This window comes from Heterodontus francisci, chromosome 34 (genome assembly GCF_036365525.1).
Source record: "Heterodontus francisci isolate sHetFra1 chromosome 34, sHetFra1.hap1, whole genome shotgun sequence".
NCBI lineage: Eukaryota > Metazoa > Chordata > Chondrichthyes > Heterodontiformes > Heterodontidae > Heterodontus > Heterodontus francisci.
The window spans coordinates 22,918,835-22,990,923 of NC_090404.1; the positions used below are offsets into that span (position 1 = coordinate 22,918,835).

At 44.0% G+C, this 72,089-nt stretch overlaps 3 protein-coding genes and 1 long non-coding RNA gene across 7 annotated transcripts in view; 2 read left to right on the forward strand and 2 right to left on the reverse strand.

Moving 5' to 3' along the window:
- LOC137348898 (probable G-protein coupled receptor 139) overlaps positions 1-2,633 on the reverse strand; it is a 3,425-nt gene extending 792 nt beyond the window's left edge. Inside the window, exons 1-2 of the mRNA XM_068014126.1 lie at positions 2,564-2,633; positions 1-116 (exon numbers count right to left, since the gene is read on the reverse strand). The exon at positions 1-116 is cut by the window's left edge and continues 792 nt beyond it. Of these exons, the coding sequence (XP_067870227.1) occupies positions 1-116; positions 2,564-2,633 (186 nt within the window). The remainder of the gene's footprint in view (positions 117-2,563) is intronic.
- Positions 2,634-15,521: 12,888 nt separating this feature from the next.
- LOC137348520 (uncharacterized) lies at positions 15,522-38,860 on the reverse strand. Of its 2 annotated transcripts, XR_010969124.1 has the most exons (5): positions 37,368-37,445; positions 36,364-36,415; positions 35,751-35,808; positions 28,388-28,425; positions 15,522-20,774 (listed from the first exon to the last, which is right to left on the reverse strand). It is a non-coding gene; the product is annotated as an uncharacterized lncRNA (long non-coding RNA). The 2 variants fall into 2 exon arrangements; XR_010969125.1 differs by lacking the exons at positions 36,364-36,415; positions 37,368-37,445 and adding an exon at positions 38,795-38,860.
- An 11,968-nt stretch (positions 38,861-50,828) lies between these two features.
- On the forward strand, positions 50,829-57,722 carry LOC137349216 (zinc finger protein 774-like). Of its 2 annotated transcripts, XM_068014686.1 has the most exons (4): positions 50,876-50,910; positions 51,465-51,570; positions 51,677-51,798; positions 53,511-57,722. In XM_068014686.1, the coding sequence occupies exon 4, from the start codon at positions 53,874-53,876 to the stop codon at positions 54,882-54,884; it is 1,011 nt and encodes a 336-aa protein (XP_067870787.1). In that variant the 5' UTR covers positions 50,876-50,910; positions 51,465-51,570; positions 51,677-51,798; positions 53,511-53,873; the 3' UTR covers positions 54,885-57,722. The 2 variants fall into 2 exon arrangements, with proteins under 2 accessions (XP_067870786.1, XP_067870787.1); XM_068014685.1 differs by lacking the exon at positions 51,465-51,570 and having other exon boundaries at positions 50,829-50,910.
- Positions 57,723-60,968: 3,246 nt separating this feature from the next.
- Positions 60,969-67,882, forward strand: LOC137349224 (zinc finger protein 79-like). 2 transcript variants are annotated; one of them, XM_068014716.1, is made up of 2 exons: positions 60,969-61,064; positions 64,231-67,882. In XM_068014716.1, exon 2 carries the CDS (start codon positions 64,676-64,678, stop codon positions 65,456-65,458), a length of 783 nt encoding a protein of 260 aa, XP_067870817.1. In that variant the 5' UTR covers positions 60,969-61,064; positions 64,231-64,675; the 3' UTR covers positions 65,459-67,882. The 2 variants fall into 2 exon arrangements, with proteins under 2 accessions (XP_067870817.1, XP_067870816.1); XM_068014715.1 differs by lacking the exon at positions 60,969-61,064 and adding an exon at positions 61,262-61,634.
- Positions 67,883-72,089: the final 4,207 nt, after the last annotated feature.

Below are 72,089 nucleotides of genomic sequence, written 5' to 3' on the forward strand. Positions count from 1 at the left end.
CACAGCGGTGATCATGAGCAGGAGATCCGTCACTGCCATGGACACCAGGTAGTATGTGATACATCTGGAGAGGCCGCATCTTCCTCGGGACAGGATCACAATCACTGCCAAGTTAGCTGTAATAGAGAGAGAGAGACTAAGAAAAAGGTGAGCGTATGTGTGCGGGCGAGAGAAAATAGGAAAATTACTGGTCTGACTCAGAACAAAATCAACCGTTTTATAGTACTCTGTGTGAAATTCGCAGCTTTGACACCTGATCCTGAATTGGAAACTATTGCTTAACCTCTGGGCTCTTGTTTCTGTGCTTAAAGTAATTCTCTGGATTAAAAATCAGACAGGTGAATAACATCAGAATGTACAATAATTCATGATGGGCCGAAGGACCTGTTTCTGTGCTGCATAACTCTAATACAATCAAACATAATGGAGAACAAGAAGGCATTGAAAACCAATTGAAACCAAAATGGGAACATCAAAAAGACAAGAAAAATAATATCATTAAGATATTCTACAAGATATTTAAGATGATAAGTAATACAATAACCGACATGAAACTAACAGGAAAGTCGGACAAACTTGCATTTAAACCAGATTATATCCCGCTGAGGACCGAAAACGCCCTTGTCCAACGAATTGATGAAAAATGATTCAGTGTTGGAAAATTCGACTGAGTACTTTTTTTGAAATAATCCACAGACACAGAGAATCGAATGCACAATTAGTGTTGTCTGACTTTGCAGAGGGAATGTTGTTGAAGACGCAATGATAGATCCAATCTCTTCTCCTGTTACTCACCTGGGTACTCCCGTCTCGATCAACATGAGAGGATACAAACAGAAAGCGTTGTAAATCCTCATTAGGTCCGGCAGCATCTGTGGGGAGAATCACATTTAACGTTTCAGGTCTGTGACCTTTCATCAGAGTTCTGGTGAAGGTTCGGAGACCTGAAACATTAACTCTGCTTCTCTCTCCACAATGCTGCCAGAGCTATTGACTATTTCCAGCAGTTTATTTTTTTTTCAGTTTATTTTAGGTTTATAGGATTCGCTGAATATTTATTTTATTGGTATAATAGATTATGACGCCTTATTTGAGGAAAGGACCTTCCCACAATGCAGCACTTCCTCAGTACTGCGCTGCACAGTCAGTTTAATCCTATAGTGGGTATTGAAATTAAAACTTTTTGGCTCAAATGTGAGAGATGCCACCAGTTATACAGCCTCGCAAAATGTGGAGAAAAGATTGAAAAGGGGAAGAAACCAGAACTTTGCCAGCGGTTTGGAGCAGAAGGAACATTCGGAGTCAATAGTAGTCACTGGAGAACAGTCAGCTGCAGCTAATGTACCAGAGGAGAGCCGGGCGCAAGCAGTGAGAGTAAGGATCTGAGAGCAGAAACACTGAGCGCTGTGAGTTTAGGGTAAGTGCAAATTCATTCATAAAACGGCCACTTGTTACATTGCTTATATTTCTGTCAACAATTCGATGCTGAATAATTTCCCTTCAATGAATTAAATGATTAAATTCAGTCAGGAATTATTTAATTGTTGAATAATTTCATTCAGTGATTCATTTGTGAAAATCAGACAACCGCTGTCAATGTCATTAACACAGTAGACTTCGATGTACACTGTGGTCACAATGATAATTCACCCACAGTGACAATGGCAAGAGCAAAACAGAACTCAATTTACAAAGTAATAACAGTGTAGTAATCTACCCAGAGGGACAGTATCAATAGCACAATAGAAATTCATTTACACCATGATAACAGTTTGATAATTCACCCACTGTAACAGTATCAATAGTACAAAAGAAATACTTTTACACTGCAATAGCTGAAGCAGTGCCAGCAACACAATAGAATTACATTTAACCTCTGATAACAGTATTATAACTCACCCACAGTAACAGTGCCAGCAACACAGTCGAACTACATTTACCCCGTGATGATAGAGTAATAATTCACCCACAGAAACCGTGTTAGTAACACAATAGAACCGCATTAATACCCTGAGAACAGTGTGATAATTCCCATACCATAAAAATGTCAACAACATAATATAAATAAATTTACATTGTGAGTATAGTTTGGTAATTCACCTTTGTAACAATTACACAATAGATCTACATTTACAATATGAAATGGCAAAAGCAAAGGGGAAAACTTATACAGTTAGATGCAAGATTAAATTATTTGTTTAAACATTACACCAGTTCATGGGAAAATGATACTGCAAATGGGGAGAAATTGTGTCACCACAGTGGAAAGTGATATTCGAAAGGAGAGAAATTACATCATCAATGACGATAAACTATATCAGTAAATGGAATGAATTATATAATTAAAATGTATAAATAATACTATTAATGTGGAAAATGGTACTGTAAATAGGAGAAATTATATCAATTGAAGGGAAGAAATCTTCACATTAAAGTGGAAAAAAATATCCCATTAAACGGGAGAAAATGCATCCAAAACATGGACAAACACGAGTGGCAAACAAGAGCACTGACAAAGGTAATCAATGATTTCCGTAATTAATATCTAAGTACAATAGTTTACCTGGAACCCCGACAGCTGCAAGGATCGGATAGTAAATGGCGAACACCAGACCTTTTGCTGATCCATGCATTTCTATTAGATCCTCTGAGCACACTCTCAACTGCACTCAAATATTGTGACATTTATAGTTGATATCAGGCTCCAGGGAGATAATTAGATGGTTTGATGTTTCACATTAATTACACTAATTGAAACAATCAAATTAGTGCAGCTGCTGCCAAGCTGCCAGGCTTTTGTTTTTGTTTTACTGAAATGAAATATTTTTTCAAGGGATCTGACACGGCTCTAAAGTTAACCTTGTATATGAAGAATCCTTGGATGTAAACCCTTTAATGCTGAGTTGTGTCCTCAGCACAAGATATAACTGACCAGACATATTCTGGTCCTGAAGGAAACTACAGTCCAGTTCTCGCTCCAGATCACTATTCATCTCCAGTCCGTGTCATCTCTGGTCATGTGCACCTGACTCCAAATCCCTCCAGATGGTGCATCAGCTTCAACGTAGCTGATGGTATTCAGTGTGGTCAGCTGTCGGTCAGCACGGTACTTGCAGTGTGCGTAGGTGCAGTTCTGAACATTTATATTTAGTGTGGAAATGTCAGGTTCAGCGGGGTTGCCTTCAGTATTGATGGTCAAGTTCAGTACTGCTTTAGTCAGTGGAGATGTGTCCAATGAAACGCATTTATATTTAGTGTGGACAGGTCGAGTTCGGTGCAGTTAAATACAGTGTGAAGATGTCAAGTTAAGCACAATCACAACATGTGTGCACAGGTTTAGTTCAGTATTGTTACATTCAGGGTGCACCGGTTTAATTCATCACAGTTGGTTGCTCTCAGTCTTAACGGCTTCAGCCTCGTGACATTCAACAGGCACAGGTTCAGCGGTGCACATTAATTCTCATTGTTGAAAAGTCCAATTCAATGCAGTGTTGACTGACCAAGTTCAGTACAGTATGGTTGTGTTTGATAGAGACAGGTACAATTTGTCCGGTGATATTTAGTCTGAATTGGTCCAGGTCGGCAGAGTAATATTCAGTGTTGAAAGTTCCAGTTCAGCACACTCACATTCAGAGTGCACAGGTCCAGTCTGTATTGTTACTTTCAGTGAGGCAGCTTCAGTTCTGCCTGGTTTCATTGAATGTGGACAGGCCAAATTCAGCACGGTAACTGCCAATATGATCTTGGCAAGCTCCGCGTGCTTATATCTAGTGTGTATGTGACTATTGAACATGGTTGCTGCCAGTGTGTGCAGTTCTGATACTGCCGTTAGTTTCAGTGTGGAGGGTTCCAGTTCATCAGGCTAACACTTATTATAGAAACATCCAGTTTCGCATGGCTACATTCAGTGTGAACAGGTGCAGATCAGCATGCTTACATTTCCTGTGCACCAATGCAGTTAAGTGAGGTTGCATTCAGTGCGGACAAGCTTTGGGGAGTCAGCAAGTGAGTTACTCGCCGGAGAGATCCCAGCCTCTGACCTGCATGTGTAATGACAGTAGTTATAAGGCTAGTGCAGTTACGTTTCGGCCATTGAATGTCAACCTTTGTTACAAGATCCTTTTATTTCTTGATGTGCGTCGCAGGCAGAGCAGGCATTTGTTTTGATTTATAATTGTCTTTGATGAACACCATATACAACGGTACAGCTGCTACTAGGAAGCCTATAAACTGCTTTCACATGTCTTGACTTCTCCTTGTTGTTCCGTATCACTACCCATACTGATTTTATTTTCTGTTCTTTCAAGCCAAGATCCTTCCTTAGTACAGTACTTATGTAATCATTTATTACTGTGGCTACCCTACCTCGTTTTTCATTTTGTCATCTTTGAAAAATACCATGTACTCTGGAATGTTTAGTGTCCAACTTTGGTCACCATGCAACTACGTCTGAATAATGTTATCAGATCATACCATTTATCTCTATTTGTGCTTATCTTTCTACAAATCATCTAGCCATTCAATAAAGAGGTTTTAATTTGAATTGTCTGCCATTTCCCCCTGATTTTACATTATTTGCTGATGCACTATTATAGTTATTCTCTCCATCCCTCCTCTTACATTCTGCTTAACTTTACCCAAATTGCCACATTCCTTGACTTTTCTCCTTAAATTCCACATCACTTGAAGTCTCCCCAACTTTTTATCTTAAAGCCCATCTATAGCGTTGGTTGTTGGATTCGCCTGGACATTGGCCCCAGCCCAGTTTAAGCAGATCTCATCCCAAAAGAACAGCTCCTTCTTGCCTCAGTGTTGGAGCCAGTGACCCATGAAATAAAATTCCTGTCTCTCACGCCACTATTTGAGCCATGTAGGCAACTCATAGCATTGATCAGTTATTCCTCTATCCCTTCTAAATTCTGACCTTTTCACTAAACACGTGGAGCAGGGTAAAGCTACATTGATCAGCTATTCCTCTATTACCTCGACATACTGTCTAGTTCCCAAGACACTAGTATCCGAGTCAAATAATTTCAGCAGTTGTTCTTCTATTAGTTTAGAATTCTGTTCATTTGCCAAACACCTGGGACAAGGAAAATTTACATTGATCAATCAATCTCCTATTACCCGCCCATTTTATCCCAATGACCAAATATCTTGGCCAGGTCAAATACACTTTGGTCTATTAGCCGTACATTCTATTCCATTGACAAAACACCTCGGACAGGTTAAAGGTACATTAAACAGCTAATCCTTCATTACCCATATATTCTGTCCCCCATTAACTAAACTTCTGAGGCACGGTAAAGCTACATTCAACAGCGGTTCCTCTATTATCCGAACATTCACATGCATGATTGGAGTGCAACAAAACGAAGTGTGGTTGTTCAGACTAGTGAACTGTATGCATAAATAGCCATTTGGGAATATAACATTCTGGCGATGTCTGAAACCTGGCTCAATATAGGGGATGGTTTTGTGCTTCACAATCATGGATGCAAGGTATTCAGGAAAGAACGAGAAGGAAACTGAAGGAGGGGAGCCGTTTTGATGAAGAAAACGATTACAGGACTTCAAATAATGTCCTTGAGGAGTCAAAGATGGTGAGAATTGAGAAAAAAAAAGATGTTGAAAGTGCTATTACACTAATTGGTGCATTTCATAGCCCACAAAATAGTAGGAAGTAGATAGAGGAGCAGATTTGAAACACAATTAACGATAGAGGCAAGAACTATAGAGTAGTGGTAATGGGAGATATAAATTTCAGTAATATTGAATAAGGCAGTGACGCTGTTAAGGGCAGAGATGACAGGAAGTTCTGAAGTGTGTTCAGAAGATTTTTTTTTTGATTAGTGCGCCCAACGGGGTAATAGACAATGCTGGAACTTGTCCTGGGGAATGTCACGGTCGAGAGGCAACTCAGGAATAGTGATCATAGTATTTTAATGTTTATATTAGTTATTCAGAAGCATAAGGAACTATCTAAAATAAAACAACACCGAAGAGGAGCTGAACGAATTTCAGCGAATTGAGGAGGAATCTGTAAATCAGGTAAATTGGAGTCAAAGTGTGGCTTGATAATCCAAGGGAGAATCTGGCTGAATATATAAGAAAGTACAACGGGGAGGTGAAAAGTTAATAACAGGTGCCAACAGAGTATGAAAACGAAAATAAAACGGCATTGTGAAAGGAGCTGTGGAGCCAATTAAGGACCAAAATGACGATGTTTTGGTGAAGACAGTAGGCATGCCTGAGGCACTAAATTAGTATTTTGTCATCAGTGCCTACCAAAGAAGAGGCAACGTTATGGCAAAATGAGGAAGTTTCCCTGCATGAGTTATAGCAAATAAATAGGACGTACTAAAAATTCTGGTGTACTTGAAGTGGTCAAGTCAACAAGTCCAGGGTGTTGCTGAGGGAAGTAAGGAGAGAAATTGTGGAGCTCGTGATCACAATCTTTCAGTTCTCCATGGATACAGAGGTGGTGTCAAAAGGATGTTAACAGAAAAGAGAAGAAAAGGATGTCAATCACAGGCCAGTCAGTTTAACATTGGTGGTGGCAGAAGCAATTAGAAGCAATTAACCAGGACATCAGTTACTACTAAGGAAGAGGCAAAGTTATGGCAAAATGAGGAAGTTTCCCTGCATGATTTATAACAGATAAATAGGGGGATATACAATGGCATCCCCCAATGTTCACTGCACTGACCACTGCTGTTATTGTTATACATTAATGGCTTGTATTTGGGGAAAGAGGGCACAATTTTAAACTTGATAGATGACGTGAATCTTGAGAATGGAGTAAACATTGAGGAAGATACTAATAATCTTCAAGAGGATATAGACAGGCTGACAGAATTTGCAGACAAGTGACAACGAAATTTAACCCAGAAGTGTATGAGGTGATACATTTTGATGAGAAGAATGAGACATAAAAGGTACTAAGTCATACAATTTTAAAGTGAGTGGGAAAGCGGGGAGACCTTGTAGGTTCTTCTGCACAAATCGTTGCAGGTGGCAGGACAGGTTAACACAAGAACACAACAACGCAAGAAACAGGAGCGGATGCAGACCATATGGCCCATGGAGCCTGCTCCGCCGTTCAATACGATCATGGCGGATGTTGGGCATCAATTCCAGTTTCCAGCCTGCTCACAATATCCCTTGATTCCCTGTGCAACCAAAAATCTATCTATTCCAGCTGTACATGTATTCAATGATGGAGCATCCACAAACCTCTGGGGTAGAGAATTCCAAAGATTCACAACACTTTGGGTGCAGCAATTTCTCTTTATCTCTGTCCTGAATGATTGGCCCCTTATCCTGAGACTGCGTCCCCGTATTCTAGATTCCCTGACCAGCAGAAACAATCTCTCAGCTTCTCCTCTATCAAGCCCTTTCAGAGTTTTGTATGTTTCAATTAGATCGCCTCTTATTCTTCTAAACTCCAGAGAATATAGGCCCAATTTACTCAGCCTCTCATCATAGGACAACCCCCTGATCCCAGGGACCAAGTTAGTAAATCTTCACTGCACTGCCTCCAATGCAAGTATATCCTTTCTTAAATGTGGAGACCAAAACTGCACACGCTTTTCCAGGTGCGGTCGCACCAAAACCCTGTACAAATTTAGTAAGACTTTTTTATTTCTGTACTCCTTGCAATAAAGGCCAACGTGCCATTTGCCTTCCTAATAGCCTGTTGCACCTGCATGTTAAGTTCGTGCGTTCTTTGTACAAGTGCCCCCAAGTCTCTCTGAACATCAACACTTCACAGTTTCACACCTTTTAAAAAATATTCTGGTTTTATTTTTAATTTTATGACCAAAGTGAGCAACTTCATACTTCCCTACATTATACTCCATTTTCCATCTTGTGGCCCACTCACTTAACCTGTCTATATCTCTTTGCGGCCTCTCGACATCCTCCCCACAGCTTACATTTCCACCGAGCTTTGTATCACCAGCAAACTTAGATACATTACTCTCTGTCTCTTCATCCAAGTCATTAATATAGAGTGTAATTGCTGAAACCCCATCAGTGATCCCGATGGCACCCCACTATTCTCTGCCAGACAACTTGAAAATGCTCCATTTATGCGCACTCTCTGTTTCCTGTCTGTTAACCAATCCTCTATCCACGCTATTCGGGGACTCATCAGATTTTGAAAACTGAAAGCTGTTTGAACTCATCATGCGCTGATCTCACAAGCAACGAGGTACATTGAGATACATGGGTAGTATGAACTCACATTCCCACACTCCCCAGCTTCTCTCCCTGCTCTTTTTGCCAGACATTTTCTGGTTAATACTTGTAAAGTTATTGTACCCTGCACAACAGCATTCAGCATTGTCCAGTTGTAGTCCTTGTTTCCAAACATGCCTTCCTTCATAAATTAATATTACCAAAAGAATGAGCTGAAGCAACATCAGCATAAGATTTTGGTATATCATCGTGTTCCTCACACAAATAGCTGTCGGGTTACATCCAAATAACTGTGCCCACAAGCTCACAAATGATGTTCTCAATTTCAGCCGTGTGATGATTGAAATCCACAACAATTGCTTGATTCAAGAACTGCAGCTGTGGAAACCTTCTACTCAATTTCCACATCCCCTTCTTCCAAATGACAACATGATTAGAATCTAAGCAAGTTTGCTGCAAATGTATATCATCCACACCATGGAGAAACTGCCAGAGAGGGCAAACAGTAAAACAATGGACTTTCTCTAGCTTTTCATCAATGTGTCACTCTGATTCTATCCGTTGTCCTGGATCGGAGTCTGCTGTGTGCTTTACTGACAATGAGAGTGAGCCTGAAGTTTAGAGCATTGAGCAAAAGATCAGAAAGAATGGGGTTAAAATACGGTCAGTCCATTGCAAAGCTGCCTTATTCTTGAAGTAAAATGTATATCTTTCAGTCTGCAATACCACGGGACATTGTCAGTTGTAGATTGCGTCGTGCATAAAATACCATTGGAGATTGATTAAGTAGCCCAAGGAACGTGCAGATCGTTCCTACAACCAGAGCTGCCATTTTCTCAGTGCAATATTTTGTTTTCTGCTTCTGACAACACATGACTACAAATATATCAAAAGTGAAAGTGGTTGTTAGCCAGACAGTCGTGTCTATGAATGCATTAATTAACGTAATCCTGATATTACACACGGAAGTAATGCACATGACGCTACCTGGAAAGTAAATCACTAGTAATTTGTCTTAATATCACAGTGATGATAATGACCAGGAGATCCGTCACCACCATAAACACCACATACCGCATGATACATCTGGAGAGACTGCACCATCCTCAGCATAGGATCACAGTATTCACTAAAGTTACTGTGTGAGAAAGAAAGAGGGGTTACAGAATTTGCTCTCAGGCGAAGCAATATATTGATCTTTAACAGCCAGCTACTAAAAACAGCAGGACGACCAATAACCAGTTGGTCCTGAAATGACAACATTGATCTAGAATAGAATATTGTCCAAAATACCAGGAGACCTGCTGGTCTTTCTTCAAAGCAATTCTTAATTTCCATCCTACCTAGCTAACCAGGGCAGCACTCCCTTAATACTTCCCAGTGACAATATAGGCCGTGGACTAAACTCCTGACTGGGTCTTCAAACCGATAACTCTCTAACTGAGAGTCCGACGTTCTAAAACATAATTATACAATTTAAATAAGCACATAAAATTAAATAGCAGGACGCTTCCAATGACATCCGTGGTCACTGGAAAAGCGGCAAATGGAGAAATTCTGAGGGGCAGGTAAAGTAAACGTCAGGACTAAATTCGGATTTGGGCTTTCAAATGGATGATTGAGTAAAAGTGAGCTGGTTGATCTGGTGGATAGGAATGGTCCTGAAGTTAAAAGAGGAATCCAAAAGCCAGACCGTATGTTTGAGTCCGTGAACAAGGTTGGTGTGACAGTTGGATTTGGAATCATAAAGGACGGTGACCAGCACAAGGATCAGAAAGAACTTTTGGGATGATAGAAGTTTGCAGCAGATAAAACAGGGACAGCTGGTTTGGCAAGAGCATTGAGAGATAAACTTGTAGAGTGAAATAAACCAAGTGGATGGGGGAAAACACTGAGAGGTAAATCAAAGACATGTGGAGAGCAGTAAGAGATGAAAGAACTGATGGAATCTGGATCCAGGAATGGATGCTCTTGGAAAATTGACTATTAATGAATCCTGTCACTTTCTTCATTATTCTGAATGATCAATGACATACTGGACTACAATTTACCTTCAACAGTTTCTTTGCTTAAACCAGTCACGATTACATTACCTAATGAATAAATTCACCAATTGTCAAAGTATTCTTTATTTAATCAAACCAGTTAGTAATTAAAGCATTTGAGTAATTCAACCATCGATTTATATTATTCTGTAACCAAGTAACTCATTGAATTTGTTACTAAATCCGGTACAACATTTTAATGCTAGAAAAATAGCAATTCCATGTCATTCTTACAGCCATGTCAATTAATTGATAACCTCTTGTTTCTCAATTGAATTGTTGAATTTTAAAACGATCAGAAGTTCTGAAATCCACTCACATGTTCTGGGGCTCTTTAGTTTGATGGTGGGATTTCCTTTGAACAAATGGGCAGGGCTTTTGCACAATATTACATTTGTTGGAGTTCACTGTTTACTTGAGAGCCGATGGACAGATTGGGCACAAAGAAAGAGGGTTTAGGCCCCCATTAAGCCCCTAGAGTCTGTTTTACTATTCAATTAAGCCATGGTTGATGTGTGTTTTAACCCCATTCACCCACGTTGGTTAATACCCCTAATTACCCTATCCTTTGTGTGAAGAAATATGTTCTGAATTCATCCATGAATGGCTTATTTTTAATGATACAACATCTGGGCACCCCGCAGAGAATACCTGTTCATCTACCCCATCAAATCTTAAATTCGACTTAATCTTCTCAACTCAGGGATACAAACCACGTTTATGCAATGTGTTCTCACAATTTAACCCTCTCAACTCCTCCATAATTCTAGTAAATCTGTGCTGCACGACCTCCAAGTCCAATAAATCTCCTAATATGTGGCACGTAGAACTGAAGGCAGCACTTCCGATGCATTCCAACAAGCGTTTGTGTATTCCAGCCCCTATGAGAAAAAGGCTAAAAGATAATGACTAATTTTTCTGCAATGCCTTACCTAGAACAGCGATAGTTGCAAGGACAGTGTAGAAAATGACATATATCAGCCCTCTGGACATGGCATTCATGTTATCTGAGAAGAAGCAGTGTCTGTTCAGGATCTCACACTGTCACCAAATCAGCATGTAAAAAGGTTCATAGTTGAGCATTGTTGTTGTGTAACTACAATTACCGAAATACAGGGCCTCAACACAGGAGGATGCCTTCTAAGATGCCACACAAAAGGTGCATACGGAATATAACGGTTCGTAGAGTTGGGGTGCAATATATCAGCATGGATAGATGATTGGCTAATGGGCAGGAAGCAAAGTGTAGGGATAAATGGGACATTTGCAAGTTGGAAGGCTGTAAGGAGTGGATTGCTGCAAGGATGAGTGCTGCAGCCTCTGCTATTTATAATCTATATTAACAACTTAGACATTAAGAATGCAAGCTTAGAGGAGCTACAAACAGACTGCAAAGAGGCATAGATAGGTTAAAGGAATGGGCAACAAGGTGGAAGATGTATTATAATGTGGGAAAGAGTAAGGTTATTTACTTTAGTAGTAAAAATAGAAAAGCAGAATAGTTTTAAAATGCGTGAACATTGTAAATGTTGATGTTCGAGGGGCTTGTGTATTTCTACAAGGAACTCAGAACGTTAGCATAAGGCAAATTGCATGTTAGCCTTTTTTTTTGGAAAGGGGATTGGGGTAGAAGAATAAAGAGGCCTTTCTTCAACAGCAGGTTGACTGCAATGGTTCAAGAGGGTAGTTCCCCAGCACCTTCTCAAGGGCAATTAGGGATAGGCAGAAATGCTGGCCTTGTGAGCGACGCTCACATACCATGAAACAAACAAAAAATGTATAGGACTCTGCTGAGGCCACATCTGGAGTACTGTGCACAGTCTTGATGTCCATATTTAAGTAAGGATACACTTGCATTGGAGGCGAATAGTGAAGGTTCACTCGATTGGTCCCTGAGATGAGAGTGTTGTCCAAAGATAATAGGCTGAATAAATTGATCTATATCCTCTGTATTTTAGAAGAATGAGAGGTGATCTCAATGAAAAAGACACGATTCAAAAGTGGCTTGACAGAGTCGGATCTTGTTTCCCCTGGCTGGGGAACTTAGAACATGGGGCACAGTCTCCGGATAAGGGGCTGATCATTTAGGACTGAGATGAGGAAAAATGTCTTCACTCGTCTCTCAAAGATGTTGGGAATGAGCGGGGACAGTGGAGTTGAAGCCGAAGATCAGCCATGATTGCATTTAATGGCAGAGCAGGCCTGAGCGGTAGTATGGTTTATGCCTGCTGTTATTTCTTAAGTTCTTACATAATGACAATTGCAATGTCACTCTACCAGTCATACCCATTTATGGAGATATGAGGTAGGCAGATTATAGGAGCAAGCTGCAATAACCAAACACCAAAGCCATTGAATATAGCGTCTTGAACACATGAGCCAGCTGCCAAACGACTTCTTTTCCCGATGGAAATCGCACCATCTTCAAGAAAAGAGGAAGGGAGAAATAATGGGATGGAAATTAAAGGTTTTCAGGAAATTATGACTAAGGGTGTTTGCTCCCAATGCATTGAGATATTACCCGAAACTGGGAAAATTGTGGAAGACGGAGTTCAAGTTTGGGAGGTATGAGCTCATCCAGATTGGGCCTGAGAATATAGGTCATGGCATTTCTAAATTGTGTGCAGCTATGAGCTATAGAGCAGCAGAAAGATTTAGAGCCCACGTCCAGAAGTCGCTAAACACTACCCGACAAGACAAGCAATATACAGAAAGGCAACTGGAATGTCAGCCTGTTCACTAGTAGACTGGAATATAAAGGGTGGAAGGTTTTTTTAGAGATACACCACTGAAACAGGCCCTTCGGCCCACCGAGTCTGTGCCGACCATCAACCACCCATTTATACTAATCCTACACTAATCCCATATTCCTACCACATCCCCACCTTCCCTATATTCCCCTACCTATACTAGGGGCAATTTATAATGGCCAATTTACCTATCAACCTGCAAGGGGTTAATGTATCTGAGTAATTACACATGAATTTGTTGTGGACGCAATCGCACCTGGAGTTACAAAGTAATATGCGAACAATCGGAAGCCATTCATCCACTCTAGCTGGTTCTGCAATGCAACTCCTTCATAGCAGATCGTCATGTTCACTCCAGCTACCTACCTTTATTCGATATCCCTTAATAACTTTACCGAAAAAATTATCACAGTTTTTAAATTTACAACTGACATCGGCAAAAACAACTTTCATGTGGGGAGTTGGTGTCAGTAGTTTCAAATTCACTCTACATTTTGTGAAACATACTTCCTGACAACAGGTCTGAATGTTCTGGCACTAATTATACGGCTATGCACCTTTGTTGGTCAGTTAGAACACGTTCTCTTCTTCTCTCATTGATAGACTCCCCTGTCAGGTTGCATTCCTATGTATATACAGTTATGACTGGTCATTCCACCATGAATGAAGGAATATGGACAAGCCAATGTGTTGCAAGTTTGAAACTGTACCTAATGAGCTTTTGACTCCAAAATCATATATCTCCAATTGCAGGGATAGGTTATATAATTATTTTTCTCTCCTTTAGTATCCGACTTCTTGCTGCACTTTAAATACAATCCTCAGTACCCAACAATGGACGAGCTTTAGGCCCCTAGTTAAAACATAAGAGAGAACTCGAACAGATATACAAATTTAAAGAAACGTCCCTACTTGTTTTCGCCAAGAATCAATACAACGGGTGGGAAATAAGCAATTTGAGTTCCACCAGGGGCACTCAGCTCTAAACCTCAATACAGCTTTGGTCCAAACAAGGGCAAAAGAGCTGATTTCCAGTGGTAAGGTGAGAGTGACTGCCCTTGATATCAAGGCAGCATTTCACCAGGTGTGGCGTCAAGCAGACCTAGCAAACTAGAAGTCAAGGGGATCCTGGGAAAAACTCTGTGCTGGTTGGAGTCAGACATAGCACAATGGTAAATGATTTTGATTGTTGGAAGGCAATCATCTCAGCCCCAAAACACCACTGCAGGAGTTCCTCAGGGTAGTGTCCTAGGCCCAGCCATCTTCAGCTGCATCATTAATGACCTTCCTTCAATATAAGGTCATAAATGGGGATATTTGCTGATGATTTCACAGTGTTCAGTGCCATTCGCAACTCTTCAGATACAGAAGCAGTCTCTGTTCATAAGCAGCAAGACCTGCAAAGCATTCAGGCTTGGGCTGATAAGTGGCAAGTGAGATCAACACCACACAAGTGCCGGACAATGACCATCTCCAACAAGAGAGAATCTAAACATCTCCCCTTGACATTCAACGGCATTGTTATCGCTGAATCTCCCACCATCAAACCCTGGGTGTTACCAGTGGTCAGAAACTTAACTGGACCAGCCAGGCAAATGCTTTGGTGACAGCATCAGGTCAGAGGCTGGGAATTCTGCGGCAAGTAGCTCAACTCCTGACTCCTCAAAATCTGTCCACCATCTACAAGGTAATAGTCAGGAGTGCGATGGACCACTCTGCATTTGCCTGGATGAATGCAGTTTCAACAACACTCAAGAAGCGCAGTACTATCGAAGACAAAGCAGTTCACTTGATCAGCAGCTCGTCCATCGTCAGTACACAGGGGCAGCAGTGTGTACCATCTACAAGGTGCTCTACAGCAAGTTACCACGCCTCCTTTGACAGTGGTTTACAAATCCATGACCTATACCACCTAGAAGGATAATGGCAGCAGATGCATGGGAACACCAGCACTTGCAAATACCACTCCAAGTCATACGCATTCTTGACTTGGAACTATATCAATGCTCCATCACTGTCGCTGGATCAAAATCATGGAACTCACTTCCTAACAGCAGTGTGGGTATACTGACACTTCATGGATTGCTGTGGTTCAAGAACATGGCTCACAGCCAACTTCCCAAAGGCAATTCGTGATGGGCAAAAAATGCTTGCCTTACCAGCGACGCTCACATCCCATGAATGAATACAAAATGTGTTATCAACACAATAAATGTAGAAAATAATCTACTTCTCATCGTATTGCTCGCTCAACTGAAAACATGTCTGTACGTCATTTCGCTGGAAATCCCGGAAAGATGATAGAAACGGGAATTTATCTCGGACAAGTAATGCTAACCTATTTCATTAATGGTGATGAAGTAAATGGCACATACATGTACATTACAATCATTACAATCTCTGATCCAATTTGAAGAACAATTTTTCATTTTTTCAATATTTTACAGCTGAAGCACCCCCCCCCCCCCCCCCCCATAAATTGCATTGACATCTTTTTCTGTAATGTATATACTGAGGCATAAAAATATGAATATATGGTGTAGATGGTAGTAAAAATATGACGCTGTATCAAACTAACGGATGACTGTCACTTGTTCAACATATAAATGTACACTGTAACATGTAAGGCCTTTAAAGTAGTGTTGGAATTGCAACAAAACAATGTGTTGCTCCTCTATATGATATCCTGGTAACAACTAACATCAATAGAACAATGCATAACTTCTCCATATGATGTCTCCTGACCATTAAAATCTATCAAAAAACATAATCCTCCATATAATATCCCACTACGATTTACACCAGTAGGGCAATGCCAAACTCCTCCTTATGATGTTCCCTTGAAAAATATAATCAGTAGAACACGTGACTCCACCATATGATATTCCCTGATCACTAACACCAGCAGCTTACCCAAAACTTCCAGAGTGTGTTCCATGGCAACCATAATGAGCTGAACAGCATCTGACTCTTCCAAATAATGTCCGCTAGCGTGACTTTAACAGAGGCCCTAACCATTCTAAAATATCCGGTTCAATTATCTAACTGAGGTATAATGTGATGTTTTTACAGCTACAGCGATATCTGGCATTGCATAGGAATATACAAACAAGTGGATGCAGTTTGGCCACTCTAGCCTGTTCCAGAATAAATCTCCTTCATAGCAGATCTCATGTTAACTTCATTTACCCGCCTTGGTTCCATATCCCTTAATAACTTTACCTAACAAAAATCTATTCATCATAGCTTCAAAGCTTTCAGTTGAACTAGCCTCGTGTCTTTTGAGGAGGGGTGAGGGGATATATTTACAGCACTTATTCATGAGAAAGTACTTCCTGAAAACACGTCTCATGCTCTAGCAGTAATTTTAAACTTGTACCCATTTGTTCTGACCTCACCTTCTTGAGAAAATAGATTATCTCCATATTTCGCATCAAATCCTTTAATCTTCTTATACACCTCATTTAGTTCACCTCTAAGGCCTCTATATACAAGGAAATACAAAGCTAGGCTATCATTATGATGTATCATTTTGGCAAAAACAACAGTCACACGGGTTTAATTAATAGGAAGGGCAAAGAGCAATGATTGGCCAATTACCAACCAAGACACGTCCATTGTTACACGCCATATCAAGCGCTCGTGCACATGAATGCATCCTTTTGGAATGGAGTGATAAGGTCAGGCCATTTCTCTCCTCCTCAAAAAGAAGTTTCTGTGTGAATGATAAGGGCCTGTTATTGATAGTGTTTTGTGACCCTGTCCCTCTCCGGCATTGTGGGAAGCCTTAGAGAGCTTGACGCTGAACTCTCCGATTTTTCCATAGCCACTTGTGAGCCGGACCCTCTCCCATACTGGACAAAGATCCCGTCATGGGGAGATGTAGCCCTTGTGAGCTCAGCACGGAACCCCTGGATTCAGCGAGTGATTCAAAAGGTGAGTTACTCGCCGCAGGATTCCTAGCCTCTGACCTCCTTTTGTAGTTAGAGTATTTATATGTCTACTGCAGTTCAGTTTCTGGTCAATGGTAACCCACAGGATGTTGATAATGCAGGATTCAGTGATCGTAAAGCTATTGAATGTCAAGGGGAGATGGTGAGATTATCTCTTGTTAGAGATGGTCATTGCCTGCCACTTGTGTGGCGCGAATGTTAGTAGCCACTTATCAGCCAAAGCCTGGATATTGTCCAGGTCTTGCTGCATATAGACATTGACTGCTTCAGTATCTGAGGAGTCACGAATGGTGCTGAACATTGTGCAATCATCAGCGAACATCCCCACTTCTGACTTTATGATTGAAGGAAGATCATTGATGAAGCAGCTGAAGATGGTTGGAATGAGGACACTACCCTGAGGAACTCCTGCAGTGATGTCCTGGAGCTGAGATGATTGACCTCCAACTATCACAGTCCTTTGTGCTAAGTACGACTCTAACCAGTGGTGAGTTTTCCCCGATTCCCATTGACTCCAGTTTCGCTAGGGCTCCTTGATGCCATACTCGGTCAATTGCTGCCTCGATGTCAAGGGCAGTCAATCGCACCTCACCTTTGGAATTAAGCTGTTTTGTCCATGTTTGAACCAAATGAGGTCAGGAGCTGAGTGGCACTGGTGGAACCCAAACTAAGCATCACTGAGCAGGTTATTGTTAAGCAAGTGCCACTTGATAGCACTGTTAACGAACATCTTCCATCACTTTTCTGACCAACGACAGTCGACTGATGGGGTGGTAATTGGCTGGGTTGGATTTGTCCTGCTTTTTCTGTACAGGACATACCTGAGCAATTTTCCACATTACCGTGTAGATGCCAGTATTGAAGCTGCACTGGAACAACTTGGCTAAGTACATGGCTAGTTCTGGAGCACGTCTTCAGTACTATTGCCGGAATGTTGTCACAGCCTATAGCCTTTGTAGTATCCAGTGCCTTCAGTCGTTTCTTGATATAACGTGGAGTGAATCGAATTGGCTGAAGGCTGGCATCTGTGATAATGGGGACTTAAGGAGGAGGCCGAGATCAATCACCCACTCAGCACTTCTGGCTGAAGATTGTTGCAAATGCTTCGGCCTTATCTTTTGTACTGATGTACTGGGCTCCCCCATCACTGAAGATGGGTATATTTGCGGAGCCGTCTCCTGCTGTCAGTTGGTTAATTGTCCACCACCATTCACGACTGGATGTGGCAGGACTGCAGAGCTTAGATCTGATCCGTTGGTTGTGGGATCGCTTAGCTCTGTCTATTGCATGCTGCTTCCGCTGTTTGGCATGCAAGTAGTCCTGGGTTATAGTCTCACCAGGTTGACACCCCATTTTGAGGTATGCCTGGTGTTGCTCCCAGCATGCCCTCCTGCACTCTTCATTGAACCAGGGTTGATCCCCAGCTTGAGGTAATGGTGGAGCGGGGGATATGCCAGTTCATAGGAAGTGGCCCTGGAAATAGTGGATGCATTGGTGGTCATCGTTCAAAATTCTATTGACTCTGGAGCAGTTTCTACAGATTGGCGGGTGGCAAGTGTAACCCCACTATTTAAAAAAGGAGGGAGAGAAAAAATAGGGAATTACAGACCAGTTAGCCTTACATTAGGAGTGGGGAAAATGTTAAGAGTCTATTATAAAGGATGTGATAGCAGAACACCTGGAAAGCATAAACATGATTGGACAAAGTCAGCATGGGTTTACGAAAGGGAAATCATGCTTAACAAATCTACTGGAGTTGTTTTCAGGATGTCACTAGTAGAATAGATAAGGGAGGATCAGTGGATGTGATGTATTTGGATTTTCAGAAGGCTTTTCATCATGTCCCACATAAGATGTTAGTGTGCAAAGGAGAAATTTCTTCACTCAGAGGGTGGTGAACCTGTGGAATTCTCTACTGCAGAAAGCAGTGGAGTCCAAGTCATTAAATATATTCAAGAAGGAGATAGATAGATTTCTCAATGCCAAAGGGATCATGGGATATGGGGAGAAAACGGAAACAGGGTACTGAATTAGACGATCAGCCATGATCTTTTTGAATGGCAGAGCAGGCCCGAAGGGCCGAATGGCCTACTCCTGCTCCTATTTTCTATGTTTCTGTGATGTTACAGATTGTAGTTGAATACAATTATACTGCTGCTGATAGCTCACTGCGTCTCATGGATGCCCAGTTTGCATTGGTAGATCTGTTCTAAATCTATCCCATTTAGCACAGTGATAGTGCCACACAATCCGATAGCGGTTATTCTCAGTGTGAAGACGGGACTTAGTCTCCCCAAGGACCGTGTGGTGGTCACTCCTATCAATACTTTCATGGACAGATGCATCAGTGGAAGGCAGGTTGGTGAGGGCGAGTTCAAGTATATTTTTCCCTCTTGTTGGTTTTGTGTATCCGGATTTTAATCGCTCCACACCTGTTGACAATGTCTTCAGCTGCCTGGGCCCTAATCTCTGGAATTCCCTTCCTAAATTACTCTGCTGATAAGAGTAAGGAATTTAAAATAATTAGTACTGACAGAAAAATTACTGGAGAAACTGAAGCGGCTAAAATCCAACAAATCCCCGGGACCTGTTGGCCGAGATCTTAGGGTTCTAAAAGAGGTAGTTGCAGAGATAGTGGATACAATGGCTATGATTTTCCAAAATTCCCATGATTCTGGAACGGTCCCAGCAGATTGGAATTTAGCATATGGAACACCGCTATTCAAGAAAGGAGGGAGAGAGTAAGCAGATAACTGCAGGCCAGTTAGCCTGACATCAGCCGTCAGGAAAATGCTAGAATCTATTATGAAGATAGCATTAATAATGCACTTAGAAAAATATAGTATGATGAGAGCAAGTCAACATGGTGTTAGGAAAGGAAAATCCTGTTTGGAAATTGATTAGAGGTTTGGAGGATATAACTAGTAGGATAATAAAGGGAACCCAGTAGATGTATTATACTTTGATTTCCAAAAGGTATTTGATAAGTCTACTACACAAAATATGGATTCTTGGAATTGGAGTGATTATGTTAACACAATAGAGGAAGCAGAAAGTGGACATAAATGGGGTATCTTCTAGTCGGCAGGCTGGGACAAGTGGAGTGCCACAAGGATCAGTTCCAGAGCCTCAGCTATTATAATCAGTATTAATGACTTAGACAAAGAGACAGGGAGTAATGTATCTGAATTTTCTAACGATACAAAGCTAGGTGGAAAACAAGCTGTGAAAAAGATACAAAGAGGATGCAAAGAGATGTAAGTAGGCAACAAGGTGGCAGATGGGAGTATAACGTGGGGAAATGTGAGGTTATTCATTTTGGGCATAAGAATAAAAAAGCAGAATATTTTTTAAAAGATGTGAAACTTGTAAATGTGGATGTTCAGAGTGAAATAGGTGTACTCTCCCCAGTGTGACTGCGTTGATGAATTTCCAGCAAGGTTGGAAAGTTGAATCCCTTCCCACAGTCCCCATATTTCCACGTGGTGCGGGCGTCCTTGTGTCTCTCCAGGTTGGATGATCAGTTGAAGCCTCGTTCACACACAGAACACGTGAATGGTGCCATGTTTTGTCAATCTGTGTAACTGTTTAAAGCTCTTTCCACAGTAAGTGCACTGGAACACTCTCATTCGGCTGTGTGTGTCTCAATGTGTTTCCAGTCACACTGATGTTTGAAATCTTTTCCCACAGACAGAACAAACATTTCGCCTTCCACATTCAAAGGCCGATGATATTCAGATCCTTATGAATCGAGTAACGCTGTCAGATCCTGCCATGATGTTTAGTTTCAGTTTACCATCTGTAAACCGACCCCTTCGAATACCCTGTAAAAGAAGTTTAGAAAAGTCATCACTGTCAGTCCAGGATAGAAATTCAGAACACACAATTTTAGTTTCTTCCATCTCATATGGTGCAATGAAGGTAAAAGAAGCCAAAATCAGCAACAAAGTGCCAAGAAAAGCTAAGAAAACCTTGCCAAGTAAACCAGAATGCTGTTACCAGTGTCTATGAGACACCTTGTCCCCTGAGGTGCCCACCAGTTGTGGAAGGTATCAAGCCTATCGGTGGACACCACATGCTCCCTTTTCCAGGACTACCCAGGCACAGACAAGACTATGGAGAAGATCTTCTGACTTACCCACCCTGCCTCCCTCCACTCCGTGTGGCCAAAGATTAGGAACGCGTGGCTAAACTGTAACTACACAGGGCTGCAAACTATCGCATTGAATGTAGGAACATAGGAACAGGAGTAGGCCATTCAGCACTTCAAGCCTGCTCCGCCATTCTAGATCATGGCTGATTTTCTACCTCAATGCCATATTCGCGCACTATCCCCATATCCCTTCATGTCATTAGCAAATAGAAGTCTAGCAATATCTGTCCTGAACTTACTCAATGACTGAGTTTCCACCACCCTCTTGGCAGAGATTTCCAAAGATTCACCACCCTCTCAAGGAAGAAGTTCCTCCTCATCTCAGTCCTAAATGGTTTGCCCTTAATTCTGAGAATGTTTCCCTTAATTCTAGACCCCACGACCAGGGAAAACATCCTTTCTGCACCTACCCTGTATACCCTTTTAAGAATGTTGCAAGTTTCTATGAAATCGCCTCTCATTCTTCTAAACTCCAGAGAATATATGCCCAGTCTCCTCAATATCCCCTTATAGGACAATCCCACCATCTCAGGAATCAGTTTGGTGAACCTGGTGAATGTTTACAAGTCCCATGGACTCTTGTAGGTTGCAAATATCACAAATAGCCTGTTACTGGGTAAAGCTGCTTAAAACCCTGTCGTCCATGATGCTGCACCTCCCGGGCATTAGGATCCTAGGAAGCAGAGACTCTGGAACCCCGTCCACTCTGTGCCCTCACCAAGGTGACTGCACATGCACCCAGATCCCGCCCTGTCGAAGATGGCGGCCAGTGCCCCCGCTCCCTGGGCCAGTCACCGCAGGGTAAACACGGGCCCTGTGGCTTCTTATTCGGGGCCTGAGGCTGACCCCAAGTGTTTATGAAACTTCCCAGCCCACCCCACCCCACCCCACAGCTGCAGTTCCTCCCCTCCACCCACTGTGGACTTAATTTTAGGAAATGAAGATGGGCAGGTGGAAGGAGTGACAGTGGGAGAGCATTTTGGTGGTAGTGATCATAATTCAGTGAATTTTAACATAATTATGGAAAAGGACAGAGATAGAACAGGAGTTAGAGTTCTCAATTGGGGCAAGGTCAATTTTACTAAACTTAGGAGTGATTTAGCAAAACTGGACTGGAAACAGCTATTTGAAGGTCAATCAGTGTCAGAGCAGTGGGAGGCATTCAAAGAGGAGATTCAAGTCGTTCATAGTAAACATATTCCCACAAAGAAAAAGGGTGAGATGGCCAAATCTAGAACCCCCTGGATGTCAAGGAGCTGACAAGGTAAGATAAGGCAGTAAAGGAAAGCTTATGTTCAACACCGAGAACTCAATACTACAGGAAGCGAAGAGGAGTCTAGAAAGTAGAGGGGTGAAATCAAAAAGGAAGTTAGGAAAGCAAAGAGAGGGCATGAAAGAATATTTGGCAAGAAAAATCAAGGTGAACCCAAAGATATTTTATCAATACATTAAGAGTAATGGGAATAACTAAGGAGAGAGTCGGGCCCATCAAAGACCAAAACAGCAACCTATGCGTAGGGGCAGAAGATGTTGGTCTGGTTCTTAATGAATACTTTGCACCTGTCTTCACAAAAGAAGGGTATGATGCAGATATTATAGTTAAGGAGGAAGAGTGTGAAGTATTGGATGTGATAAACATAGGGAGAGAGGAAGTATTAATGGGATTAGCATACTTGAAAGTCGATACATCGCCAGGGCCAGATGAAATGTATCCTAGGCTGTTAAAAGAAGTAATACAGAAAATAACAGAAGGTCTGACCATCATTTTCCAGTCCTCACTGGATATAGGCGTGGTGCTGAAGGATTGGAGAACTTTTAAAGTTGTACCTCTGTTTAAAAAAGGACCGAGGGATAGACCGAATAATGGTAGGCCAGTCAGTCCAAACTCAGTAGTGGGCAAATTGCAGGAATCCATTCTGAGAGACAGGATAAACTGTCACTTAGAAAGGCACAGGTTAATCAAGGATATTCAGCATGGATTTGTTGAGGGAAGATCTTGTTTGACCAAATTGATCGAACTTTGTGAAGAAGTAACAAGGAAATAGATTAGGGGAGTGCAGTTGATGTGGATTTTAGCAAGGCTTTTGACAATGTCCTACATGGCACTGGTTAAAAAAATAAAATCCCATGGGATCCATGGAAATGCAGCAAGGTGGATACAAAATTCGCTCAGTGGCAGGAAACAAAGGGTAATTGTTGATGGGTGTTTTAGTGATTGGAGGGCTGTTTCCAGTGGTGTTCTGCAGGGTGCAGTATTGGGTTGCCTGCTTTTTGTGGGATATATTAACGATTTGGACGTAAATGTAGGGGGTATGATCAAGAAGTTTGCAGATGACACAAAGATTGGCTGTGTGGTAGATAGTGAGGAGGATAACCATGGGCTGCAGGAAGATAATGATGGTCTAGTCAGATGGGCAGAAAAGTGGCAAATGGAATTCAACCTGGAGAAGTGTGAGGTGATGCATTTGGGGAGGTCAAACAAGGCAAAGGAATATACCATTAATGGGAAAATACTGAGAAGTGTAGAGGAAGCGAGGGACCTTGGAGTAAATGTCCACAGATCCCTGAAGGACAGTTCGATAAGGTGGTTAAGAAGGCATATGGAATCCTTTCCTTTATTAGCTGAGGTATAGAATATCAGAGCAGGGAGGTTATGTTGGAACTGTATAACTCATTGGTTAGGCCACAACTTGAGGATTGTATGCAGCTCTGGTCACCTCATTAGTAAAAAAATTGCACTAGAGAGGACACAGAGGAGATTTACGAGGATGTTGCCAGGATTGGAAAAATACAGCTATGAAGAAAGATTGGAGAGGCTGGGGTTGTTCTCCTTGGAACCGAGAAGACTGAGGGGAGATCTGATTGAAATGTACAAACTTTTGAGGGGCCTGGATAGAGTGGAGGTGAAGGGTCTATTCACCTTAGCAGAGAGGTCAGTGACGAGGGGTCATAGGTTTCAAGTGATTGTAGTAAAATTAGAGGGGAGATGAGGAAAACTTCGTTCACCCAGAGAGTGTTGAGGGTCTGGAACTCACTGCCTGAAAGGGTAATTGAGGAAGAAACGCTCAACTCATTCAAAAGGTGTCTGGATATGTTCCTCAAGTGCCATAAAGTGCAGCACTACAGACCAAATGCTGAAAGGTGGGATTAGAATAGGTGGCTCGTTTTTCGGCCGGGACAGACACGATGGGCCAAGTGGCCTCTTTCTGTGCCTTAAACTTTGTGATTCTATCTCCTCCCGCCTCCCGATCTGCCTGTTCCACCTCAGTCCGTCAGTGTTTTTGGTTTTTGTTCCTGGATATTCCTGGACTCCCTTTAATAGTGGAACTTAGTCCCTCCTTTTAATTTATTATTCGTTTCAAACAGGGCCTGTCACCGGGAGAAGCCCAGCTCGGTGCACACGCGGGACCTGGAGCTTCTTATTGGGGGCTTGCGGCTGACATCGAGTGTTTCTCAAGCCTCCTCACCCAACCGCAAGCTCCATTCCTCCCCTGCGCCCCTTCGACTCTCACCCGCTGCAAAAGCATCTCCAGCACCGGCACGGCTCTGATCACACTGATACTACGCATGCTTCAGATACTGGCCAGCATTGCACCTGCGCGCTGGGCTCCTGTAGAGTGAATTGGATACCGTCACTGACACAGGGGATGTTGGATAACAGACCCGCCATTGGTAACCCCATTTAGTGCACTGAAATTATGTTCTGTGTTCAGATTGTGGTGAAATTTATTAAATAACCCATATTGAAACCCAAGTGTATGGGCTCTCTGTAATCATTGAGTCCTGGATATGATTAATAACAGTGTTAGAGATACTTGCCTGAGAGGGAGTGCAATGAACTTGGAACTATATCGCCGTTCCTTCACCATCACTGGGTCAAAATCCTGGAGCTCCCTTCCTAACAGCACTGTAGGTGTACCTACCCCACATTGACTGCAGCGGTCCAAGAAGGCCACCTCTTTTTCAAGGGCAATTAGGGATGGGCAATAAATGATGGCCCAGCCAGCGATGCCCACATCCCATGAATGAATTTTTTAAAAAGTTCTCTGGACTGATTCTATGATTGTCCTATGCGGAGAGATTGATTGGAAGAGGCCTATATTCCTTCAAGTTTGCTGAATTTCAGATAATCTCATTGAAACATATAAAATCTTTAAGGGAATAAAAGCAAAATACTGCAGATGCTTGAAATCTGAAATAAGAACAGGAAATGCTGGAAATACTCAGCAGGTCTGGCAGCATCTGTGGAGAGACGTGAGAGACTTGACAGAGTAAATGCTGGGAAGATGTTTCCCCTGGCTGGTGTATCTAGAACTAGAGGTCACAGTCTCTCAGCAAGAGTTCAACCATTTAGATTTTTTTTTTTAAATTTTATTCTTTCATGAGATGTGGACATCATTGGTAAGGCTAGCACCTGTTGCTCATCCCTAATTCCACTTGAGAAGGTTAGAGTCATAGAGTCGTACAGCAAAGAAACAGGCCCTTCGGCCCACCGCGTCCATGCCGACCATAATGCCTATCTATACTAATCCCACCTGCCTGCATTAATTTCATATCCCTCTATGCCTTGCACATTCAAGTACCTGTCCAGATGCCTCTTAAATGTCGCTACTGTTCCTGCCTCCACCACCTCCTCAGGCAGCTCATTCCAGATACCCACTATTCTTTGTGTAAAAAATTTACCCCTTTGATCCCCTTTAAACCTCCTCCCTCTCACCTTAAATCTCTGCCCTCTAGTTTTAATCACCCCTACCATGGGAAACAGACTCTGGCTTTCTACCCTATCTATGCCTCTCATAATTTTATATACCTCTATCATGTCCCCTCTCAGTCTCCTTCACTCCAGGGAAAACAGGCCCAGCCTTTCCAATCTCTCTTTATAACTCAAGCCCTCCAAACCAGGCAACATCCTTGTGAATCTTTTCTGCACCCTCTCCAGCTTAATCACATCTTTCCTGTTGTGCGGCGACCAGAACTGCACACAGTACTCCGAATGCAGCCTAACCAACGTTATGTGCAACTGTAACATGACGTCCCAACTCTTGTACTCAGTGCCTCAGCCGATGGAGGCAAGCATGCCATACACCTTCTTCACCACCCTTTCTACCTGTGTGGTCACTTTCAGGGAACTATGTACTTGCACCCCAAGGTCTCTCTGCTCAACAACACTCCCCAGGGCCCTGCCATTCACTGTATATGTCCTGCCCTGGTTTAACTTCCCAAAATGCATCACTTCACACTTGACTGTGCGAAATTCCATTTGCCATTCCCTTGCCCACTTTCCCAGTTGATCTATATCCTGTTGCAACCTTAGACAACCGTCTTCACTGTCCACTATACCACCAATTTTGGTGTCATCTGCAAACTTACTAATCAGGCCCCTTACATTCACATCCAAGTCATAACTATATATGACAAACTTATACTGAGCCGATATGATGAAAATTGTTTTCAACGAAAGGATTAAAATTCTCCATTCCAAAGGGCAGTGGATGTGCAGTTGAGTATAATCAACACAGAGATTGATCGATTCTTCGATACTAATGGAGTGAATGAATATGGGGATATTGCGGGAGGGTGATGTTGAGGTAGAGGATCCGCCATGATCTTATTGAGTGGCGGAGCAGATTCGAAGGGGTATGTAGCCTACTCCTGCTCCTATTTACGTTCCTCTCCTGAAGGTGCTGATTCTGGCCAGGATAAGAGTAAAGCTCCTTCTACACTGTTGCATCAAACACTCCCAGGACGGGTATATCATGGGTTAGATACAGAGTAAAGGTCCCGCTACACTGTTCCATCAAGCACTTCCAGCCCTTAATGAGCTAAGAGAGGTTGGTTACTGGGCAATGCTGTGATTTTATAAAGAAATGCCTTTCATCCCAGCTGGTCCTCGACTTGTCCCTTTAAAGGTGGAGAGCTGGGACATGCTGTCTCAAAACACATTCCACCCTGTTCATACTGAGAATCCCAGGGTGGAGAGCTGGGACATCCTGTCTCAAAATACATCCCACTCTGTTCATACTGAGAATCCCAGGGTGGAGAGCTGGGACATCCTGTCTCAAAACACATCCCACCCTGTCCATACTGAGAATCCCAGGGTGGAGAGCTGGGACATCCTGTCTCAAAACACATCCCAACCTGTTCATACTGAGAATCCCAGGGTGGAGAGCTGGGACATCCTGTCTCAAAACACATCCCACCCTGTTCATACTGAGAATCCCCGGGCGGAAAGCTGGGACATCCTGTCTCAAAACACATCCCACTCTGTTCATACTGAGAATCCCCGGGCGGAAAGCTGGGACATCCTGTCTCAAAACACATCCCAACCTGTTCATACTGAGAATCCCAGGGTGGAGAGCTGGGACATCCTGTCTCAAAACACATCCCACCCTGTTCATACTGAGAATCCCAGGGTGGAGAGCTGGGACATCCTGTCTCAAAACACATCCCACCCTGTTCATACTGAGAATCGCAGAATGGAGAGCTGGGACATCCCGTCTCAAAACACATCCCACCCTGTTCATACCGAAAATCCCAGGGGAAGGACCAAAGTCCAAAGCATGGAACAAAAACAAGGGGGGAGAGAACAAGAGGTAAATCAAGGACTGAGGGACACCAGGCTTCAGTATTGGAGTCTGTCGACTTCAGGAGGGGAAGACTGAGTTCAGTAGCTTTAGGATCCAGGAAGAGAACAAGGAGCAGATGTGGAGACTGGTGTGGATTGCAGCAGAGTGAGGGTGTAGGTGGGAGGGAGATTGTGACGGTCTGTGTATTCAAGGGTGTAGGAGGAACAAGTAAGGCAAGGTCAGAGGAGCAAGTACTGCAGAAGTGTCCATAAATAGTGAGAGAGAGGGAGGATGGGGGTTAGAGTGGACCATGGACAGTCTGTTAAACTGTTTATTTGCTGTAACTAGTTTTCCTTCTGTTAAAAATAGCCTCCTGTAGCCCAGTGACACAAACAGCCCATTAAACTCCACCAATGTCCTTTGGTCTGGTGAGGGCTCCCTTTTGTGAAACATCGGTTGTTGTTAAAGCTTTTCATTCTGACACACTCACAGTGTGAAATGAGCTGCAGAACTGCCGACACCACCAGCTTTAAGGAGACATTTCCCTTTGGAGATGGGATTGTTCATTGAGTTTGATCGGGGGATATTGGGCAGGAAGCACACAGCACAGACATTACACTGCAGCTGGGACATGTGAGAGTGTTACAGTGAGGCTTTCAGGCACTTTATTAAATACACGCACAGCAGAAGCATATTAATCTGATAGGAGATCACTTACCCATGAGTAGCCAGCAGTGTGGAGTCTCCTGAAAGTCCCTTTACAGCCAGTATTTAGGACACAGAAAAGATTTTCAGTAAGATCAGGGATGTATTTGTTCACACAAACTAAACTCCTCAAAATACTGAGGTATTTCACCTTCATTTACAGACACTCCAACTATCATGTGATGGGCAACAAATGCTGGCCTTGCTAGCGAGCCCACATCCCATGAGAACACAAAAAAGTGTGATTGACGGGAGCTGCAACCAATAGGAAAAGCACGGGTGGCGATGGAGGACCAAACTGTAGGTTGGTCCTCCAACCAATCGGGGCGAGGGGCGTGGCTGAGCCCAGATCTCTCGAATTGACTGAAACTCTGCATTATTTTGAAACTTGATTTCTCTCAAACTCCAGGAGCAAACTGGCCCTTTCTGTTGTGACAGGACAGGTTTAGAGCATGTTCAATAAGGCATATAGCATCCTAGGATTTATTAATAGAGGTACAGAGTACAAAAGCAAGAAAGTCACCTTAAACTTGTATAGAACACAGGTTGGTCTCAACTGGAATACTGTATCCAGTTCTGGGCATCACACTTTAGGAAAGATGTGAAAGAGTGCAGAAGAGATTCAAGAGAATAGTTCCAGGGATGAGAAACGTCAGTTACATAGATAGATTGGAGAGATTGGGATTGTTTTCCTTGAAGAAAAGGTTGAGGAGACTTCATAGAGGTATTCAAAATCATGAGGGGTCTGGACAGAGTACAAAGGGAAAAAGTGTTCTCATTGGTGGAAGGATCAATTAGGTAATTGGCAAAAGCAGCAATGGCGAATTTAGGAAAAACATTTTCATGCAGCGAGTGGTTAGCATCTGGAATGCACTGGCTGAGAGCGTGATGGAGGCAGGTTCAATCGAGGCTTTCAAGAGGAATTTGGGACTGTTATCTGAAAAGGAAGAATATGCAGGACTACAGTGAGTAGGTGGGGGCGGGGCACTAAGTAAATTGCTCCTTCAGAGAGCCAGTGCAGACATGATTGGCCAAACGGCCTCATTCCGTACTTTAACAATTCTGTGAATAACTATCACTAGAGAAAAGGTACGTGGAAAACTATTGGGAGTAAAGGCTGAGAAGTGCCCTAGACCTGATGGCCTGCATCCTAGGGACTTAAAAAGCAGCTGCAGAGACAGTATAAGCATTTGTTGTAATCTTCCAAAGTTCCCGAAATTCCAGAAAAGTCCCAGCAGATTGGACAACCGCGAATGTAATGCCTCTTTGCAAGAAAGAAGGGAAGAGAAAACAGGAAATGACAGGTCAGTTAGCCTAACATCTGTCAGTGGCAAAATGCTGGAGAACATTATTAAGGAAGTAGTAGCTTTTTAGATAATCATAATACAATCAAGCAGAGGCATCATGGTTTTATGAAAGGGAAATCTTGTTTGACAAACTTATTGAAGTTGTTTGAGGATTTAATGAACAGGGTGGATAAAGGGGAATCAGTAGATGTCCAGTGGATTTCCAAAGGCATTCGATCAGGTGCCACATAAAAGGTTATTGCAGCACAAGATAGGACCTCATAGTGTGGGGAGTAATATATTATCATGATTAGAGAATTGGCTAACTAACAGGAAACAGAGTCGGGATAGATGGGGCATTTTCAGGTTGGTAAGCTGTAACTAGTGGAGTGCCACAGGGATCAGTGCTGGGGCCTCGACTATTTACAAACTATATTAATGACATGGATGAAGGGACTGAGTGGATTGTAGCCAGATTTGCTGACAATACCAATGTAGGTAGGAAAGCAAGTTGTGAGGAGGAAAGAAAGAGTCTGCAAAGGGATAGATAGTGAAGTGAGTGGGAAAAAAGTTGGCAGATGGAGTGCAATGTGGGAAAATGTAAGGTTGTCCATTTTGTTGGGAAGAATGGACAGGTGGGGATGTTTGGTAGGAATATGGGATTAGTGTAGGATTAGTATAAATGGGTGGTTGATGGTCGGCACAGACTCGGTGGGCCGAAGGGCCTGTTTCAGTGCTGTATCTCTAATCTAATCTAATCTAATCTAATAGAAAAGCAGAATATTATTTAAATGGAGAGAGACTGCAGAATGCTGCAGGAGAGAGAGACCTGGGTGTCCTTCTACAGGAATCACAGAACGTTAGCATGCAGGTACAGCAAGTAAGTAGGAAGGCAACTGGAATATTGTCCTTTATTGCAAGGGGAATGGAGTATAAAAGTAGAGAAGTCTTGCTACCACTGTGCATGGCATTGGTGAAACCACACCGAGAGTACTGTATACAGTTTTGGTCTCCTTACCCAAGGAGGGATACACTTGCATTGGAAGCAGGTTCACCAGGCGGATTCCTATGAAGAGCGGGTTTTCTTATGAGTAAGGGTTGAGCAGGTTGGGCCAATACTCAGCGGAGTTGAGAAGAATGAGAGGTGATCTTAATGTGAGGGGACTTGACATGGTAGATGCAGAGGGGATGTTTTTCCCTCATGGGGGAATATAGAACTAGGGGGCACAGTTTAAAAATAAGGAGTCTCCCAATTAAGACAGATGAGGAGGAATTTCTTCTCTGAGGGTTGCTATTCTTTGGAATTATCTTCCCCAGACAGTAGTGGAGGCTGGATCATTGAATACATTCAAGGCTGTGTTAGTCACATTTTTGATCTACAAGGCAGTCAAGGGTTATGGGAGGCTGGCAGGAAAGTGGAGTTAGGGCCATAATCAGATCAGCCATGATCTTATTGAATAGTGCAGCAGGCTTAAGGGGCCGAAAAGCCTGCTACTGCTCATATTTCATATGATCTTCGCAGGGCCCAGGGGGATTAATGCTCGGGTTTACAGGGCCCAGGGGTTGATTAATACACGGGTTTACAGGGCCCAGGGGTGGATTAATACTCGGGTATACAGAGCCCAGGGGTGGATTCATGTTCGAATTTACAGGGCCAAGGAGTGGATTAATGCTTGGGTTCGCAGGGCCCAGGGTGGATTAATGCTCGAGTTTACAGGGCCCATGGGTGGATTAATGCTCAGGTTTACAGGGCCCAGGGGTAGATTAATGAAATGTCTGGTTCTACGTTTTATACTATGCCCTCTAGTACTGGATTCCCCAACCATTGGATATAGCTTTCTCTACCCACCCTATCTGTTCCAATTAATATCTTGAAAACTTTGATGAAAGCATCTCTTAATTTTCTAAATTGCAGGGTATACATCCCTCAGTAAGGTGAAGCATTCTGTCAGAACAGATACTGAGAGGCAATATATATTTAATGGCACAGTTCTAAAGAGTGTGCAGGGACAGAGGGACCTGGTGCTCCGTGTGCATAAATCATTGAAGGTGGCAGGACATACTGGAAGAGTAACTGGCAAAGCATTCAAGAAGGAACATAGGAGCAGGAGTAGGCCATGTACCCATCAAACCTGCTCCGCCATTCAATATGATCATGGCTGATCATCCACTTCAATGCCTTTTTCCCACACCATCCTCATATTCCCTTATGTCATTTGTATTTATAAATCTGTCAACTCTGCTTTAATCATACTCAATGACCGAGGTTCCACAGCCCTCTGGGGTAAAGAATTCCAAAGATTCACAACTCTGAGTAAAGAAATTTCTCCTCTTCTCTGTCCTAATTGGCTTCTCCCTTATTTTGAAATTGTGTCCCCTGGTTCTAGATTCCCCAAACAGGGGAAACATCTTAGCTGTATCTACCCTGTCTATTCCTTAAAGTATTTTGTAGGTTTCAATGAGATCACTCTCATTCTTCGAAGCTCTAGGGAATACAGGCCCAGTTTCCCTAATGTCTCTTCATGGGACAGTCCCGCCATCCCAGGAACAAGACTGGTGAATCTTTGCTGCACTCCCTCTATGGCAATAATATCCTTCCTAAGGTAAAGGGACCAAAACTGCACACAGTACTCCATGTGTTGTCTAACCAAGATTCTATACAACTTGAGCAAGACTTTACTACTCCTGTACTCAAATTCTTTTTGTGATAAAGGCCAACATACCATTAGCTTTCCTAATTGCTTGCTGAACCTGCATATCAGCTTTCAGTGACTTGTTGTCAAGAACACTCAGGTCCCATTGTACATCTACATTTTCTAATCTCTTACCATTTAAGAAATACTCTGCACATCTATTCCTCCTACCAAATTGGATAACCTCACGTTTCCACATTATATTCCATCTGCCACATTCTTGCCCACTCACTAAGTCTGTCCAAATCCCCTTTGCGTCTTCCTCACAACACATAATCCCACCTAGTTTTGTGTCATCTGCGAGCTTGAAAATATTACATTTGGTCCCCACATCCAAATCATTGATGCACAGTGTGAACAGCTGGCACCCAAGCACTGATCCCTGCGCTACCCCACTGGTCACAGCCCACCAAACTGAGAATGACCTGTTTACTCCTACTCTCTGCTTTCTGCATGTCAACCAGTCCTTAATCCATGCCAGTATATTACTTCTTATCCTATGTGCTTTAATTTTTCTAACTAACCTCCTGTGGGGGATTTTATCAAAAGCCTTCTGAAAATCCAAGTATACCACGTCCACTGACTCCCCTTTATCAATTCTGTTGGCAACATCCTCAAAAATCTCCAACAGGTTCATCAAACATGATTTCCCTTTCATAAATCCATGTTGAATATGCCCAATCAGACCATTATTATCCAAGTGTTCATTTATCACATCCTTTAGAATAGATTCTAACATTTTCTCAACAACTAATGTAAGGCTAACAGGTCGGTAATTCCATGTTTTCTCTCTCTCTCCCTTCTTAAATAGTGGGGTGACATTTGCTTCCTTCCATCTGCAAGAACCGTTCCAGAATCTATAGAATTTTGGAAGATGATCACCAATGCATCCATTATTTCCATAGCTACCTCTTTCAACTCTCTGGGATGTAGACTATCAGGTCCCAGGGACTTAGCAAACTTCAGCCCCATCAATTTCTCCAATACAACCTTCTTACTAATACTAATTTCCTTCAATTCCTCATTCTCCCTAATGTCTTGGATCTCTAATTCTGGGAGATTTCCTGCATCTTCCTCAGTGAAGACAGACGCAAAGTAATCATTTAGCTTCTCTGCCATTTCTCTGTTCCCTATCATAAATTTTCGTGATTCTGCCTGTACTACACCCACATCTGTCTTAGCCAAACGTTTCCTTTTTACCGACCTATAGAAGCATTTACAGTCCATTTTCTTTATGTTTTTTTTTGCAAGCTTGCACTCATATTCTATTCTCCCTTTCTTTATCAGTTTCTTGGTCCTCCTTTGCCATATACTAAAATCCTCCCAATCCTCAGGTTTACTACTATTTCTGGCAACTCGATAGGCCTTTTCTACTAATCTTATACAATCCTTAACTTCCTTTGCTAGCCACAGTTGACTGCCTTTACTTGTGGGTTTTTTGTACCTTGAAGAATGTATAGTTGCTGTAAACTATGCAATATTTCTTTAACGATTATCCATTACCTCAGTACTGTCATACCGTTTAATGCATTTTCCCATTCCACCTCAGCCGATTTGCCCCTCATAGCTTCATAAATTCCTTTGTTCAAATTTAACACCCTGGCTTCAGATAGAATTTTACATTATGTTTGAAAGTTCAATCATATTATAGTCACTTATCCCTAAAGGTTCTTTTACAACAAGATTATTAATTAGCCCATCTATACTAGATCTAAAATAGCCTGTTCTCTAGTCAGTTCCTCAACATACTGTGCTAGAAAACCATCCCTAACACACTCCAGAAACTCGTCCTCCACAGCATTAGTGCTCATTAGGTTTACCCAGTCTATATGCAGATTTAAATCACCCATGATTATTGTATTACCGATGCGACATCCTTCTCTAATCCCCTGATTAATAGCATGCCCCACACTACCACTACTGTTTGGTGGCCTATAAACAACTCCTACCAATGTTCGCTGCCCCTTGCTGTTTCTTAGCTCCACCCGAACAGATTCCACATTTTGTTCTTCCGATCTGAGATCCTCCCTTATTAATGTACTGATCCCATCCCTTATTATCAGTGGAACGCTACCTCCTTTTCCATTTTGCCCGTCCTTCCTAAATGTTGAATATTCTTGAATGTTCAGTTCCCAGTCTTGGTCACCCTGTAGCTACGTTTCCGTAATGGCAATTTACCCATTTACCTCTATTTGGGCCTTTAAATCATCTACCTTGTTGCGAATGCTGTGTGCATTCAGGTAGAGTGCCCTTAACCTTGTCTTCGTGACATTCTGCATTCTAAGCTGTGTTGATGCTCGCTTTTGTTTCACCTGCCTTCTAATATCTTTGCTACTTTTCTACCTCGTGTTACCAGCTTTACTTCCTTCCAATTTGAGCTACCCCTCAGGTTCCCATCCCCCTGACAAGGTAGTTTAAACCCTCCCCAACAGCACTAGTAAATCTTCCTGCAAGGATATTAGTTTTGGTCCTGTTTCGGTGTAACCCGTCCATTTTCTATTGGTCCCACCTGACCCACAACCAGTCCCAATGCCTCAGAAATCTGATTCCCTTCCTCCTACATCAATTCTCCAGCCACATGTTCAATCAATCAATCCTCCTATTCCTATGCTCACTAGCACGGGGAACTGGGAGTAATCCTGAGATTGCTGCTCGAGGCCCTGCTTTGTAATTTCCTTCCTAATTCTCTAAAATCTGCTTTCAGGGCCTCATCCCTCTTCCTACCTATGACATTGGTACTAATGTGGAAAATGACCTCTGGCATTTCACCCTTCTCCAGAGGATGTCTTGCAGCCACTTCGTGACATCCTTGACCCTGGCGCCAGGGAGGCAACACACCACCCTGGAGTCACATTTAATGCTGTAGAAACACTTCTCTGATCCCCTGACTATCGAATCTCCTATTGCTCTTCCACTCTTCTTCCTTCCCTCCTCTGCAGCTGAGCCACCCGTGGTGCCATGGTCTTTACTTTGGCTGCACTCTGCTGAGGAACCATCGCTGTCACCAGTATCCAAACTGGAAAGCCGATTAGCAAGCAAGATAGACTCAGGGGACTCCTGCACTGCCTGCCTGGTTCGCTTAGACTGCCTGGCGGTCACCCATTCCCTCTCTGCCTGCATATTCCTAATCTGCAGTGTGACCACCTCCCTAACTGTGCTATCCACATTATCCTCTGCCTCCCGGATGCACAACAGTGACTCTAGCCACCACTCGAGTTCCAAAACCTGGAGCTCAAGCTTCTGCAGACAGTGATACTTCCTACAGATGTGTTCAGCGAGCACAAGTGGTGCGTCCACGACTCCCCACATACCGCAGGATGTACATTCCAGTTGGCCAAGCTGACTTGCCAAACCGTAACTTTAAAAATTTATTACAATGAGAATTAGAATAACTTACCAGCTGCTCACCAATCAGCTTCTTCCCCTATACCGAAGAGAGAGGCAGCTACTGGAGGCTGAAAAAAGGTAGAAGAAAGTATGAAAGAAAGAAAGGAGCTTCTCCCTCATGCACAAAACTCCCACTTTACGGCAGCACTGAGAGTTCCTGAATTTATACTCTGAAAACAATGTTATTAGCTCTGCTAGAACTCAGAAATCAGTTTAAGCTAGCTACCTACTGAACTAGCTATAGCTACTCATAATGTTTTTATACCCCTGTTTAAAATTGAAATAACCTAATTTACCTCTTAACTGAAGCAGTAATTTCACTTATTTGCTAAATGTAAACAAAACAAAAACTAGTCTTGAGAGATTAACCCTTAAAATCCACTCACTTACCAAACTCCCTTCTTCACATTCAGTGCAGAACTGATGAAAGGTCACAGACCTGAACTGTTAACTCTGCTTGTCTCTCCACAGACACTGCCTGACCTGCTGGACTCAAAAGTACTCCGGATTAAACCCAGCAGTTTGTCCTCCATCTCCATTCTAGCTCAAATTAATGCAACAAAAAGACCTACACAGGAGACCAGGAACTAACTTCCACATCCAACACCCACCACGACACTAACCAGCTCTTAATTGGTCCGTCTGTGTTTCTCGACTGGGTTCCGTGAGCAATGCCTGCAATAAAACAAAAGGAAAATACTGCGGATGCTGGAAATCTTAAATAAAAGGAGAACATGCTGGAAATACTCAGCAGGTAAAGCATCTGTGGAGACAGAAATAGAACAAATGCTTCAGGCACAATCAAGCCTCCGGAGCCTGTAGCCTGGTACTCGGAGTGTGAGGAGGAGGAAGAATCAGGAGAGGCAATATAGAGTCAAAGAGTTATACAGCACAGAAACAGGCCCTTCGGCCCATCGTGTCTGTGCTGGCCATACAGCAACCAACTATTCGAATCCCAAATTCCAGCACTTGGCCCGTAGCTCCGTATGCTATGGCATTTCAACTGCTCGTCTAAATACTTCTTAAAAATATAGTCAAAACACTCACAGCAACCTACAATCCACCTGCATTACCGAGATAGGGAGACAGAATTTCCAAACACTCAGCAACACGACTCTAGTAAAACCTCCCAGGAGGAAAAGGGGGAGCAGTGTGTGTACCTGCCCTGATATCCCCCTCCCCAGGCCTGTCAGTCAAACCCTCCACTCCTCCCAGTCCACAGTTCAGCCTAGCAGCTTCCTGCACCTTGAGCCAGCCCTGCCCAGGTGTGGCCAGTCCAAGGGCAGTCTTTGTGGAACCAGGGAGTGGGGACCTCCTGCCCTGTGCTGTGTCCCAAATGGTTCCTCCCTCCCCTCCCCCAGGCCCCTTTATAACTGAGCCATGTTTCCTTTAAAGTTTTGCCCTTTGATGTTACAGTTTATTCATCCTTAGTTCCTCCAAAGGAGTTGGAAAGATGCAGCCGTTAATCCTGGTCCTGTCATTAGCAGAAGCCCCGCCGCTGCCGCCCCACACTGTACAAACGCGGGACCAGGAGCTTCTTACTGGGGATGTTGCGGCCTACACCGGGTGTTTCTGAAGCCTCCCCGCCCACCCGCCGATTCATCTCCTGCACTCGGCGGTTTCTCACCCGCTGCGGATCGGACACGATCGCATGTCCAGCTCCAGTCACAGCCTGGCATCACGCCTGCGCGCCGTCTCCGGTAGTGAGGATAGGGCATAGTCTGAACCCCGGGGAATGCTGGGTAACAACTCCGCCATTGAAAGGCCATTTCCTAAATAGAAAATTGTGTTATGTGATCTAATTGAGATTGGAGCAAGATATTAAATTAATAATCACTGAACATAGAAACTCAAGTGATGGCTTTTAGAAACTACTTTACACTGGGGACTATGGCTGCACTCGATGTGTTGCCCCAGGGTTTATGAACGCGCTTCCTCCATCCTCTTCCGTCCATTTCCATTTCCCACACTTTTTCTCTAATTCCTTCCCAGAAGCACGATAATGGTTCCCCTTGTCCTCACCTTCCACCCCAGCAGCCTCTACATTCAATGCATCATCTTCCATCATTTCCCGCACCTCTAGTGCGATTTCCCCACCAAACACATCTTGCCCTTCCCTTTCAGTATTCTAGAGGGACATTCCCTCCGTGACACCCTAGTCCAAACCTCTATCACATCCAACAACCCCATGCAACCCCTTCCCATGCAAGCACAGGATATGTAACACTTGCCCTTTTACCTCCTCCCTTCTCACTCTCCAAAGCCCGAGACACTCCCTTCAAGATGAAACAGCGATTTATTTGTACTTCCTTCAAGTTAGTATACTGTATTCACGGCTCATGATGCAGTCCCCTCTACAATGGGGAAATAAAAACAGATTGGGTGACCGCTTTGCAGAACATCTCCGTTCAAACTGCAAGCATGACCCTGACCTTCTGATCGCCTGTCATTTTAATTCTCCACCTTGCTCCCATGCTGACCTCTCCGTCCCCAGCCTCCTACACTGTACTAATGAAACTCAAATGAAGCTCGAGGAACAGCACCTCAGCTTTCGATTCGGCACTTTACAGCCTTCCAGACTCAACATTGAGATTAACAATTTCAGATCATAATCACCACACCCAGTTTTTCCAGACAGCAGCTGTTGGGAATGGTTTTGCTATTCCCATTTAAACCTCCTCTGGGCACATCTATTTACTAGTACCATTACCATCTGCTTTTGCCTTGTACCATCCTCCCTTTGCCATTCTCTTTTGTTCTTTCCTCTCTCTTTCCCTGCCTCTGTACTTGCTTAAAACTTGTTACATCATCTCTAACTTTTTCCAGATCTAATGAAAGGAAAAAGACCTGAAACGGTAACGCTGTTTCTCTCTCCACAGATGCTGCCTGACCTGCTGAATATTTTCTGTTTTTATTTCAAATTTCCAACATCTGCAGTATTTTGCTTTTGGTTTAAGTATCAGTTCTGAGTTACAAGGGGCCTAAATCTGGGCCTCTTCTGTTACAATTCTGCAGGATGTAAACAGTAACCTTAACAGTAACACTTATCAGCACCTTTTGGAGAGATGGCGTGATCGCACCTGGATGCAGAGTGTGAATACAATCAATGTCTGTAAATCTTCTCCTTCTAATACCCTGTGAAAGGAGTTTGCAAAAGTCATCACTATCAGTTCAGGATAAAATTCAGAACAAACAATTCTTGTTTCTATGGAACATTTTTTCCTCTCTTGTTCCCCCAAAGCTGTAAATCCCCGTCCCACACTCTCCCTCCTCCCTATGCTGAAATCCAAACCCATCGCACCATCTGGACCATTTCTTTCCTCCATTGCCAGTTTTCTCCCTCCCTCTGCTCTGGCTGGTTCTCCAATCCCTTTGTGCAGAGTGCTGATGTCTCATGCAGCTCCCAGTAATAACAATAGACCTGCTCAATAGGTCACAAAAAATGAATTCAACCCAAACTCCCTCAGTGGCTGCGATTGTCGCCTCCATTCCACCCCCAACATAATCACGCTCCCCCTTGCAATCGCGCTTCTCTTTGTCGCTCCCTCCCATGCCCATCTGCTCACTGCTTGCTCCCCGCCTCACTGCTGCCTCCCTCAGCCGCTTGCTCCTGGCCTCGCTGTTCCCACCGCCACCCACGCCACAGCAGTTCACTCTCTGCATCCTCTCCCGGCCACTGGCTCCCAGCCTTGCCACTTTCCCCTCTCAGCAGCTCGCTTTCTACTTCCTCCATTGGCCGGTCATTCCCAGCCTCACCACTTTACCGCTTCTCAGCCACTTGCTCCCAACCTCGCTGCTTCCCCCCTTCAGCCACTCGCTCCTGGTTTTACCACCTCCCCCCTCTTGGCAGAAATTGAGATGAAATTAACAAATTATTCATACAGAAACCCAAATGCATGGGCACACTTTGATTATTGACTCATGGATGTGATTATTAACAACTTTGGATATACTTGCCTGAGAGGGAGTGCAACAAATCTAGACTGATTCTCTGATTGTCCTATGAGGAGAGATTGAGTAGATTAAGCCTGTATTCACTCGAGTGAGAAAGAATTCGAGTTCACATACACCCAAGGACTGCAGGGGTTCAAGAAGGCAACTCAGCACTACCTTCTCAAGGCAATTAGGGATGGGCAATAAATACGGGCCTAGCCAGGAACACTCACATCCCATGAATGAATATTAAAATAAATTATGAAAAATACAATTTTTAAGAAGCTTGACAGCGTAGATACTGGAACAATATTTTCCCTGTTGGGGAGTCTAGAACTAGGGATACAGTTTCAGAAGAAGACTTCAGCCATTTAGGACTGAGAGGATGGGAATTCTTTCACTGAGAGTTGAAATTCTCTATCCCAGAGGGCTGTGAATGGTCTGCCCATGAATCTATTGAAGACAGAGTGATAGAATTTTGGATACATGGGGAATCAAGGAATATGGGAAAAGTGCAGGAGGGTGATGGCAGGTAGATCAGCCACAATCTTATTGAATGATGGAGCAGATGCTCTCTCTGTCACTGTCTCTATTTAATACATAAAAACATGCCACACACAGCAATCTGACTGCATTTTTAAAAATGCTTAGACAGAAATATTCCATAGCACATTTCAATTAAGATTACATCTGAGATAGAATGAGACAGAAATATGGACAGAGAGCGAGAGCGAATGAGAAAGAGGAACAGAGATGCAACTTAGATCAGAATTTAGGAGAATAGAATTAGGGAGAGACAGGCACAGGCAGAGACAATAGAGACAGAGATAAAGAGACAGAAAGAGGGAGATACACAGATAAGGTAGGTGGAGGTAACTGTCTCAGGTTTATAAGCATGATTTACATTTGGATGTTGCTGGGAGGTTGTCTGTCTAACTGAGAGAGGGAACCTGGAATCTTGCTGTGCTATTTTGTTTAAAAATATTCCTGCCTTATCTTTTAATCAATTACCATCTAAAACAGATTTATCTGGCTGGGATCACATTGCTGTTTGTGGGATTTTGCTGTGCAAAATTTCTCTACTGTGTTCCCTACATTACAACAGTGACCATTGAGTAAAGCACTGGTCGAGGATTTAAATTAAAGTTGTTAACTTGGACCCATTATGATTATCAATTAATTCTTGTGTTTTAGGTAGTGCGACGGTTAAATGACATGTGCAGTAGCCACCTTAGCTCAGTACCATTTGGAACTCCTCAGATACTGAAGTGGTCCCTGCCCATATGCAGTGAGACCTGGACAACATTCAAGCTTGGGCTGATAAGCGGCAAGTAACATTCGCGCCATACAAGTACCAGATAATGACCATCTCCAACAAGAGAGAATGTAACGATCTTCCCTTGATGTTCAATGGCATTACCATCGCTGAATGCCCCACTATCAACATCCTGGGGGGTTAGTATTGACCAGAAACTTAACAGGACCAGCCATATAAATACTATGGCTACAAGAGCTGGTCAGAGGCTGGGAATTCTACAGTGAGTAACACACCTCTTGATTCTCCAGTGCCTGCCCACCATCTGCAGGGCACAAGTCAGGGGTGTTATGGAATACTTTCCACTTGCATGGATGGGTGCAGCTCCAACAACACTCAAGAAGCTCGACACCATCCAGGACAAATCAGCACACTCAATCTTCACTCCACCCGCCACCTTTAACATTCATCCTCTCCAACACTGACACACAGTAGCAGCAGAGTGTACCATATACAAGATGCACTGCAGCAACTCACCAACCTTCCAAACCTGTGACCTCTTCCACCTAGAAGGACAAGGGCAGCAGACACGTAGGAACACCACCATCTACATACAAGTTCCCCTCCAAGTCCCACACCATCCTGACTTGGAAATATAACAGCATTCCTTCACTGTTCCTGGATTAAAATATTGGAACTCCCTTTTTAAAAGGACACTGGGTTTACCTACCCCACATGGACTGCAGCGATTCAAGAAGGCAGCTCACCAGCCCCACCATCTCAAGGGCAACTTGGGATGGGAAACAAATGCTGGCCTTGCCAGTGATACCTTACATTCCAGGAAATGAATAACAAAAACACAAATTTCACTGAGGTTCTGATGGTGGATTTTTTTCCCTCTCTGTGCCTTTCCATCTTTCTGAATGAGAGAAGCAGGGATGGGCAGGGGGTGGGGATGAGGTAAGGAGAGTGGGAGAGAGAAAGGACAGAGTGAGGGTAACAGTGGGACAGACAGCAAAGCAGAGGGACGGGGGATGAAGAGTCACAGGATCTGGGCTCTCCCAGCGTTTAGAGAAAAGCCCCTCAGTCACACCCGTCCAGAAGGTTAGATATGCAAAACTAAATGCTGTGGCAGTTATTTTAAAAAGTCTCCCAAAGGAACCAGCAGCTTCTTCCTAGTTTAATAGGAATTTTGCACTTTCTGAGGGTGGTTGGTGGGGAGGGGGGGGATGTGAAGGGAGGTCTCCAGACTTGGAGTACAACTGTGTGTGTGTGTGTGTGTGTGTGCGGGGGAGGGGGTGGTGCAGTTTGCTGCAGGTGTGAGGATGGAGAAGCTGTGGCTCTCACGTCCCATCTGGATATAATCACATTGCTGCTTGCTGCGTCCAAATTGCCTGCAGCATTTCCTGCATTGCAACAATGACCAGGCTTTTAATTTATTGATCAGGAGGCTGTGAAATAAGACCTGAACCTGTCTAAAGGCCTGTTATAATTCCTGATTAATGCTTGTGTTTTAGGCAGTGCAAAGAAGAGGGTTAAATGAACCCCATTTTAATTTATTTATTTATTGATACAGCACTGAAACAGGCCCTTCGGCCCACCGAGTCTATGCCGACCAACAACCACCGATCTATACTAACCCTACAGTAATCCCATATTCCCTCTCACCTACCTACACTAGGGGCAATTTACAACGGCCAATTTACCTATCACCTGCAAGTCTTTGGATGTGGGAGGAAACCGGAGCACCCAGCGAAAATTCACAAAGACACAGGGAGAACTTGCAAACTCCGCACAGGCAGTACCCAGAATCGAACCTGGGTCCCTGGAGCTGTGAGGCTGCGGTGCTAACCACTGTGCCGCTCATTCATTTTACTGAGATTCTGATAGTGGATTTCTCTGTCTCTCTCCAGCTTTCTCTATCTCTCTTATTTCTCCACAGCCTTCTCTCCTTTTCTCTGTTTAAACTTTAAATAAATAAATAAAAATTCTGCAGATGCAATGTAATTTGCTGTTATTGTAAGTGGGAGGGAATGGGGAAGAGTGGCTCCAATTTATCGATTTTCACATTGCTGCTTGTGGGATCTTGCTGTGCACAAATTGCCTTCAGCGTTTTGGACTTTGCAACAATGCTCGTGTTTCAAAAATTAATTAATTGTCTAATTCCACAGTGTCAGGAGTGCTTTCACACAGTTTGTTGTAATTCCTGAATAATCCTTGTGTTTTAGGTGGTGAGATGAACTTTGAGGTTTAATGCAATGTAGAGCAGCCATTTTAACTCATTTTGCTGATTGTGGATTTCTTTCTGTGGCTCTGTCTCTCTCCCTCTGAATGAAACAGGAGAGGGAGAGAGAGTGAGGGAAACAGTGGCAGAAACTGCAAACAAGAGGGGCAGGGGGACGAAGACCCGGGTTCGGTTCTGGGTGCTGCCTGTGCGGAGTTTGCAAGTTCTCCGTTACCGCTTGGGTGCTCCGATTTCCTCCCACATGCCAAACACTTGCGGGTTGATAGGTAAATTGGCCATTGAAAAAAAAAATTGCCCTTAGTGTAGGTAGGTGGTAGGAGGATTGAGGGAAGGTGGGAATATGAGCGGCAAAATGGGATTAATGTAGGATTAGTATAAATGGGTGATTGATGGTCGACGCGGACTCGGTGGGCCGAAGGGCCTGTTTCGGTGCTGTATCTCTCCATGACACTATGACTCTAAGAGACACAGGATCTGGGGGTCTCCAGTGTGGCATCACTGCCCAGATCCCAGCTTCTGGAGCAAATCCCCTCAGTCACACCCTTCCAGAAGGTCTGATTTGCAAAAATAAATCCTGGGACACTGATTTTAAAAGGTCTCCTGAAGGAATCAGCAACTTCTTCCCACTGTAACAATGAATGTAGAAAACACCAATCCTGGGCTGAGTGGGTACAGGGGCAGTGAACAGGAGAGGGATGGGGAATCACCAGTGTGTGTGTTTTTACAATGAGGCATAAACAGATAGTGAGACACAGAGAGAAATAGAGGGAGAGAAAGAGATTGAAATGACAGGTTAAACACAGAGGGAGAGAGACAGGCTCTGCGATCTCCAGTGTTTAGTGACTGCCCAGCTCCCAGCCTGTGCAAAAATCACCCTCAGTCCCTTCCCAAAGGTCTGATGTGTAAAGAGAAATCCTGGGACAATGATAAGGAATTAGAACCTTAATGGCAGTTTTAAAGAGAGTTTAGCAGCTTCTGGACAAACTGGGGCCTGGTCATGTCACTGTTCTCCTGTCGATTAGCTGAAAGATGCAGCAAATGTTCTCAACAATGATCTTGTATGGATAAGTTCACAGATCATCAAAAAGCAGCTCCCTGGAATGTCTCTGGTCAAAGCAGCCATGGTACCTGGATTAACATGACAATGGGAAAGATCTCAGCTCCTAATAGCCTCTCTCACATTTTAAATCTGTTCCCTCTTTCGTCTCTGGGTTTATAGTGGGGGATGTGTAAATGGTGTTGCTGAGATTTTCCATGTTAGTGAGTGACAGAGAGAAAAGGAACCCTGGGCTATTGATGTGTCTTTTATTATAAAAAGTCTTGGATTTTGTTTTCATCGATATTTCGTTTCTCGTTCTCCAGGAGATTTTTAGAAGCTGCAACATGTTGATGCAGAGGGAGTGTGTGTGTTTTGACAAGAGGAATCCTTGGACAACAGCTTCTTCCAGAGGGGAATAATAATAAAAATATATGTTTCTTTGTGTCGCTTATTCTTAGCTACAGAAAAAGGTCTTGTGATTTAGGGGGTTATCAGGCAGTTCTGATGAAGGGTCACTGACCTGAAACGTTAACTCTGCTTCCCTCTCCACAGATGCTGCCAGACCTGCTGAGTATTTCCAGGATTTCTTGCTTATATTTCAGATTTCCATCATCTTCAGTATTTTGCTTTTAAACTAATTGATGTGTTGTGACCTGTGGAGAAGTGGGACTGAATTGACAGCGCACTCCTCCCACCTCGATCGTAACACTGTGCATCGCTATCTCTCGACATCCTTTATATCTCTGCCTGTCTAAACGTTAAAGATAGTATAAAACTTAAAGAAAAAGCATATAATTACTCAAAGATGGGTGGCAAGTCAGAAGATTGGACAGAATACAAAAAACAGCAAAGAATGACTAAAAGATTAATAAGGAGGGGAAAATTAGAGTACGAGAAAAAGCTAACTAGAAATATTAAAACAAATAGTAACAGTTCCTATAGATATTTAAAAAAAGAAGAGTTAACAAAGTGAGCATTGGTCCTATCAAAAGTGAATCTGGGGATTTAATCATTGAGAGATACAGCACTGAAACAGGCCCTTCAGCCCACTGAGCCTGTGCTGACCATCAACCACCCATTTATACTAAACCTACATTAATCCCATATTCCTACCACATCCCCAACTTCCCTCTCCTACCACTTACCTACACTAAGGACAATTTACAATGGCCAATTTACCTATCAACCTGCAAGTCTTTGGCTGTGGGAGGAAACCAAAGCACCTGATGGAAACCCACACACTCACAGGGAGAATTTTCAAACTCCGCACAGGCAGTACGCAGAACCGAACCCAGGTTGCTGGAGCTGTGAGGCTGCGGTGCTAACCACTGCACCACTGCGCCACCTCATGTTAACTAAGGAGATGGCAGATGAACTGAACAGGTATTTTGCATCAATCTTCACTACAGAGGATACATGTAACATCCCAGAAATAGCTGTAAGTCAGGAAATGGAAGGGAGGGAGGGACTCAAGAAAATTACAATCACCAGGTAAATAATACTAAGCAAATTGTTGGAGCTACGGGCTGACAAATCCCCAGGTCCTGATGGATTTCATCCTAGGGTCTTAAAAGAAGTGACTTGTGAGATAGTTGATGCGTTGGTTTTCATTTTTCTAAATTCCCTAGATTCAGGGAAGTTTCCATCAGATTGGAAAATAGCCAATGTAACTCCTTTATTCAAAAAGGGAGGGAGACGGAAAGCAGGAAACTGCAGGCCAGTTGGCTTAGCATCTGTCATAGGGAAGAGGTTAGAAGCTATTATCAAAGACGTTATAGCAGGTCACTTAGAAAAATTCAAGGTCATCCCGCAGAGTCAACATGGTTTTGTGAAAGGGAAATCATGTTTAACCAGTTTATTGGAGTTCTTTGAGGAAGTAACAGGTGCGGTGGATAAAGGGGAATCAGAGGATGTACTGTACTTAGAGTTACAGAAGGCATTTGATAAGGTGCCACATCAAAGGTTATTGCAGAAAACAAATCTCATGGCGTAGGGTGTAAAATCTTGACATGCATAGAAGATTGGTTATCTAACAGGAAACAGAGAGTAGGTATAAATGGGTCATTTCTGGTTGGCAAGATGTAACGAGTGATGTGTTCAGGGATCAGTGTTGGGGCCTCAACTTTTTATAATTTATATAAATGACTTAGACCAAAGGTATGGTTGCAAAATTTGCTGATAACACAAAGATAGGAAGGAAAGTAGGTCGCAAAGAGGGCAAAAGGAGGCTACAAAGGGATATAGATAGGTTAAGTGAGTGGGTCAAGATCTGGCAATTGGAGTATAATGTGGGAAAATGTGAAATTGTCTATTTTGGAAGAATAAAAAAGAAGCATATTATCTAAATGGTGAGATTGCAGAGCTGAGTGCAGAGTGATCTGGGTGTCCTAGTGCATGAATCACAAAGGTTACTGTGCAGGTACAGTAAGTAACTTGGAAAGCTAATAGAAGGTTATAGTTTATTGTGAGGGGAATTGAATACTAAAGTAGGGAGGTTTTGCTTCTGTTATAGAGGGCACTGGTGAGACCACATCTGGAGTACTGTGTATAGTACTGGTCTCCTTATTTAAGGAAGGATGTGAATGCGTGGGAAACAGTTCAGGGATGGTTTACTAGACTAATATCTGGAATGGGCAGGTTGTCTCATGAGGAAAGGTTCGACAGGGTAGGCTTGTGTCCACTGGAGTTTAGAAGAGTAAGAGGCGACTTGATTGAAACATATAAGATTCACAGGGGTCTTCACTGGGTGGATATGGAAAGGATATTTCCTCTTGTGCGAGCATTTCAAACTAGAGGTCACTGTTTAAAAATAAGGGGTCAGCCATTGAAAATAGAGATGAGCGGAATTTTTTTTCTCTGAGGGTCTTTTCTATGAGTCTTTGGAACTCTCTTCCTCGTAAGGTGGTGGAAGCAGAGTCTTTGTATGTTTTTAAGGCAGAGGCAGATAGATTCTTGATAAGCAAGGGGGTGAAAAGTTATTGAGGATAGGCGGGAATGTGGAGTTGAGGTTACAATCAGATCAGCCATGATCTTATTGAATGGTGGAGCATGCTCAAGCGGCTGAGTAGCCTACTCCTGCTCCTAATTCATATGTTCGTATGAACGGACCTGTCTAATTCCCCCCTCCCTGTAAACAGACCCTGTCTAATTCCCCCCTCCCTGTGAACAGACTCTGTCTAATTCCACCCTTCCTGTGAACAGACCCTGTCTAATTCCCCCCTCCCTGTGAACAGACTCTGTCTAATTCCACCCTTCCTGTGAACAGACGCTGTCTAATTCTTTAATTTTCTTTAATTCCTGAACAGATTAGCAGCTGTGAATCTATAACATGAACCCAACGTAAAATGTCTCCACACCCCTGCACCTTTAATTCATACCCAGCCACAAACGGAGGGGCAGACACACAGCAAGGACATGCAGAGGCTCACTTCACGTACAGGATGATCCCAGCCCCAGACATATCCTTCCTATCCAGTCTCTTTTTGAATGAGTTGAGGGACTTTGCCTCAACTACCCATTCAGGCAGTGAGTTCCAGACCCCCACCAACCTCTGGGTGAGAAAATGTTTCCTCATCTCCCTTCTAATTTTTCTACCAATCACTTTAAATCTCTGCCCCCTTGTCACTGACCTCTTTGCTAAGGTGAATAGGTCCTTCACCTCCACTCTATCCAGGCCCCTCAAAAGTTTGTACATTTCAATCAGATCTCCCCTCAGCCTTCTCTGTTCCAAGGAGAACAACCCCAGCCTATCCAATCTTTCCTCATAGCTGCACTTTTCCAGTCCTGGCAATATCCTCGTAAATCTCCTCTGTACCCTCTCTAGTGCAATTACATCCTTTCTGTTATGAGATGACCAGAACTTCACACAGTACTCAAGTTATGGCCTAACCAATGAGTTATATCGTTCCAGCATAACCTCCCTCTTATATTCTACACCTCGGCTAATAAAGGGAAGGATTCCATATGCCTTCTTAATCATCTTATTGCCCTGTCCTGCTACCTTCAGGGATCTGTGGACATTCACTCCAAGGTCCCTTACTTCTTCTACACTTCTCAGTATTTTCCCATTAATCATGTATTCCTTTGCCTTATTTGACTTCTCCAAGTGCATCACCTCACACTCCTCCAGGTTGAATTCCATTTGCCAGTTTTCTGCCCATCTAACCAGAACATCAATATCTTCCTGCAGCCTACGGCTATCCTCCTTGCTATCTACCACATGGCAATTCTTTCTGTCGTCTGCAAACTTCTTGATCATGCCCCCGACATTTATATCCAAATTGTTATCTATACCTTAAAAAGCAGGGAACCCATACTGAGCCCTGTGGAACGCCACTGGAAACAGCCCTCCACTTATTAAAACACCTGTCAACAATTACCCTTTGTTTCCTGCCACTGAGCCAATTTTGTATCCACCTTGCTGCATTTCACTGGATCCCATGAGATTTTATTTTTTAACCAGCCTGCCATGTGGGACCTTGTCAAAAGCCTTGCTAAGATCGATGTAGACCACATCAATTGCACTACCCTCATCTATCTTCCTTGTTATCTCTTCAAAAAATTTGAATAATTTAGTCAAACAAGATCTTCCCTTAACAAATCCATGCTGACTCTCCATGATTAACTTGTCTCTCAGAATAGACAGCAATAATTTGCCCACTACTGAAGTTAGACTGACTGGCCTGTAATTATTTGGTCTATCCCTCGCTCCCTTTTTAAAACAGGAGGTACAACGTTAGCAGTTCTCCAGTCCTCCGGCACCACATCTGTATCCAGTGAGGACTGGAAAATGATAGTCAGACCTTCTGCTATTTCCTCTCTTGCTTCTTTTCACAGCCTAGAATACATTTCATCTGGCCCTGGTAATTTATCAACTTTCAAGTATGTTAGTCCCATTAATACGTCCTCTCTCCTTATGTTTATCACATCCAATAATTCACACCCCTCTTCCTTAACTACAATATCTGCATCGTCCCCCTCTTTTGTGAAGACAGATGCAAAGTATTCATTAAGAGAACTACCAACATCTTCCACTCCTACACATAGATTAACATTTTGGTCTTTTATGGACCCTACTCTCGCCTTAGTTATCCTCTTACTCTTAATGTATTAATGTATTGTCCCTCATCTCCATTTGCCCACAAGAGAGAGGCAGAGACAGTCAGGGAGCAGACTCACAGAGAGGGAAAGGAAACACCGGCCCAGACTTTGACTTGGTGCAACGGTATAAACTGGGGGTAAATAAAAAAGCAAAATACTGCAGATGCTGGAAATCTGAAATAAAAACAAGAAATGCTGGAAATACGCAGCAGGTCTGGCAGCATCTGTGGAGACAGAAGCAGAGTTATTGTTTCAGGTCAGTGACTCTTCATCAGAACTGGCAAATATTAGAAATGTAACAGGTTTTAAGCAAATAAAGCAGGAGTGGGGCAAGGGATAACAAAAGGGAAGGGTCACAGAGAATAACTGACCAGAAGGTCATGGAGCAAAGGCAAACGGTATATTAACAGTGTGTTGAAAGACAAAGTATCAATGTAGAGAGGGTGTTAATTGACAGAAAAATGAACAGCCTGGCCCCAAGCACAAACATGAAAAAAAACAGTGGGTAGGCACAGTAGAAACAAACTAAACAAACTAAAATAAAATAAACAGATAAAAAGGAAGAAAACTTTAACTAAAAATAAAAATGGGAGCCCATCATGCTCTGAAATTATTGAACTCAACATTCAGTCCGGTAGTCTGTAGCATGCCTAATCGGTAAATGAGATGCTGTTCCTCGAGCTTGCGTTGATGTTCAATGGAACACTGCAGCAATCCCAAGACAGATATGTGGACATGAGAGCGGGGTGGGCGGGTTACATTTCTAATATTTGACAGTTCTGATGAAGGGTCACTGGCTCTGCTTCTCTCTCCACAGATGCTGCAAGACCTGCAGAGTATTTCCAGCATTTCTTGTTATTATTATAGCATAAACCGAGCGTTTGTTTCACATCTCTCCCCTGCTTTTACATCAACACGAGTAAAACTCAGGAAAGATGGAAAGCAGGATCCCGGTTCATTGTCACCGGTGCAACACCACGGCACTGAGTCCAAATCTACCCCAGTGAGAGGCACTGAGACACAGAAACCAGAGATCCTGGGAGAAGGACAGAACTGAGTGACAGAGAAATAAACAGAAAAGAGAGAATCACAGAAACCAGTGATAGGATCTGAGAACAGGAGGCAGAGATACTGAGATCAATAAAAGCAAAATACTGTGAATGTTGCAAACCTGAAATAAAAACAGAAAGTGCTGGAAATGCTCAGCAGGTCTGGCAGCATCTGTGTTTGTTGTGATCTCGCTGTTTAGATTATCTCCGAACTCCACCCGCCTCCCTCTCACCTGCTGTTTCAGAACCTGCTGGCCGCGCATGCTCAGCCCACACTGCCCGTGCGCCTGATTGACGGAGGCTGCGACCAATAGCGGAGTGGGGACGGGATGACCGTGCGGGCTGACAGTCCTCCAACCAATCGAAGCAAGCGAGGGGCGTAGCGAGCGGCAAAGTGCGGGTTGGCCCCACAACCCTCCCCCACCCCCGTCCTCCAGTCGCGCCCCCGTCAATCAGCCAACATTGTGAGCTGTCGGGTCAGAGGTCGCTGTGCAATGCCTCAAGGCGCAGGGTTTGCAGCTTGCGTGGTGTGAGTCTTATCTGCAGTTGGTAAGTGGCGGCGAGGCTCCAGAAATACCCGGTGTAGGCCTCTACACCTGCCACAATGAGAAGCTCCCTGTCCCGCATTTGCACCGAGCAGGGCGGCACCTGCGGAGCTTCTCCCGGTGACAGGCCCGGTGTTAACGGCCGCCAGATTTCCAGCTCTTTTGGAGGAATTAAAGATTAATCAAGTGTAACATCAAAGGACAAAACTTTAAAGGAAACTGAGCTCAGTTATAAAGGGGCCTGGGGGAGGGGAGGGAGGAACCATTTGGGACACAGCACAGGGCAGGAGGTCCCCCCTCCCCCACTCCCTGGTTCCACAAAGACTCCCCTTGGACTGGGCCACACCTGGGCAGGGCTGGCTCAAGGTGCAGGAAGCTGCTAGGCTGAGCTGTGGACTGGGCGGAGTGGGGGGTTTGACTGACAGGCCTGGGGAGGGGGATATCAGGGCAGGTACACACACTGCTCCCCCTTTTCCTCCTGGGATCTTTTACTGGAGTCGTGTCAGTGGGTGTTTCTAAACTCTGTCTCCCTATCCCGGTAATGTCGGTGGATTGTAGGGTGCCTTTCCCCAGGGTATTGTGCAGCAGGGTACATGCGTGGCCATCCTTGGCCAGGAAGCAGGAGGAGAGATTGACTGTGATGGCTTTTACCGGAGCTTGGAAGGTGAAGGTTTACACACAGCAAATTCAAACCTGGAGAAAAATGTTTTGTCTCTTGTGAGTTTCTATCCTGGACGGACAGTGATGGCTTTTGTGAACTTCTTTCACAGGGTATTAGAAGGAGAGGATTAGCAGAGGGAAACTGAAACCAAGCATAACCTCAAGATCTGACACAGTCACTCGATTCATCGGGACATGAATATCATCGACCTTTCAAATGTTGAATAAAAAGGTTTGTCTGTTCTGTCTGTGGGAAAAGGTTTGACATTTCAGTGACTGGAAAAGCACTAAGATACACAAAGCCCTGGTTAGAACACACCCGGAGCACTGGTGTTTAGATCTGGGCACACACCTTAGGAAGGAAATACTGACCATGGAGGGAGTGCAGTGTAGATTTACCTGAATGATGCCTGGACTGCAAGGGTTAAATTATGAGGAGGGATTACACAAATGAGTCAGAGAGTCATTATAGCACAGAAGGAGGACATTCATCTTTTTGATTCCAGGCCAGCTGTCTGTACAGCAATCCAGTCAGTCCCGTTCCCCTGCTCTATCCCCCTAATCCTGCAGGTTTATTTTCCTCAAGTGCCCATCCAGTTTCCTTTTGAAATCATTGACCATCTCCACTTCCACCACCCTCATAGGCAGCGAGTTCCAGGTCATTACCACTCACTGAGTAAAAAAAAAGATCTTCTTCACATTCCTCCTGTATCTCTTGCCCAAAACCTTAATCTGTGTCCCCTAATCCTCGTACCATCAAATAATGGAAAGGGCTTTTCTTTGTCTAGCTTATCTGAACCTGTTGTAATTTTGAACACCTTTATCTGTTCTCCCCTCAATCTGCTTTATTCCAAAAGGAGAACAACCTCAACTTCTCCAACCTAACCTTGTAGCTAAAGTCCCTGATCCCAGGAACCATTCTGGTAAATCTCCTCTGCACCCTCAAGGACTTTCACATCCTTTCAAAGGTATGGTGACCAGAACTCTAGTTGTGGCCTAACCAGAGCTTTATAAAGGTTCAGCATAACTTCTCTGATCTTGCACTCAATACCTCTATTTATGAAGCTCAACATTCTAAATGTTTTGCTGACTACTCTCTTAATATGTCCTGTCACCTTCAAAGATCTATGCACGCGAACCCCCAGGTCCCTGCACAATCTTTAAAACTGTACCATTAAGTGTATATTGCCTGTCACGATTTTTTCTGTCAAAATGCATCACCTCACCCGATCAGGTTTGTATTCACTGGAATTTAGAACATTGAGAGGTGATTTGATCAAAGTTTTCAACATATTAATTGGAACCGAGAGGGTAGATGGAGAAAAACAATTTCCCCTGGTTGGATAATCAAGTACCAGGGGGCATAGTCTAAAACTTAGAGCCAGAAATTTCATTAAGCCACCCCTGGGCCCTGTAAATCAAGCAGGAATCCACTCCTAGGCCCTGTAGACTAGAACGTTAATTCACCCGTCCCCGTAAACCGCAGGATTAATCCACACCTGAACCCTGTAAACCCAAGCATGGATCCACTCCTAGGCCCTGTAAACACGAACATTAATCCACCCCGGGTCCTGTAAACCTGAGCATTTATCAATCCTTGTGTCCTGTTAGTCAGACACAATCTTCAGACAGACCAATTAAGAGCGGTTTGTATCAGGATGAGCATTGGATGCGGACGTCAGTCCCTGCCCTCCTGTGTCAGTCTTTTTTGTTGCATCTGTTGGAAATGGAGGAGAAGCTGCTGGGTTTAACCCCGAGCTTTATACAGGTTCAGTCCAGTCTGGCCCAACAATTTCCAATGTGAGACTGTCGAGGGAGGTAGATTGGAGGGGAATGTGCAGCAGGGCGCATGCATGACCATCCTGGGCCAGGAAACAGGAGGGGAGAATGTTGTTAGTTTCTATCCTGACTGACAGTGATGCCTTTTGTAAACTACTTTTACAGGGATGAGAATGGCAGGATTTGCAGATGGGAATGTCGAGTCAAAAATCATGTCAAGATCTGACAGTTACTCGATTCATCAGGACCTGAATATCATCGGCTTTTGAATGTGGAAGGAGAAATTTTTGTCGATTCTGACTGTGCAAAAAAGATTTCAAACATCATTGCGACTGGAAAAACACCGAGACACACACACCCGAGTGAGAGTGTTCCAGTGCACTGACTGTGGAAAGAGCTTTAACCAGTTACACAGCCTGAAAAAAACATCACATCATTCACAATGTGGAGAACCCATTGAGGTGTTCTGTGTGTGGACGAAGTTTCAACTGATCATCCAACCCATAGAGATATAAGGTCAGACGCACAATGGAGAAACCTTGGAAATGTGGGGATTGTGGGAAGGGATTCAATCGCCCGTCCCAGCTGGAAACTCATCGACGCAGTCACACTGGGGAGAGGCCATTCACCTGCTCTGTGTGTGGGAAGGGATTCACTCAATTATTCACCCTGCTGACACACCAGCGAGTTCACACTGGGGAGAGGCCGTTCACATGCTCTGTGTGTGGGAAGGAATTCAGTCAGTCATCCACCCTGCTGACACACCAGCGTGTTCACACTGGGGAGAGACCATTTAAATGTTCCGACTGTGAGAAGAGCTTTAAAAGGAAAGGTGGTCTACAGATACACCAACGCATTCACACTGGTGAGAGGCCGTTCACCTGCTCTGAGTGTAAGAAGGGATTCACTGACTCATCCACCCTGCTGAAACACCAGCGAGTTCACACTGGGGAGAGGCCGTTCACCTGCTCAGAGTGTGAGAAGGGATTCACTGACTCATCCACCCTGCTGTCACACCAGCGAGTTCACACTCGGGAGAGGCCGTTTAAATGTTCTGACTGTGAGAAGAACTTTAAAAGGAAAAGCGATCTACAGACACATCAACGCATTCACACTGGGGAGAGGCCGTTCACCTGCTCCGACTGTGGGAAGGGATTTACTCGATTATCCCACCTGCTGACACACCAGCTGGTTCACACTGGGGAGAGGCCGTTTAAATGTTCGGACTGTGAGAAGAGCTTTAAAAGGAAAAGCGATCTACAGACACACCAACACACTCACACTGGGGAGAGGCCATTCACCTGCTCCGGGTGTGGGAAGGGATTTACTCGGTTATCGCACCAGCTGAATCACCAGCGAGTTCACACCGGGGAGAGGCCGTTTAAATGTTCTGACTGTGAGAAGAGCTTTAAAAGAAAAAGTGATTTGCAGACACATCAACGCACTCACACTGGGGAGAGGCCATTCACCTGCTCCAAGTGTGGAAAGAGATTCACCCAGTTACCCCACCTGCTGAGACACCAGCGAGTTCACCGATAATGGCAGGGGTTGGATTCTGCAGTTGCTGCTGTTAATCACATCCAGAACTGAACCGTGACTGAAAGCCTGTTTCCTGTGGGGTTTCACCGTGCTCAGCGCCAGGTCCCTTGCTTTTTGTGGTATATATCAATGATTTACTTAAATATAGGGAGCGTGATTAAGAAGTTTGCAGATGAGACTAAAAGTGGCCGTGTGGTTGACAGTGAGGAAGAAAGCTGCAGACTGCAGGAAGATATCAATGAACTGGTCAGGTAGGCAGCCGAGTTAATTAAAGAAAGCCAGTGTGGATTTCTTAAGGGAAAATCATGTTTAATTAACTTGCTGGAGTTTTTTTGAGGAGCTAACAGAGAGGGTTGATGAGGGCAATGCAGCTGATGTTGTGTACATGGACTTTCAAAAGGCATTTAATACAATACCACACAACAGACTTGTGACCAAAGTTATAGCTCATGGAACAAAAGGGACGGAAAGAACATAGATACGGAATTGGCTTAGTGACAGGAAACAACGAGTAGTTGTTAATGGATGCTTTTCGGGTTGGAGGAAGGTTTGTAGTGGAGTTCCCAGCGGTCTATGTTGGGACCCTTGCTTTTCCTGATATATATTAATGACCTAGACCTTGGTGTACAGGGCACAATTTCAAAGTTTGCAGAGGATACGAAACTTGGAAGCATTGTGAACTGTGAGGAGGATAGTGTAGACCTTCAAAAGGACATAGACAAGTCTGTGGAAGAGGCAGATAGGTGGCAGATGAAGTTCAGTGCAGTGAAATGTGAGGTGATTCATTTTGGTAGGAAGAACATGGAGAGATAATATAGAATAAAGAGTACAATTCTAAAGGGGGTGCAGGAGCAGAGTGACCTGAGTGTATATGTGCACAAGTCATTGAAGGTGGCAGGACACGTTGAGAGAGCGGTTAATAAAGCATACAGTATCATGGGCTTTATTAATAGGGCATAGAGTACAAGAGCAAGGAGGTTTGTTGAACTTGTATAAGACACGAGTTCAGCCTGAGCTGGAGTATTGCGTCCAGCTCTGGACACTGCACTATAGGAAAGATGTGAGGACATTGGAGGGAGTGCAGAAAAGATTCACAAGAATGGTTACAGGGATGAGGTACTTCAGTTATGAAGATGGATTGGAGAAGTTAGGACTGTTTTCCTTGGAGAAGACTGAAAGGTGATTTGATCGAGGTATTTAAAATCATGAGAGGTCTGGACAGAGTAGACAGAGAGAAACTGTTCCAACTCTTGAAAGGATCGAGAATGAGAGAGCACAGATTTAAAATAATGGGTAAGGGAAGCAGAAGTGACACGAGGAAAAACTTTTTCATGCAGCGAGTGGTTAAGGTCTGGAATGTGCTGCTTGAGAGTGTGGTGGAGGCAGGTTCAATTGAAGCATTCAAAAGGAAATTAGACTGTTATATGAAAAGGAAGAACGTGCAGGGTTACGGGGAGAAGGCGGGGGAATGGCATTAGGTGAAGTGCTCTTTCGGAGAGCCAGTGTAGACACGATGGACCGAATAGCCGCCTTCTGTGCTGTAACAATTCGGTGATTCTGTGAAAATGGCAAGTGGAATTCAATCCGGAGAAATGTGAGAAAATGCATTTGGGCAGGGCAAAAAAGGCAAGGAAATACACAATAAATGGTAGGATACTGAGAAGTGTAGGGGAACAGAGGGACCTTGAGTGCATGTCCACAAGTTCCTGAAAATAGCTGGACGAGTAGATAAGGCGGTTAACAAGGCATACGTGATGCTTCCTTTTATTGGTCAAGGCATAGGATACAAGAGCTGGGATGTTTTGCTGGAACTGTATAAAACACTGATTAGATCACAGCTGGAGTACTGTGTGCAGTTCCAGTCACCACGTTACGGGAAGGATGTGATTGCATTAGAGAGGGTACGGAGGAGATTTACAAGGATGTTGCCAGGATTGGAGAATTTTAGGTGTGAGGAAAGATTGGTTAGGCTAGGGTTGTTTTCTTTGGAACAGAGGAAGCTGAGGTGTGTAAGATTATGAGGAGCTGTGATAGAGTGGATGGGAAGGAGATATTTCCATTATCAGAGAGTTCAATGATCAGGGGACATAGATTTACAGTAATTGGCAGAAGGATTGGAAGACAGTTGAGAAATCTTTTCACCCAGAGGGTTGAGGGGGGGGGGCGGGTGGTTGGTGTCTGGAACTCACTGTCTGAAAGGGTGATCGAGGCAGCAATCCTCATCACATTTAAAAAGTACTTGGATATGAAATTGAGGAGCCGTAACCTACGAGGCTACAGACCAAGAACTGGAAAGTGGGATTAGACTGGATAACTGTTTGATGGCCAGTCTGGACATGATGGGCTGAATGGCCTCCTTCTGGGCCATAACTTTACTATGTTTCTATTCTGACAGTTGGGGTTTGTTTCTGCTGATGTGACTAATCCCTGTAACTTGGCTGGAATTTAATATTCTGGTTAAATGCCAAATAAATCAGCTTTGTTTCAAACACACTTTTGTAGATTTATGTCTTTCCCACCTGAGTGTTTAGCATCACCTGGCTGGAGCTCAGAAAGGACAATCTGGGGGGAGGATCGTACGGCAGGAACAGAACTTCAGCCTGAACACAGTCCGTCAGGATCACACTGAGAGGGACAAACGGCACTTTGGTCTTTCTCGTCTCTCTCCACTGACAGCAAAGTCCCCGTGTGGGTTAATCCTGAGGCCTGTAAGAAATGTGTCCCAGCCACTCTCTTCGATGGTTCAGACATCCTGGGCACGGAACAGAAGGCTCCTTTACAACTGTGTTTAGAGTCAGGAAGAACAACGGTGAATGCGGGAAACGTGCTGTCAAATCAGAGATTGGTGTAAAACTGGGATCTGTTCCTGACAAAGTGAAACAGCAGGTTTAAGTTTCCAGTCTGAAAATGACTGTGGTAATTATTTTACAAAACTTTCATGTGTTTGTGTGACAGTCCTGAGTCTACCATTGTAAGGCAGCTGTTAAATCATTTAAAATGTAACTGTTCAAAATAAATTGGTTAAACCCTGGCTTAAAATAGCAGGCGGAGGAGTTCATAGGAGCCTGTTAACTTCTGGTACAAATATACAATGGACATTTAATCAAGAAAGACCTTGGTCGTATGTTCATATGACCTGCAAAGTGTTTCTAGGAAACAGTGCTGCTCAGAAGGGATTTCCAGGACCCACTTGTTGTTATTTCTGGTAGTTTCACAATTGTAGGTAGAACCAGCTCTGCTTTCATGCCCTCATAATTGCCCTTATTTAAGTTTAGAATACTAGTCTTGGACCCACTCTTCTCTCCCTCAAACTGAATGTAAAATTCAATCATATAATGATTGCTGCTACCTAGGGGTGCCTTAACTCTGAGGTCATTAATTAATCTTATCTCTTTGCACAATACCAAGTCTAGTATAGCCTGCTCTCTAGCTCCAGAACGTATTGTTCCAAACAATTATCCCGAAACATTCTATGCACTCCTCATCTAGGCTACCTCTGCCCATCTGATTTTTCCAGTCGATATGCAAGTTAAAATCCCCCATAATTATCACTGTACCTTTCTGACAAGCTGCCATTATTTCTTCCTTTATACCCCATCCTACAGCGTGGTTAATGTTAGGTGGCCTGTACACCACTCCCACAAGTGACTTCTTGCCTTTATGATTTCTCATCTCTACCCAAACTGCTTCTACATCCTGGTCTCCTGAACTTAGGTCATCCCTCTCTATTGCGCTAATACCATCATTAATGAACAGAGCTACCCCTCCAGCTTTTCCTAGCTTCCTGTCCTTCCTAAATGCCATGTACACTTCAATATTCAGGTCCCAATCTATGCCATCCTGCAGCCATGTCTCTGTAATGACCATCAGATCGTACCTATTTATTTCCAGTGTGCCTGCATCGATGAACATCCAGTTCTGATGTGTAATTGAATGCCTTCCCACAGTCCCCACATTTCCACTGTCTCTCCATGATGCAGGTGTCCTTGTGTCTCTCCAGCTTAGATGATCAGTTGAATCCAAGTCTTCACACAGAACAAGTCTATGGTTTCTACCCACTGTAAATGGTGCAATGTTTTTCAGGCTGTGTAACTGGTTAAAGCTCTTTCCACAGTCAGTGCACTGGAACACTCTCACTCGGGTGTGTGTGTCTCAGTGCTTTTCCAGTCACACTGATGTTTGAGATCTTTTTCCACAGACAGAACAGACAAACATTTCTCCCTCTACATTCAAAGGCCGACAATATTCAGGTTCTGATGAATCTAGTGACTCTATCAGATCCTGACATGATGTCTACTTTGAGTTTCCAGTCTGCAAATCCTCCTCTTCTAATATCCTGTAAAAGGAGTTTACAAAAGTCATCACTGTCAGTGCAGGATACAAATTCACAGCATTCTCTCCTCCTGCTTCCTGGCCCAGGATGGCCGTGCATGCGCCCTGCTGCACATCGTCCTGAGGGAGGCAACACACCATCCTGGATTCACGGCTGCAGAAATACCTGTTATTCCCCCATCACATCTCCATTCACTATTACTCTTCCAGTCTTCTTTGTGCCCCCCTCTGCAGTTGAGCCAACCATGGTGCCATGGCTTGGCTCTGGCAGCACTCCCCAGATGGACCGTCACTTTCATGAGTACTCAGAACTGAACACTGTTTGGAGAATGGGATGCACTCAGGGGTCTCCTGCACTACCTGCCTGTTTCTTCTTGATTGTCTATTGACCACCCTCTCACTCTGCATATCCTGAAGCTGCAGGGTGACCACATCTATAAACGTGCTATCCATGAAGCTCTCAACTTCACAGATGTGCTGCAGCGATGCCAGCTGCTGCTCATGCTCTGAAACCCGGAGCTCGAGCTGCTTCAACCGACAATACTTCCTGCATAAATGCTTATCCTGGACACAGGAAGTATCCTGGACACAGGAAGCGTCCTGGAGTTCCCACTTGGCACAGGATGTGCACTCTAGAGGTTGGAACAGCCCTCCCACTCCTCTATCTATTTAGGAATAAATCTTGCTACAATGAATAAACCTTACCACTTAAAAGTAAAAGACTCACCAGCTATTCACTTCCCTTCTGTTATTGAGTCACAGAGTGATTTATGGCATGAGGCCATTTGGCTCGAGTCCATGCCAGCTCTCGACAGAGCCGTCCAATCAGTCCCACTCCCCTGCTTTATTCGCCTAGCCCTGTAAGTTTATTTCCTTCATTAGTTTCCTTAATTAAATGGGTGTACCTTTAATTCTCACTTTGGGATGTAGCGGTACTAATGCTTAAAGTATCCCAAAGACATTTCTTCCTGTTATTTGAACCCAGCTAATGCCTTGATCAAAGCAGCGGAGGGAGGAATTCCATAACCACATGAGGTGCTCCGATCCTAGTATCCAACAACACGTTGCAGCTTTTTCCAAACCTTGGGAGATATCGCCTTGCCTCAAGTGTTAAAGTTCACATATCCTGCAACAATGAATCTCCAATGCAATCAGCTATTTATTTAAACATCATCAGGTTACAAGATCCTGGCAACACAATATCTGAAGCAGCACTAGCTGACTGACTCTACCCTCTTCTGCTTTCCTTATTGTTGATAGCATCTCGCCTCCAGGCGTCATTTAAATCTCGGGAAGCTCCCCCTTATTCTGAAGAAAACTGGAATGTTTAATTTCCAGCTCCTTGGACTAACTTCCTAACTTTGGAGAAAGGGAAACAAAGCTACAATACTTACCAGCCAATCAACTCACAGGCTTCTTGACTCGGTGGAAACGGGAGATGGGCAGCACAGTGGTTGGGAGGGGGAGGGGGGGGGGCCTTCCCGCGCCTGCGCTTTGCAAGCCTTTCTGATGGCGATAGGCCGTATTCTTGACCGCCGAGCATTCTGGGCAGGACAGTCTACCATTTATCCGTAATAAAATGAACTGAAAGTTCATGTTTCATCCTGAGAAAAATACAATAGTATAAAAGACTGAACATATAATTAGGACGCGTTTGCTGGCAACGCAACCCCTCGGTAGGTGCCCCACTAGCACATGCGCAAATGCAGCCTCGACGACTGAGGCGTCACTGTCTTCCTGTCTCCAGCTGCCAGTAATAAAGATGGCGCTGCTCAACTTGACACAAAAACTGAATTAAACCCAAACGGCCTCAATGCTCGGCATCGCAGCCTCACTCGCCGCATTCAGGTATCCGCAACCTCCCTCGATCGCTGCGTTTAGTTGGCCCCTCAATTGCCGACCCTGCTCCCGTGACCGTCTGTTCGCCAGTTCCCACGACTCGCCACTGCGATTGAGACGATCACTGGCCATACCCAACATTCCCGGCGCTGGAGACCAGTGCTCAGGCGCCCTTTCAAGCAGCATTCCGAGCATGCGCATTGCGATTTGCAGCTTCAGTTGTTCAGTGGCCGAGGGGCGAAGGGAGTGAAGGAGTTGTCCGGTGGGTGGGGAGGCTTCAGAAACACCCGGTGTAGGGCGCAACACCCCCAATAAGAAGCTCCCTGCTTCCACAAAGACTTACCCCTTGGTCTGGGCCACACCAGGGTAGAGCTGGCTCAAGGTGCAGGAAGCTGCAAGCTGCTCGGTTGAGCTGTGGAGTGGGGGGTTTGACTGACAGGCCTGGGGAGGGGGCATATCAGGGCAGGCACACACACTGCTCCCCCTTTTCCTCCTGGGATGTTTCACTGGAGTCGCGTTGCTGAGTGTTTCTAAACTCTGTTTCCCTGTCCTGGTAACGTAGGTGGATTGTAGGTTGCGGTGAGTGTTTTGACTATATTGCCTCTCCTCATTCTTTCTCCTTCTCCCACTCCGAGTTCCAGGCTGTAGACTTTGGTGGCTCGATGCGCCTGAAAGGTTTACTCTGTTTCACTCTCCACAAATGCTGCCTGACCTGCTGAGTATTTCCAGCATTTTCTCCTGCTATTTCAGATTTCCTGCTATTTCAGATTTCCAGCATCCGCAGTATTTTGCTTTTGTTTTATCGCAGGTGTTGCTCTCAGAACTGAGTCGAGAAACACAGACGGACCAATTAAAAGCCGGTTTGTATCGGGGTGGGTGTTGGATGTGGAAGTCGGTACCTGACCTCCTGTCATTTTTGTTGCATCAATTTGATGTGGAGTGGAGTGGAGGTGGAGGAGCAGCTGCTGGGTTTAATCCCGAATACTTTTGTGCCCAGTCGTGCCCACCAATTTCCAATGTGAGACTGTCAAGGGAGGTGGGTACCAGGGGAGATGAGGTTGCTAAACAGACACCAGCCACTGAAAGTAAAAGAATAAAAGCAAAATACTGCGGATGCTGGAAATCTGAAATAAAAACAAGAAATGCTGGAACCACTCAGCAGGTCTGGCAGCATCTGTGGAAAGAGAAGCAGAGTTAACGTTTCGGGTCAGTGACCCTTCATCGGAACTGACAAATATTAGAAAAGTCACAGGTTATAAGCAAGTGAGGTGGGGGTGGGGCAAGAGATAACAAAGGAGGTCTAGATTGGACCAGGCCACATAGCTGACCAAAAGGTCACGGAGCAAAGGCAAACAATATGTTAATGGTGTGTTGAAAGACAAAGCATTAGTACAGATTAGGTGTTAATACACTGAATATTGAACAGCAGCAAGTGCAAACCTGAAAAAAAAAGTGGGTAAGCAAACTGAACAAACTAAGATGAAATGAAATAAATGCAAAAAAAAATTGTAAAAAATGTAAAAAAGAATGTAAAAAAAGGAAGAAAAAATAACTAAAAATGAAAGTAAAATGGGGGGAAAGTAAAAGAATATTGTTTTAGTAACAAGTATGTCTGTCAAGCTTTTAATCCATTTTACATATACAGATTTTTTTTTGCTTCATTCTTGGAATGTGGGTGTCACTAGCCAGACCAGCATCGCTTGTCAATTCCCAATTGCCCATTGAGAAGGTGATGGTGGGCCATCTTCTTGCACCACTGCAGTCTGTGTGGTGAAGGTGCTCCCACAATGGTGTTAGGGAAGGAGTTACAGGATTTTCACCCAGAAATGATGAATTAATGGTGAAATATACACAATCGAACATCAATTTGCAGTTATGTAGTACCTTTAGTGTAAGAAAATGTTCCAAGATGTTTCACAGGAATGTTATAAAGCAACATATGACACTGAGCCACAAGAAGAAATATTAGGGCACATGGTCAAAAGTTTGCTCAAAGAGGTGGGTTTTAAAATGTGTCTGAAGCACAGAAGGTGAGATAGAGGAGCTGAGAGGACTAGAGAGGGAAGGTGAAAGCTTTTGGGCTTGGCAAGTGAAGGCACGGCCACCAGTGGTGGAGCAATGACAATTGAGGATGCTCAAGATGCCAGAATTCGATTAGCCCTGATCTCTAGGAGGGTTGAAGAACAGGAGGAGATTGCAGAGATAGTGAGGGACGAGGGCATGGGGGGATTTGAAAACAAGGATGAGGATTTTAAAATTGAGATGGTGCTTAGCTGGGAGTCTGTGTAGGCCAGTGAGCACAGTGGTGATGGGTGAACAGGACTTGGTTCGAGTAAGGACACAGGCAGCAGAGTTTTGGATGATCTCAAGTTTACGCAGGGTAGAATGTGGGAGGCCGGCCAGGAGTGTGTTGGAATAGTCAAGTTGAGAGGTAACAAATACATGGATGTAAGTTTCAGAGGCAGATGAGCTGAGGCAGTGGCGAAGTTGGCCGATGTTACTGAGGTGGAAATAGGTGGTCTGAGTGATGGCACCGATATGCAGTCAGAAGCTCATCTTGGGGTCCAATGTGACACCAAGGTTATGAACGGCCTGTTTTAGCCTCAGACAGTTGTCAGGGAGACGGATAGAGTTGGTAGCTAGGGAGTGGCGTTTGTAGCAGGAACTGAAGACAATACCTTCAGACTTCCCAATATTTAATTGGAGGAAATTTCTGTTCATGCAGTACTGGATGTCAGACAAGTCACGATTGTGTGTGACATGGAAGGGAACTTGGAGGTGATGAAGTTCACATACACCTGCTACCCTGGTCCTTCTAGATGCTGGAAGTTGAGGGTTTGGGAGGTTCTGTCAAAGGTCTGTCCGAATTGTACATATATAAAATCCTTCTCCTGTCCCTGCCCCTCCCACCTCTCCCTTTCTCCCTCTCTCTCTCACTCTCACTCTCTCTCCCCTTCCCATAGAGGGCAGAGTCTTGTGTAGGTCCAGACTGGTTGGCAGGTTCCCTTCCCTGAAGGATGTTGATTGTACGTCAATCCAGCAGCTTTTATGGTCACTTTTTCCCAGTGCCGGCCCCATAAATTACCAGATTCATTCAAAACCATTTCACAACCTGCCTTTGTGTTTCTGTGGGTTCTCTCACACTCTTTTTTTCTGTTTTGAATCAATTTCACAGGGTTTTAGAAGGGGAGGAATTGCAGCCGTGAAATGTAAAGCAAACGTCAGATCAGGATCTGAAGGAGTCGCCCAATTGATCGTAACCTGAATATCACTGGACTTCCAACGTGAAAGGGAAAAGCACTGATCACAGTGGGGAGAAACTGTGCACGTGTTTTGTGTGTGGATGAGGTTTCAGCCGATCATCTGGCCTGTCAAAACACAAGCACAGTCACGCTGGGAAGAAACCATGTAAATATGGGGACTGTGGAAAGGGATTGAATTATCCAGTTGAGCTGAAAACGCATCCACGCAGTCACACCTGGAGAGATGGTTCACCTGCTCTGAGTGGGAAGGGATTCACTCAATTATCCGACCTGCCTGCACATCAATGAGTTCACACTGATGCAAGACCTTTTAAATGCCCAAACTGTGGAAATTGGTACGAACGTTCTGCTGAACTGATGATCCATCAATGTGTTTACACTGACGAGAGACCGTTCAGGTGTTCTCATTGTGGGACTGGGTTCACCCAATCATCTGATCTCACTGTACACCAACGCAGTCACACTGGGGAGAGGCTGTTCACCTGCTTAGAGTGTGGGAAGGGATTTACCACTTCATCCAACCTGCTGAAGCACCAGCGAGTGCACACTGGGGAAAGGCCGTTCACCTGCTCAGAATGTGTGAAGGCATTTACTACTGCATCCAACCTGCTGAAACACCAGCGGGTTCACACTGGGGAGAGGCCGTTCACCTGCTCTGAGTGTGGGAAAGGATTCACTACTTCATCCGACCTGCTGGCACATCAGCGAGTTCACACTGGGGAGAGGCCATTCACCTGTTCAGAGTGTGGGAAAGGATTCACTACTTCATCCGACCTGCTGAAACACCAGCGAGTTCACACTGGGGAGAGGCCATTCACCTGCTCACAGTGTGGGAAGGGATTCACTCAGTCATCCAGCCTTCTGATACACCAGCAAGTTCACACTGGGGAGAGGCCATTCAGCTGCTCAGAGTGTGGGAAGGGATTCACTCGGTCATTCAACCTTGTGACACATCAGCGAGTTCATACAGGGGAGAGGCCATTCACCTGCTCAGAGTGCGGGAAGGGATTCACTACTTCTTCAGCCCTGGTGAGACACCAGCGAGTTCACACTGGAGAGAGGCCGTTCACCTGTTCCGAGTGTGGAAAGGGATTCACTCAGCTATCCAACCTTCTGACACACCAGCGAGTTCACAAGTAACTCAGGGATGAGAAACTTCCGCAAAATAGTAGATTTGCGACCTTGGGGTTTTGAAAATTCACCCTTTCTGACCTTGACCAAAAGACCGGCTTCAAAAAAAAAAAATTGGAACTGTCAGTTCACGGTTTTTTGAAGCCGTCCAACAACAAAGCTGCCCGGAGGTCTTTTTATCTGTTTTTAAGTCATCTTTATTTTTTATAGTTTTCCATCGCGGTGGAAATGAACTTCAACCAGGAAAGCAAGTGGGTGGAACTGCATACTCCTTCACAACCTCAGTGTGTCCGTCTTTTGTAAATGGCCAAAAAAGAGGTGTGTGTATACACAGACCAATTCCCAATCTTTTTGCCTTCATGGGATATCTTAACAGAAACCAGCTGAGAACAGCTTATTTGACATTACTCAAAATTAATGGTTCAGGATCAGTAGCCGGCAAGTCGCTGGTCTGCAGCAAAAACATTGGTCTGTCAATAGGAATTTGAAACTTGCTTCCATTTACACAGCAGTGTGTGTCTGAAGTAGTTTCTGAAAACTCTGCACAAACTGGTTAGTGCATGTGAATATCCTGCAGTGAGCATGAGCTGTATAAACTGAATATATCCTGTACTTTGCAGCAACTGAAGTGATCTGGAATTTCCACTTATCGGTTTGCTCAGGTGTATGGCTGAATTCCATTAATTGTTCATCTCCACTTTCACTGTCTACTGCCCCAGTCACACTGTAAACCTTGAGTCAGTGTGAAGCTGTCTTTTGCACCAGAGTGATGCAAGGCAAGGAGTATAACTCTGGCCATTTTCTTCAATGTGTGGTTTGAAATGGCTTATTATCTGGAAAAGGCTGTCCTGCACCACAAGTGCTGTGCATTGGCTACATTGCAACTATCCTGTGAGCTCTCTGCAGTCACTATAAATGGTCACTGGGTTTCTGAGGCTGATAGCACAATATAGATGTATGAATATGTATATACAGAGTGCTGCCTTTCTGCAAGCCAACACAAATTTTATGATTTTCCGCTCACGTTGCTGTTAAATAGAAAAGGAGCCAGAAGTGTTTATCACTGTTGGGATACACAGCTGTCCATTGGACCTGCTGCATTGTCACAGGGCCATTACCAAACTTCTGAGCCTCATTTGGGATGATATAACAGAACTCAAACTTGTTACGGTAGAGGTCGTTGTCGTCGTCTGTCTCTCGATTCGAGGATGACGTCTACTCAAGGTCATGAGTTTCTGCCATGGGTCTTCAGATCACTGAACAGGCCGATTCTTGACCCGCAGATCTTTGGGCACGTGGGGCAGGACGTCCCACGAGGTATTGGGACCTCTACTTCCTAGAGGCAGAACACTAGTCTCATTACTCGTTCACTGTCGCTAGCAAGGTCTGGTACAATTTTTACATTGCATAATATTTGGACCCTTTGCAGAGAAAAAACACATCTTTAATTAGTTTTCATTAAGATTATGATGAGGTCTACACTGCAAAGAAGATTATTTTAGTTTAGAATCTTTATAATGTGACCATTATTTAAAATTATAAAATCTACCACGGGTCATGATATTTAAAAACAAGCATTCTATCTGCAGAGACACCACATTTGCTAAAGTTAATAAGGTTATTTTTCTCTTTTGTGCTTGGAGGTAAATAATAGTCCAGAAGAAAATTGAGTCAGGAGTATCACATGCTCCTAACAGAACGTATGTGATATTCCTGTCCATTTAAGTTAATGGACAGCAAATTGGACAGGCTGCATAACTGGTATACAATCCTCCCCACCTGTTTTTGTTTTCTGCTTTGTTCAGGTAATTATGTCATAGCACAAAATAAGAAAATTACCCCACTTATTTTTAAGTTTCTGGATTGCTAATGTCTCATAAATGTTTACTTTTTATGAATTTATATATCTACTGATTTGTGCACATCACTTACCAAGGTACCAGAACGTGCCATCTGGTATGTTTATATATGTTGCTTTCCATTAAAGCTGACACATCTTCACAGAACATCTTTTCCATGAGCAAGCAATAAATAGGCAGAAGCAGGACACTGAGAACATGAAGCTCTGTAAAACCAGTTATCAGCTGTCAGGTAAGTCTCATGAAATTGTATTCTGAGTACAGAGCAATTTTATTCATTACAGATGCAAAATTGTACAAAATTGCCATTACTCAACCAGTTTGCTTCAATAACAGTGCTATAATTACAGGATTCCTTGTCATAAAAAAATCAGACTATTTTGTCTTTGGCCACTAATTTTCAGACATTTTGGTCTTTGGCCACTGTCACCCCTGCATTTGCTATTTGTTTTGTGAAATACTCTCCGTTTTAGTGCTCAACTGCAGGATAACTGATTACATTAATATATGTTTATGCATGTCTATAAAGTGCCCTGATTTAATTATGTTGTAATTTGTAACCAATAAATGATGTTTCAGGCATGACTTGTAGTCTGGTATCTTGGTGATTTGTCAAAAATGGAAAATAGGAAAGGGAGTAGGCCATTCGGCCCTTCGAGCCTTCCCCACCATTCATTATGATCATCCAACTCAGTAGCCCGTTCCGGCTGTCGCCCCATACCCTTTGATCCCTTTAGACCCAAGAGCTATATCTAACTCCTTCTTGAAAACATACAATGTTTTGGCATCAACTGCTTTCTGTGGTAGCGAATTCCACAGACTCACCACTCTCTGAGTGAAATAATTTCTCATCTAAGTCCTGAAAGGTTTATCCCATATCCTTAAACTATGACCCCTGCTTCTGGACTCCCCCACCATCGGGAGCACCCTTCCTGCATCTACCCTGTCAAGTCCTGTTAGAATTTTAGAGGTTTCTATGGGATTCCCCCCTCACTTTTCTGAACTCCAGCGAATATAATCCTAACCGACTCAATCTCTCCTCATATGTCAGTCCCGCGATCCCAGGAATCAGTTTGGTAAACCTTCGCTGCACTCCCTCTATAGCAACAACATCCTTCCTCAGATAAGGAGATTAAAACTGCACACAATATTCCAGGTGTGGTCTCACCAAGGCCCAGTATAATTGCAATTGTAAGAAAAGCGAACATATCATTTGCCTTCCGAATTGATTCCTGTACCTGCATGTTAACTTTCTGTCGTTAACATACGAGGACACCATGTCCCTCTGAATGCAAGCATTTCTTAGTCTCTCAACATTCACAAAAAAATGGTGATTTTTTTTGTTTTTCCTATCAATGACTTGCGGAGGACTATCTGCGTGCCAAACTGCGTAAGCAGCAAGTGATAGACAGAACTAAGTGACCCCATAACCAACGGATCAGATCTAAGCTCTGCAGTCCTGCTACATCCAGCCGTGAATGGTCGTAGACAATTAGAAAACTAACTGGAGGAGGTGGCTGCACAAATATCCCCATCCTCAATGATGGGAGAGCCCAGCACATCAGTGTAAAAGATAAGGCTGAAGCATTTGCAACAATCTTCAGTCAGAAGTGCTGAGTTGATGATCCATCTCGGCCTCCTCCTGAAATCTCCAGCATCACAGATGCCAGATTTCAGCCAATTCGATTCACTCCACGTGATATCAAGAAACGACTGAAGGCACTGGATACTGCAAAGGCTACAGGCCCTGGCAATATTCCGGCAACAGTAATGAAGATCTGTGCTCCAGAATGTGCCACATCTCTAGCCAAGCTGATCCAGTACAGCTACAACATTGGCATCTACCCTGCAGTGTGGAAAATTGCCCAGGTATGTCCTGTACACAAAATGCAGGACAAGTCCAACCCGGCCAATTACCGCCCCATCAGTCTGCTCTTAATCATCAATAAAGTGATGGAAGGTGTCATTGACAGTGCCATCAAGCGGCACTTGCTTAACAATGACCTGCTCAGTGATGCTCAGTTTGGGTTCCGTCCAGGGCCACTCAGCTCCACTTACAGCCTTGGTTAAAACATGGACAAAAGAGCTGAGCTCATGAGGTGAGGTGAGAGTGACTGCGCTTGACTTCAAGGCAGCATTTGACCGAGGATGGCATCTAGGAGCCCTAGCAAAACTGGAGTCAATGGGAATCAGGGAGAAAACTCTCCGCTGATTGGAGTCATACCTAGCACAAAGGAAGATGTTTGTGGTTGTTGGAGGTCAATCATCTCAGCTCCAGGAAATCACTGCAGGAGTTCCTCAGGGTAGTGTCCTAGGCCCAACCATCTTCAGCTGCTTCATCAATGACCTTCCTTCAATCATAAGCTCAGAAGTGAGGATGTTCGCTGATAATTGCACAATGTTCAGCACCATTCGTGACTCCTCAGATACTGAAGGAGTCCGTGCAGAAATGCAACAAAACCTGGACAATATCCAGGCTTGGACTGATAAGTGCCAAATAACATTCACGCCACACAAGTGCCAGGCAATGACCATCTCCAACAAGAGAGAATCTAACCATCAACCTCCTAGGGGCTACCATTGACCAGACACTCAACTGGAGTAGCCATATAAAAACCTTGGTTGCAAGAGCAAGTCAGAGGCTCAGAATCCTACGACAAGTAACTCACATCCTGACTCCCCAAAGCTTGTTCACCCTCTACAAGGCACGAGTCAGGAGTGTGATACTCTCCATTTGCCTGGATGTTTGCAGCTCCAACAACAGTCAAGAAGCTCGACACCATCCTGGACAAAGCTGCCGGCTTGACTGGCACTCCATTTACAAGCATTCACTCCCTTCACCACCAACTCACAGCGGCAGCAGTGTCTGCCATCTACAAGATGCACTGCAGCAACTCACCAAGGCTCCTTCGACAGCACCTTCCAAACCTGTGACCTCTACCAACTAGAAGGGCAAGGGCAGCAAATGCATGGGAACACCACCACCTGCAAGTTCCGCTCCAAGTCACACACCATCCTGACTTGGAACTATATCACCATCCCTTCACTGTTGCTGAGTCAAAATCCTGGAACTCCCTTGCTAACAGCACTGTGGATGTACCTACCCCACATAGACTGCAGCGGTTCAAGATGGCAGCTCACCACCACCTTCACAAGGGCAAGTATGGATGGGCAATAAATGCGATGCCTACATCCCGTGAATGAATAAAAAAAAACTTCACACTTCGCCACATTGTATTCCATCTGCCATGTTCTTGTCCACTCACCCAACCTGTCTATATCCCTCTGCAGCCTATTTGTGTCATCCTCACTGCTTACTTTCCCACCTAACTCTGTATCTTCAGCAAACCTGGATACATTACACTCAGTCCCCTGTTACAAATAGGTAGGAAATGGGGTGACTGGCTTCCACTTATCACCTCCCAACTGACCACAGATAGTGTTTTTGTTAAACTAGCTTTTCAGCCCCTGAGTGTTTTGACGGTTAAATAATCAGACCAATGACAGATTTTCTCGTAGCTTCAAAGTAAGAAAGATAACTACCTATTTTTTCAAAGTGACTTCTGACAACACAGTGGCCCGCCAATGTCATCAGAGCGCTGCAAGCTGCGCACGTGCCAAACGGTCTCCTACTCTCCATGCATGCGTGGCCTGCTGTCTTACCAGGACTGATGAATGTTTCTAAACACTGTCTCCCTATCCCGGTAATGTCAGTGGATTGTAGGTTTCTGTGAGTGTTGGACTATATTGCCTCTTCTCATTCTTTCTCCTTCTCCCACTCTGAGATCCAGGCTGCAGGCTGCAATGACTCAATGCGACTGAAACATTAACTCTTTTTCTCTCTGCACAGATGCTGCCTGACCAGCTGAGTATTTCCAACATTTTCTCCTGTTATTTCATATTTCCAGCATCAACAGTATTTTGCTTTTGTTTTATTGCAGGTGTTGTGCACGGAACTGAGTCGAAAAACAGACCGTTTCAAAGCCACTTTGAATCAGTCTGGGTGTTGGATGTGGACATCAGTGCCTGACCTGTGTAGATGTTTTTTGTTTCATCAGTTTGAGCTGGACTGGAGATGGAGGAGAAGCTGTTGGGTTTAACCCGAGTAATTTTAATCCCAGTCAGGCTCAGCAATTACCAATGTGAGACCGTCAAGGGAGGTAGATTGGTGGGGAATGTGCATGACCATCCTGAGCCAGGAAGCAGGAGGGGAGAATGTTGTGTTTTTTTTTATTCATTCATGGGATGTGGGCATCGCTGGCCAGGCCAGCATTTATGGCCCATCTCTAATTGCCCTTGAGAAGGTGGTGGTGAGCTGCCTTCTTGAACCGCTGCAGTCCATATGGGGTAGGTACACCCACAGTGCTGTTAGGAAGGCAATTCCAGGATTTTGACAGTGAAGGAACAGCGATATAGTTCCGAGTCAGGATGGTGTGTCGCTTGGAGGGGAACTTGCAGGTGGTGGTGTTCCCATGCATCTGCTGCCCTTGTCCTTCTAGTTGATAGAGGTCTCGGGTTTGGAAGGTCCTGATCCCTGGAACCATTCTTGTGAATCTCTTCTGTACTCTCTTCAATGCCCTCACGTCTTTCCTCAAGTGTGGTGCCCAGAATTGGATGCAATGCTCCAGCTGAGGTCAAACTATTGTCTTATACAAGTTCAACATAACTTTCTTGCTCTTGTACTCTATGTCCCTATTAATAATTCATCAGGACCTGAATATCATCGGCTTTTGAATGTAGAAGGAGAAATATTTCTCTTTTCTGACTGCAAAAAGATATCA

Bases quoted from the DNA above. Each gene is read 5' to 3' on its own strand.
- LOC137349224 (XM_068014716.1), top strand. From the start codon at position 64,676: ATGATCCATCAATGTGTTTACACTGACGAGAGACCGTTCAGGTGTTCT.
- LOC137349216 (XM_068014685.1), top strand. From the start codon at position 53,874: ATGGAGAAACCTTGGAAATGTGGGGATTGTGGGAAGGGATTCAATCGC.